At 35.6% G+C, this 69236-nt stretch overlaps 1 protein-coding gene across 1 annotated transcript; it reads left to right on the top strand.

Moving 5' to 3' along the window:
- The first annotated feature begins 13759 nt into the window (after nucleotides 1–13759).
- LOC147404532 (short-chain dehydrogenase TIC 32 B, chloroplastic-like) lies at nucleotides 13760–33038 on the top strand. The gene is made up of 8 exons (XM_086440540.1): nucleotides 13760–13925; nucleotides 15024–15255; nucleotides 15571–15650; nucleotides 25408–25561; nucleotides 26077–26155; nucleotides 29890–29974; nucleotides 30060–30112; nucleotides 32548–33038. Exons 1-8 carry the CDS (start codon nucleotides 13811–13813, stop codon nucleotides 32722–32724), a joined length of 975 nt encoding a protein of 324 aa, XP_086296666.1. The 5' UTR covers nucleotides 13760–13810; the 3' UTR covers nucleotides 32725–33038.
- Nucleotides 33039–69236: the final 36198 nt, after the last annotated feature.

Raw genomic sequence — 69236 nt, 5'->3', positions numbered from 1 at the left:
ATAAATTTTGACTAGGGGCACACCACCTAAAAAAAAACAGATTGTGGGTTTCTGTGAACAGAACCTCTAAACCCCTTTTTTTTCTTATTATTTTCTTTTTATTTTTGACCATTTTGCTTGCTGTCAACGGATCAACGGACAGCAACGTTATCTAATCAAAATAGATCGTTCATATCAAATTAAGAAATTGGCCAACCAAAAGATCGATCACATCCCTACAATAAAAAATAAAAATAAATTAAAAGTTTTTCTCCCTCAAAAAACATCCAAGGATGGATCAACGTATGCCAAAATTTAAAAAAAAAAAAAAAAAAAAAAAAAAAAACGACGATCTCCCTGCTCCCACAACCATTAACTCATTCGTAATAACACCAATCTTTGGAGATTTTGCATTATGTAGGGTCACCCTAAATGACCCTCAATTGACCCACAAGAATAATGCTTGATTAAAATATACGTCAAGCTATCAAATATTCAAAGTCCAAACGCATGCTTAGTAATCGAAAAGAATAAAAAAAAATAACAAAATAACAAAAAAATAAAAAATGCAAATAATGAATAAAAAAATCTAGATTATTTTTTAGCGATACTCCCATACTTGGGGGTTTTTCAAGTTTGATCCTCAATGTCCCCAGTGGAGTCGCCACTGAAAGCGCTATCGATCCGCGGGGTGCGCGGATCGCTTTTGACCCTTGAGGTTTGGGAGTCGCCACCTAGTTATTGTGATCTAGGAACCAAACTGACCCTACAATGGATAAAAGAACTAATCTACTATAGAAATCTGAACCCGGGGATCATGTTACGGGGTTGGAAGGTGTTAGGCACCAACCCCGCCCGGCCAATGCCGGTCTCTACTTATCCCAAATAGATCTACATTGCTAATGATAAACCTAGATTAAAAAAAAATAAAAATTACCTTTGATCTGCAAAAGTGTTATTCCCTCAGATCTGGTTAGAATGGCTCATTGTACCGTATTCTTTACTTAGTTCTATCTCCGGATCTGATTCCTGATCTCCGAGGTAAGGTATCTCCTTCTTGGATCTGAGTGCTTCAAATTTGTTGTGCATTTTTGGGATGTTTTTGAGAGGTTTTGGGTGTTTTTTAGGCTAAAATCGGAGTAGGGGGGTGTTGGGAAGGAGTTGGGACTCCAAAATTAGGGTTTTGGGGAGGCTATGGAGGCTTCTTTACCTACTTTTCCTAGGGTTTTTTCTTTGATACGAAAATAGGGTGTGGAGGCTCCTATTTATAAAGTTTTTAGAAGCATTTAGGGTTTGATTAGGGTTTCTTTTGGGTTTCAATTAGGGTTTTGACTTAGTCTTTAGGGTTTTAGGGTTTTGACTTTAGTCTTATGAGATTGACTTGATTAGTTTTATATTAGGGTTTGGATTTAGGGTTTTGACCTTAGTCTTATGAGATTGACTTGATTAGTTTAGATTAGGGTCTGATTTAGGGTTTTGACCTTAGTCTTATGAGATTGACTCGATTAGTACCTTGACTTCAGTCTTGCTTGATTATTGACTTTAATTTTGACTTCAGTTTCACTTGATTGACTTTAATACCTTGACTTCAGTCTTGCTTGATTTACTTTTAATTTTTGGAGAACCCCTTCTATTATATCTTTAATTCTTTGGACCCCCAAATGGAGGGGTCCTTAAAGAAATATCCCACGAACCCTCAACAATTTTACCCAGAAAGTCCGATTGATCAATTTTTAGGTTCAAAATTTTAAATTAATTTCATTAATGTTTTACTTTAATTATTTTTAATTTACTTTATTTTTAATATTATTTATTAATTCGAATTTTTAATTATGAAAATTGTGAAATTACCATTTTGCCCTCGGAGAGGATTTTTTACGTTTTAACGTTTAAGTCGTTTTTCAATGTTTCAAGGATGTTTTGGAATCAGTTTTTCGTAAGGAATTAATGGGAATATTGGTTTTTGTTTTTGTCATTTATGAAGTTTTTTGTATGAAATGATTGTGAACTTTATGAGGGGTATTTTCGTAATTTTGTCAAATTTTGTGAAAATTGGCGAAGTGGTTTACTTGGTTTCGATTTGTTGTTTAATGTGTTTGAGTGGGTTTTCCTAAGCATAATGCTCTAGGATTGTTTTGATGTTAGGGGTAATTTGATAATTTTAGTGATTTTTATCGTGAAGCTTCTTTTTGGTTTGCAAGATGATGATTTCTATGTTTCTGGGGTCGTATTTTCCTAGCGTAGCGTGGTTTCTAAGTTTTGTCAGTTCGAGATACCTCATCCGGATTTCTGAAACATATATGGTAACAAAATAAAGCATTGGAATAGACATCCATCATTGGGAACCTTTGCGATCGGGTCGACGAGTTGATTAATCAGGCGAATGCAAAAATGGGGTGTCTACAAATTGTTGTACTGCTTTTGAAACAAAAAATACTTGATCTTCAATAAATTTCACCAATGGGCCTAAAAAGCCAAATTTGTCAACATATGGCATTTTGACCAATATGATGATTTCCAAAATCCCTAAAAAGATGAATAAATTGAAAAAAAGACTCGGAATACCCACCACCTTCCCTACCTTTCACCGCTCCATTCTCGAAATCGAAGTACCCTATGCCCATAAGTCCTCAACTCTCCAAAAATGCATTTTTCACCTTACCCCTAAACTAAATTTAATCCCATCAACTAAAACCCTTCAACCTACCCACCCTCAAAAATTCGTTTTCAAATGGCCCTAACCAATCCCCAATAACGTACAACCTTTTATAACCCAAGCTCAATACACTAAAAGTCCCACAAACCATTATCCATATCCAATCCACCTCCATATTCATAACCCTAACCCACCAACCATTATCCACATTAACCAATCACCATTTTGATCATAAAAAAATGACACATGTCATCACGCTACTCGCCTTCCCCATCCAACTACCTACTCCCATTACCTTTCTTTAATAATCTATCTACCCACATAACATCTCTCTAAAACTCATCTCAACCTATATCTTTCCCTAACCTACCCACCTCATTTTTCTCTAACACAACCAACCACCAACCAACCACCCATATCACAAGTCATACCCCCTACACCCCAATCCACCACCTTTCTCTAAACACCTCACCAACTCACATATCAACCCACACTTCCCCTCATCATCACTTTCAAATCCATTTTTACAAACAAAACCACACCCCATCTCCAATCCAATAGTCATTCTTTCTAATTAATCCATCTAAATCACCTTATCTCCCCATCCTTTTAACATATGTCATCATCTTCTTAATCTTTTCAAAAACTCAAACACCTAACTCCTTACATAACATATTCTCCTAATTTAAATATTTCACCTCTTCAACCAACCTAATACTCCATAAACACATCACTCCCTTACACCCCAATTTTTTTAAACCTAATACTCCATCACACATCACTCATCTCACCTCATCAAACACTCCACCCAAATGGGTTGTGTAAATGTAGATACCCCATTTTTGTACTTACCTGATTAATCAACTTGTCAACTTGATCGCGACGGTCCCCAATGATGGATGGTTATTTTAATACTTTATTTGTTAATAGATATGTTTCAGAAATTCGGATGAAGTATCTCAAATTAACAAAACTGTAAAAAGTACGCTACACTAGGAAAATATAACCTCAAAAACATAGAAATCATCATCTTGCAAACAAAAATAAGATTTACGATAAAAATCATTAAAAAATGATCAAATTACCAAAATACCCCTAACCTCAAAACATCCTTAGAGCCTACATTACGCTTAGAAAAACTTTTTCAAACACATAAAATAACAAATCGAAAATAAATAAACCATTTTGTCAATTTTCACAAAATTTTACAAAATTATAAAAATACCCCTCATAAAGTTTACCACCATTTCGTAGAAAAAATTTCATAAATGTCACAAACCGAAAATCCCATCGAATTCCTTACGAAAAATCGATTTAAAAACATCTTGGAACATTGAAAAACGACTTAAAACGTAAAAAATCCTCTCTGATGGCAAAATGATAATTTTATAATTTTAATAATTAAAAATTTTGAAATTAATAATTAAAACATTAATTAATGTAAAGTGAAATCCTAACTAAAATATAGTCAATTAAATGAGACTTAAGTCAAAATCCTAAAATCAAGTAAGACTTAAGTCAAAATCCTAAAGTAAAGTCAATCAAGTGAGACTTAAGTCAAAAACCTAAAATCAAGTCAATTAAATGAGACTTAAGTCAAAATCCTAAAATCAAGTCAATCAAGTAAGACTTAAGTCAAAATCCTAAAGTAAAGTCAATCAAGTGAGACTTAAGTCAAAACCCTAAAATCAAGTCAATTAAATGTGACTTAAGTCAAAATCCTAAAATCAAGTCAATCAAGTAAGACTTAAGTCAAAACCCTAAATTCTAGTCAATCTAATAAGACCAAAGTCAAACCCTTAATCTAATAGAATTCTAATTAAACTCTGAAACTACCTAATAAAATTCTAATTAAACTCTAAAACTATTTAATAGAATTCTAATTAAACTTTAAAACTACTTAAAAGAAATATAATTAAACTCTAACTCTATCAAAAAAGCCCTTAAAAAAATCTATAAATAGGGACCTCTACAACCTATTTTTGTATCATAAAATAAACACTAGAAAAAGTACATCAAAAAGTTTTCCTAGCCTCCCATAAACCTTAATTTTGAAGTCCTAACTCCTTACCTAACATCCATACCCCAAGTTTAACTCAAAAAACACTTAGAAACTCTTCAAAAACACCTAGAAATCCATAAAAAAAGTTAAAAAATTCAGATCTAAGAAGAAAATACCTTGTCTTGGAGATCTGAAGTGAATCCGATGACAGAACAAAGCAAGGAATATTAATCAAGGGATCTCTCCGCTAAATCTGAGGGAACCAAAACTGTTGCGTTCGTAAAGATAAATAATTTTTTTATTATTATTTAGATCTTTTTAGCAATGTAGTTTTATTTGGAAAAAGTAGAGACTGACGTTTGCTAGGCGGGGTTGGTGTCTAACACCTTCCAATCCCGTAACGTGATCCCCATACCCGTATTTTCTTTCGTAGATTAATGTTATTTGCCTTTTACAGTCAATGTTCGGTTCCTAGACCGTAATAACTAGGTTGCGACTCCCAAACCTCAAAGGTCAAAAGCGGATCCACGCATCCTATGGATCGAGGGCACTTTCAGTAAGATCCAAGCCATTTGGATTCAAAAACTTTCCATTTACCCTTATTACATAATTACCTTTCCCGCAACTCTAAATTTTATACCCCTCACCTTCATAACTTATACCATTCTCTACTCTCCCAACACTTCACCCCATTATATCCCTTAAGTATCCTCCCAATACCTATAAATACCCCCTCATCTCCCAAATCAAACCCTTACCAAGTCTAACAAAAAAAAGTACTCTTTATTAATCTCTTCTCATACTATAGTTTTCTTAAAAATGTGTACACTCTTTCATATTATACTAAGGACTCAAGAAGACATAAAAGAAGAAAAAGAAATGAAAGAAAAATAACTTTGAAGTTTCAAGGTGGGTCGAAGGATCAATACCCCCCCTCTCTCTCGCTATGCTCTCTATATCCTTATTTTACTATCCCCTTCCTTTCTTTAATTTTTATTTTAGAAGGACTTAGGATGTAATTCTCCCCCTCCCTTATCTTCGGTAGATGGACTTCAGTTCGGTTGAAAATATAAGAGTAGTAATCACTTTCATAACAAAATTGGTTTTAGTCCCTAAACTGTTTTAAGGCAAATGGTAGTTGGTTTCTTCTCAACCCATGAAAATAGGCTTTCAACCTTAGCCAATATTTTTCAAATCACATGTAATCCTCAAGGCAAAGGTTTATAAGGGCCATCCCCTTTAATAGGATGAGCCTATAATCAAGCGAAAAACAAATCCCTACTTGGGATACAAATTAACGACACATGACACTTCATTTTATTTACATTTTAATCCAAAAACTTGACCTAGTTGAGTTGAGGTTACCACCAATTGGTGGAGAGAAAAGGGTGCCTGATACCTCCCTTTTCTCCAATCGAGTCGCTTATCCTGATCTCAAGGTTGGATTGGTACTTTATCCATCGAGAGTCACTAAACGCTAAAAATGGTATTATTTAAAAAATGTACATTTCGGGTGACCATTTACACTTACTTACAATATGAATGGTGGCGACTTTAAACCTTAGTAGATGTGGTACTCGTAATCGAGAATCACGTATCTACACTTGGAAAATATTGTTATAGCTAATAAAATTCGATCGAATCAAAATGATTTTATATTTTTTGATAATATAATTAATTTTTTATAATTTAAATATTTATTATCTTAAATAAATATGATTTTGTGATGAAATATATTTGGATCTGGGAATATTTATATTTGAATTTTTTTTTTGGATCTGAATCCAAATCTGTAGACACCCTATTTTTGTATTCGCTTGATTAATCAACTCGTCAACCCGATTGCAACGGTTCCCAATGATGGATGATTATTCCAATGCTTTATTTGTTACTAGATATATTTTAAAAATTTAGATGAGGTATCTCAAATTAATAAATCTATAGAAATCACGCTACGCTAGTAAAATATAACTCCAAAAACATAGAAATCATCATCTTGCAGACAAAAAGAGATTTTACGATAAAAATCACTAAAAAATGACCAAATTATCAAAATACCCCTAACATCAAAATATCCCTAGAGCCTACATTACGTTTAGAAAAATCCTTTCAAACACATAAAACAACAAATCGAAATCAAATAAATCATTTCGCCAATTTTCACAAAATTTGACAAAATTACAAAAATGCCCCTCATAAAGTTTACGACCATTTTGTACAAAAAATTTCATAAATGATAAAAATCAATATTCCCATTGAATTCATTACGAAAAATTGATTTCAAAACATCTTGGAACATCAAAAAATGACTTAAAATGCAAAAAGTCATCTCCAAGGGTAAAACGATAATTTGACAATTTTAATAATTAAAAATTCTGAAATTAATAACTAAATGTATTAATTAATATAAAGTAAAATCTTAATTAAAATTAAAGTCAAAATCTTAAAATCACATTAACTCTATTTAATAGAATTCTAATTAAACAATAACTCTATTTAAAACAATTCTAAATAAAAAATAACTCTATTTAAAACAATTCTAATTAAACACTAACTCTATCTAAAAAGCACTTAAAAAATATATAAATAAGGGTTCCTACAACCTATTTTCGTATGAAAAAATAGACTATAGAAAAAGTAGGTCAAAAAGTTTCCCTAGCCTCCCACAAACTCTAATTTTGAAGTCCTAACTCCCTACCTAACATCCATACCCCAACTTTAGCTCAAAAAACACCTAGAAACTCTTTAAAAACACCACAAAATTCATAAAAAAGTCAAAAAATTTAGATCTAAGAAGAAAGTATCTCGTCTTGGAGATCTGAAGAAAGTATTTCGTCTTAGAGATCTGAAGCGAATCCGGTGACAGAACGAAACGAGGAGTGCTGTACAATGAGCTATTCTATCAGATCTGAGGGAACAAAATCGTTGCATTCGTGAAGGTAAAGATTTTTATTTATTACTTAGGTCTTTTTAATAATGTAGTTTTATTTGGAAATTAGTAGAGACCGGCGTTTTCCGGGCGGGGTTGGTGCCTAACACCTTCCAACCCCCTAATGTGATCCCCGAACTCGTATTTTCTTTCGTTATTTGGATCTATTCCAAAGGGTCCAAATCCACTAAATTCATATTCGAATCAATCGAATATCGGATAAAATCTAACCCATTTTCTTTTTGCAGACTACACGTACCAACCACCCTAACATGTGTTCAACAGTTAAATATAGTCACTTTTATGTGGAGGGGTATATAGAGAATCAAAGGTGTGACCTGAGGAGAAAATCTGACCTATTTTATGTCTTATTCTCATCACTTAATTTTATTAGAAAATTAAAATTATTAAAATAGAAATCTAGATTATAAATAATGTAAAGTGAGTTGAATGATTTATGTACTAGATGACTCAGGTAAGCCAACTTGATTTTTGGGATTAAAGATATTTTTTCTGGAGTTGTAAATCCTACCTATATAGGTGGGAGTTACAACTCCTTTAAAAATGGGAGTTGAGGATCTTCTTGGAGTTTCAACTCCATGAAATTGGTGAAACTAACAACCAATTAGAATTTTAAGGTGGGAGTAGTAATTCCAGCTCCCACCAACTACCATTTCCAAACATACTCCACCTCATTGTAATAAATGTGTGTACAATAGATGGTTATACAAAAGAAAATTGCTAGTGACTTGGAAAAATATTTGAAATAGCACTACCCGAGGACGATTTGTGCAAGAAAACTATCAATGCTTTTTCTCAAGATATGACACTAATGAACTTGAGAAAATTGATGGTTCTTTGCACATGTAGTGCTACGTGTTATTTCATGTCACCCTAGCAAGGTTATATACAAAAAAAAAAAAAAAAAAAAAAAAACATTTTGACTTTAAATATTTAGACGATACTATTTTATAAATTCTAAAATAATTTTATTTAATTTTCACGAAAAGATAAAATAATATATACATTTAAAAAAAAAACTATATACGATAAAATTATGATCTTGCTTGTTGGTTAGTGTCGCTACTTCTATCTCCCAACAACAAAAGAAGAAAATAAATCTTGTTTTGCTTGGTTTCAGAGACTCTTTTTGGATGTATGGCTTTAATGAATGTTTGGGTCAAACTCAGATTTTCTCATTCCTGGCCGTTAGATCGACTCATATAGCAAGGCAGCAATACCAATCACTCATGCACATCATAATTTAAATAAAGATGTGACGAGAAATTCTGTGAGCAAAAAATCACTCATTTTCCTCATTAGGCTTGATGTGGCACGCCCTTGGGAGTTTGTGAGCACTGTGACGAGAAATACTGTGAGCAAAAAATCACTCATTTTCTGCTTAGTGGAGGCTTAGAAAAGTTAGTTATGCTTCAATGCTTCTCACAACACAATCCAGTAAGTAATTGGTCCCAAGAAAATTTTGTTTGCTCTTAGTAATTCTTGAAGGTTAAGCTCATCTCATTGTTCCAAGTATAGATCAAGAAGCCCAATTATTTTTTCCTTTATCCGTTTATCACTTTATTGTAGAACAACAATTTGTTTTAAGTACTAGATTAAAATTCGTAAACCCATAATGTTCCAAACGAGGCCCATTTGATTTGAGTGCCTCATCTTCTATACATATGGGTATGTCATCTATCAGGAAATCATCAAATACCCTTATCTCTAGTTGTAACGAGAGCTGGCAATGATCTGAAGTATACCTTATGTCCAAATTGATCTTATCCAAAAAATATGAAAATTCAGATTTTTGGATCGGATTCGGATGTACCCCAATCCGATCTGAACATATTTCAATAATTTTTTTATTTTTAATTTCTTATAAATATATATAGATAAAACATTATTAGTTTTTATTTTTATTTCCCTCTATATTTGTAGCAAGAAAGTAGACTTTCTAAAATTTTATATGATTTTATATTTTTAAAGTTTTTGAACATTGATAATTTGAAAATACGGCATGTGTTTGGATCGGTTTCGGATAAAGGATTAAACGAAATGGATCAAATTTGCTTCACTGATTCATTAATCCGTTTGGATCGGATTAGGTACATCTTGAAAAAAAAAAATTGGATTGGTACTAGAGTGGCACTGATCCGATACTCTGGGGCGGAGCTAGTAAGGAGCTGGTGGGGCAATTAATTACCCCCACATAACTTTGAGACACCCCTATATTTTCAACTAATTACATGCTCCATTTATCCCCACTCCCTCACCTCTCTCCTCATTTGCCCCTACACCCTCACCTCCCTCCAATTTTTGCCCCCACAGAACTTTGAGACACCCTTATATTTTCTGCTAATTAAATACCCCATTTGTCCCCATTCCCTCACCTCTCTCCCTATTTGCCCCCACACCCTCACCTCCCTCCAATTTTTGGCCCCACAAAATTTTGAGACACCCCTATATTTTCAACTAATTACACGCCCAATTTGTCCCCACTCCCTCACCTCTCAATTTTTTGTTGATGACATTGCCTTTTGACAAGGATTTCTCAAATATTAATTGTAACTGATCTAAATGTCATTTTCTTCAACTTCTAACTAAAAACCTCTTAATTTCTACCTAAACGATTCATCTTCACTATACAACTAACCGTAGTTTGCCCCTACTACAGGAAAATCCTTGCTCCGCCCCTTTCAATATTGAACCGATCCATTGTTAGACCTATGCTTTTGTCTCTACTACCCATCATCTTTAACCTTAGAATTTTATCTCCTTCAACCTTTCAAACTTTAAGAATAAGACCAGAGATTCGGACAAGAAGAAAGTTGTATTTTTCAGAGTGTGATTTTGGATACCTTCGGAGACCCCACGTTCTCATTGTGCATGTTTATTGAAAAGCAAACCAACGTGATCTAATATTTTTGTAATTTTGAAATGCCTTTCAATACACACGGACCAATGAGAATGTTTCAACGGGTTTCAACGCTAGAGGTTGATCGAAGATGAGGGCATTTAAGTTATTTACGTTAGTCACTGATAAAAGACCTGGGTGAAAGAGTATCTCTAAAGATATTTTTTAAAAATGGGAGTCGAGGACCTTCTTGAAGTTTCAACTCATCATTTTGGTGAACCTAACAACCAATTAGAATTTTTAGGTGGGAGGTGTAACTCCAGCTCCCACCAACTACCATTTCCAAAATATACCCGGCCAGATTGTAATAAATGTGTGTACAATAGATGGTTATACAAAAGAAAATTGCTAGTGACTTGAAAAAAATTTGAAATAGCACTACCCGAGGACAATTTGTACAAGAAAACTATCGATGCTTTTTCTCAAGATATGACACTTATACAGTTGAGGAAAATTGATGGTTCTTTGCACATGTAAGGGAAATGTTCAGCAACAAACATTTTGGCAAAACATTTTTCAAAACATGGGTTAGAGGTTTTGGAATGGGCTGATTTTTGGTGAGGATGATCTCTACGGTGAGGAGATCATCATCACCAAAAATCAGCCAATTCCAAAACTTCTAATCCCGTCAAAAATGGTTTACACATGTAATGCTACTTTGAGTGTTATTTCATGTCACCCAGCAAGGTTATATACACACAAAAAAAATAAAAAAGAGAAAAAAAAAACATTTTGACTTTAAATATTTAGACGATACTATTTTATAAATTCTAAAATAATTTTATTTAATTTTCACGGAAAGATAAAATAATAAATACATTAAAAAAGAAAACTATATATGATATAATTATGATCTTGCTTGTTGGTTAGTGTCGCTACTTCTATCTCCCACTAACAAAAGAAGAAAATAAATCTTATTTTATTCATTTTTATTTTGTTTGTTTTCAGAAACTCTTTTTAGATGTATGGCTTTGATTAATGTTTGGGTCAAACTCAGATTTTGTCATCTCTGGCATTCATGTAGAAAGGCAGCAATACCAATCACTTATGCATATCTTAATTTAAATTAGCATCACAAATGCATCAATTGAAGCCAATCTTGTCATCTTTCGGCTTCCTTGAACTTATTGTACAAGATCTACATCTCCAGATCTCGAAGAACATATTTTCAATCTTAATCATAGATTGTTTTCACCGTGAAATTGAGGGTATATCTTCAAACCCACATACTTATGTAAGATTTAGAGTTTTTTATCCTCAAAAAGATGGTGTTTGTGACAAACCATCAACTTCGATTTTTTTTCTTTTGCTCACAAAATCCGGGATCCATGGATCAGATGTGCCCGTGTATTTAATGATATACCAATTTACAAAATTACACTCATTAGGCTTGATATGGCACGCCTTAGAGAGTTTGTGAGCACTGTGACGAGAAATTCTGTGAGCCAAAAATCACTCCTTTTCTTCTTAGTGGAGGTTTAGAAAAGTTAGTTATGCTTCAATGCTTTTCACAACACAATCTAGTAGGTAATTGGCCTCAAGAAATTTTTGTTTGCTCTTAGTAATTCTTTAAGGTTAAGCTCATCTCATTGTTCCAAGTATAAATCAAGAAGCCCAATTATTTTTTTCCTTTATTCGTTTATCACTTTATTGTAGAACAACTATTTGTTTAAACACCTGATTAAAATTCGTACACCGATAATGATCCAAACGAGGTCCATTTGACTTGAGTGCCTTATCTTCTATACATATGGGTATGTCATCCATCATCCCTTAGGCAATCGTCAAATACCCCATCTTTAACTCTAGTTGTAACTAGAGCTGGCAATGATCCGAAATATACCTTATGTCCAAATTGATCTCATCCGAAAAATATGAAAATTCAGATTTTCGGATCGGATTCGGATGTACCCCAATCCGATCTGAACATATTTCAATAATTTTTTTTTCTTAAATTCTTATAAATATATATGGATAAAACATTATTATTTTTTATTTATTTCCCTCTATATTTGTACGAGGAAAGTAGATTTTCTAAAATTTTACATGATTTTATATTTTTAACATTTTTGAACATTGATAATTTGAAAATACGACATGTGTTTAAATTGATTTTAGATAAAGGATGAAATGAAATGGATCAAATTTGCTCCACTGATTCATTAATCCGTTTGGATCGGATTAGGTACATCTTGAAAAAAAAATTGGATTGGCACTGGAGTGGCACTGATCCGGTACTTAGGGCGGAGCTAGTAAGGAGTTGGTGGGGCAATTGCCCCCACATAACTTTGAGACATCCCTATATTTTCAACTAATTACATGCTCTATTTATCCCCACTCCCTCACCTCTCTCCTCATTTGCCCCTACACCCTCACCTCCCTCCAATTTTTGCTCCCACACGCCCCATTTGTCCCCATTCCCTCACCTCTCAATTTTTTGTTGATGACATTGCCTTTTGATAGGGATTTCTCAAATATTAATTGGGACTGATCTAAATGTCATTTTCTTCAACTTCTAACTAAAAACCTCTTAATTTCTCCCTAAATGATTCATCTTCACTATAGAACTAACCGTAGTTTGCCCCTCCTACAGGAAATCCTGACTCCACCCCTTTTGGTACTGAATTGATCCGTTGTTAGACCTATGCTTTTGTCTCTACTACCCATCATCTTTAACCTTAGAATTTTATCTCCTTCAACCTATCAAACTTTAAGAATAAGACTAGAGATTCGGACAAGTAGAAAGTTGGATTTTTCAGAGTGTGATTTTGGAGACCTTCGGAGACCCCACGTTCTCATTGTGCATGTTTATTGAAAAGCAAACCAACGTGATCTAATATTTTTGTAATTTTGAAATGCCTTTCAATACACACGGACCAATGAGAATGTTTCAACAGATTTCAAGGCTAGAGGTTGATCGAAGATGAGGGCATTTAAGTTATTTACGTTAGTCTCTAATAAAAGACCTAGGTGAAAGGGTATATCTATTATTGACCAAAACATTGAGTGGGCATATCTAAAACTTAATCACCCAGTAATTTTCATCTCATCTGTTTGATGGCAACAACACGAATAGCTACAACCTTTGACTTAGTTGACAGACCAAAACATTGAGGGGGCATATCTAAAACTTAATCACCCAATAATTTTCATCTCATCTGTTTGATGGCAACAACACGAATAGCTACAACCTTTGACTTAGTTGACAGTGAAGGTGGTAGATGTAGAGGACCCCTTTGTACTCTTCCTTCTACAACCATACAAAGTAGTACAAAAAGCCATTTGGTCTCCAACTTTAGCTAGATAGTGTTAAAGATATACGACATGGGTGTTTTGAGCTGGTTTAAGTGGGGAAACTCGACCCGGTTCGGTTCATCCTCTACCGCTGAAGAAGTCACTGATGGGATTGACGCAAACAGGCTAACTGCCATTGTCACAGGTTCACTCTTCCTTCCATTGCTCATTATTCTATATATGTTTTCTCTCATTCTCATTCTCACTTTCATTTTATTTGGAAGTTAAAAAACAGTACTAATCTCTAGGAAATCCATGTTTTTCTCATATTTATGTCAACTAGTGTTTATTTTATTGAGAGCCTCAACCATGCATGTGAAAAATAGGGGGTCGAATTCTTTTAAACACTATGTGAAAAAATGGTTAAATTAGATGGACGGCTAAATTCTTTTACTCAGTGTTTAGAAAATTCCCGAGGGATGAGGATCACAGTTTTGTTTTGTTTTTGTTATGTCCAAAACATGCGAAGGGGAGAGAACTGTGTGTATGTGTTCGTATTTGTACGAAAGAGAATCTTTGAAGAAAATGAAAAGGAGTTTTATGGATTTTAAGGGAGAAAGAAAAAAAGAGAGAGAAAATCTCTTATTTGATCTGTTTTGTTTAGGTCAAGGAGGCACATCATGTGGGACCTTTAATTTAAATCTTTCTAAGTTTGATCATTTATACAACGTTATCTAAACAAACATAATACAACCTTCGAGGTTGGGTCAAGGGGGTAGATCTCATCTTGCATTTTGCAAGGGTGACCCTACTATCCTCAATTTTGCAAGGGGGTTTTACTGAAATTCCTTACAATCTAATCATGATTGGTGATCTCTGCACCTTTGATTTGATTATTTCTCCTTAGAATCATGATAATCAAACTACGTTCCTAGACGTAGGGCTATCAATGGATCAGGTCAGAATTGAAATATGATCTGTCCCGATAACTTTGGGTCTGGATTGATGATTTAGATTATGATAAGGGATCCAAACCACTATGTCTCAATCTGATAAGGATCTGACCCGATAAATGTTAGAAATTACATAGATTATTTAGATTTTTTGGACATCAAATTGGGTTTGATCTGATCCAGAGTTGATTCCATTGTTATCTGATTAGGTTTGGATTTTAATATATATAATATTGAGATCCAATAATCTATTATAATTATTGGATCAGTCGTTATGAATCCGATCCAATCCTCTTATTATCAAATCAAATTGTAAGAAGTACTTACAATAAATTATTTATGCATGGCAGGAGCAACACGTGGGCTTGGAGAAGAAACCGTTAGAGTCATGGCTTTAAGAGGGGCAAAAGTCATCATCCCTTGTAGAAATTTGGAGAGTGGTTTGAGGACTAAAGAAAGAATTCTAAAAGAGAACCCCAGAGCTAAGCTTGAAGTGATGGAATTGGACCTCAGCTCCATCAACTCTGTCACTTCTTTTGCTCAATCGTTCAATTCATCCAACCAACCCTTGAATATACTCATGTACATAAACTCACTTAACTAATTGGTAAAAATTACTTAAGAAACCCTGATGATGATGATGGAGAGATTTCTTTAAGATCATTAAGATCAACCTTTGATTCATTGACATTTGAACATGAATTATTGAAAAATCAACAATTCAAATTGTCAAGATCGACTATTTCAATGGCTCATCTTTGACAATTTGAATTTAGGTTATTAATAAGACACCCCAAAACTCAGGGTACATGGTAAGCACTATTAAGTAATTTTCCCTAACTAATTTGTATGTTTGTAATTTCTTGTTCCATGCTAACTTGTTCTGTGTTTGGATAGTAACAATGCAGGAATTATGACTAGCTCATTCCAATTATCCGTGGATGGAATAGAGTTGCAGTTTGCTACCAATTACCTAGGTAAGTCAAAGTATGAGTGAGTGGTTTCGTCCATAGTCACAAAGTTCGGATTGGGTAATTATTTAGTGAGGGTTCAATTCTATTAATTCAGATAAATTCTGCAAAATTTCATAAAAATTTGATAAAATTTTGGAGATTATACAAAAAAAATTTTTAATTTGATTTCTTAACTAAACCTATCATCTTTTACCCCTCTAAATTGTATCTTTTTCTTGATGAATGTTGAAAAAACCAAAATTTTGGAGGTGAAGGATAAAAATGTTACCATATTTCATGATTAATTTTCAATTTATCGAATTAATCCGATAACATCTATTTCAGAGAATTTTACAAATTTTTTGAAAAATTCAATGAATTTTGTAATCGTTAACATTTTTGTTTTTAGTTAGGCGAGTGGTTTCGTTAACATGTGTCCAAGGGCACATATTAAGATGCATCAAATACACCCATTCAAAATTTATTTTACTACCTAAAACGCCCTTACTTTTTTTTTTTGGGGTCTTGTACACGTTAAAGTGCAATAAATACACTTCGGAAATTGAATTTCGTATTGAAAATGCCCTTAAAAAATTACTTTTTACATAAATATCCTCACATTCCAATTTCCAAAGGGTATTTACTGCACTTTAACATTTTCCCTAAGGGACACGACAACAAAATCCATTTTTTTACCTACCAAAAACACCCTCAAATGCTTATTTCCAAGGTATTTTAAACAGTCTCACTAGCCTTAGTAAGTTAATAAAGATTCCACACTTACTAAGGGCATTTGGCTCACCTTGTGGCATCCTAAAATAGGATCCCATGCTTAAGGTTGTAGGGGACAAAATTCTATGAACTTTCAAAAAAATAATTTCTAAACAAAAATTTATTTTCACAGTTGAATTTTAGTTTTTAAATTTAGGAGTTCTAGGGAAGTTCGATATCTGTCCATTTTCAAAATTTTAATGAAAGCGCCCTCGATCCATGAGGTGCAGATCTGCTTTTTTCGTTTTTGGGAGTCGCCACCTAATTTTACGGTTTAGGAACCGAATTATACATCTAAATAGATAAATAACACTAATTTACGAAAAAGAAACTACGGGTCCGGGGATCACGTTACGGGATTAAAAGGTGTTAGGCACCAATCCTGTCCGACAAATGTCGGTCTCTACTTTTTCCAAAATTACATTGCTAGAAAAATGACCTAAATAATAATAAAAGAAAAAAAAAAACTAGTTTCCCTAATGATTACGACGGTTGATTCCCTCAGAACAGGCAAAGTGCGTTCCTTATACGAGTTTTTTTATTTGTGTTTCTGTTACTATATTTGCTTCTAATATCTAAGATAAAGTATTCTTCTCATAGATCTAAATATTTTCTAAATATTCTGGGTGTTTTTTAAGTAAAAAATGGGCAGGTAACTAGTTGGGGATTCAGATTTAGGGTTTAGGTTGGAGAGAGTTTTTGATTTCTCTTTGTTAGGATTTTTCTTGACCTGCGAGATTAAGTTGTGGAGGTTTCTTTTCATAGAGTTTTTTGGAAGTCTTTCAGTTTGACTAGATCTCTTTAATATAAGGTTAATTAGTGTGTAATTAGGGTTTTGAATTAGGGTTTCAATTCTTACGTACAATTAAAGAATATTTTTTAATTTTTTTTTGAGAACCCCCTCGATTATATTTTTAATTCTTTGGGACCCTAAATGGTGGGACCTTCTAATAAATATCAGGTGGGCCCCGCTTGAATAAGTGGACCACTTAAAATTTGGCTCGTGAGTTTAATTTATTGATTTTATTTGTTTAAAATTTTAAATTTAATTTATTAAGATTTCACTTTACGTTCATTAATATTTTAAATATTAATTTCAAAATTTTAAATTTTTAGGATAGAAAAATTATCATTTTGCCCTCAAAGAGAACTTTTGGGTTGAGAAGTCATTTTTTGATGTTTTGAAATCAATTTTTCGTAGTAAATTCAATGGGAGTATCAGTTTGTGTCATTTATGCACTTTTGGCATGAAATGGTTGTGGACCCTATGAGGGATAATTTTATAATTTTATCAAATTTGGTGAAAATATACGAAACAATTTATTTGGTTTAATTTGTTGTTTTATGTATTCGCAAGGATTTTCCTAAGCATAACATAGGCACTAGGGATGTTTTGATGTTAAGGGTATTTTAGTAATTTAATCATTTTTTATTGATTTTTTACGTAAATCTTCTTCTTATCTTACAATGATGATTTCTACGTTTTTTGGGTCATATTTTTCTAGCGTAGCGTAGTTTCTAAAATTTTGCTTGTTTGAAATACATCATCCGAATTTCTGAAATATATCTAGTAACAAAATAAAGCATTGGAATATTCATCCATCATTCGAAACCGTCACAGTCGGATTGACGAGTTGATTAATCAAGCGAGTACGAAAATGGGGTGTTTACACTTAAGTCCAATTTTTGTTTTCTTGAATTTCATTTTATCATCTTTTTCATGAAATTTAGAGGGTTGTGGTATTGGATTGCCAATGTGGTAGTCCAATTTAGCGAAAAGACCCTTAGTAAGACTTCAAATCTTATAAAATTAGTAATGAAAATGCTTTTCTTTTTTAAATGCCTCTTAACATGTGCCTAAGTGTCACGGCCCTATTCTTTCAAAACGGGGTCGTGCGGCGCAATGGGGTCAAATCCACTTGCAAGCCTGTAAAATGATCGTACACCACACACACGCATATAGCAAACAAGTAAACGAGGCAACACGAGGCAAAGCCCGGAGGCAACTTTGTTGATATAATATTGATTACACGGTGCAACGCATTACAAAAGCAATAGATGCGTTACAAGCAATAGATGATCCTATGACACGTGGGACTTCCAAGGAGCTGGGCTTCAAGGGCTTCAACAACGTGGGTGTAGGCCGGGGATTGGGATAGCACTGACACTCTTCCTACAAGGTAGATACTTTTCCTTTCCTAGGTTTCCAGAAGGAAACATCAAAAGTGGAGGCCGGTCATACTCCCTTCTTACGAAAATGCTACTAAGCTAATAAGTGTGCCCTGGCACGGGGCTGACACGTACCCTAAGCTAACAGATATGCCCTGGTACGGGGGCTGACTTGGCTTCATAACGAGCCTTACATAGTATTACATGGGTGCTTCCGGGTGACTCCGGGGCGAGCTACACCTAAACTCTAGGTGTCAGAGTACATGGTCGTTACAGTCTCCCCTACCTATTCTGCAGACGTCCTCGTCGCATTGTCCCTGACAAACTCTTCAATCTTCTACTTGAATGGTTGTAGGTTCTCTGCTCTTTCCCAGGTGGCTTCGCATTCTGGCATGTTCTTCCATGTGACGAAGTACTCCATGTGCTGCTGCTTGCTTGAACTGCTGTTGACATGACGTTCGGCGAGAACTTTGTCGACAACACATTCCGGCTGGATTGTTGAACAATAAGGTGAACGTGTTGGAATGCTGCGTGCTGGATATGCTGGATCTGCATGGAATGGCTTGAGACAGCTGGCATGGAAGATAGGGTGGATGTTGCGTAACCAGTGCGGTAACTCCAGCTTGTAGGAGACCTTGCCAACTAGAGAGAGGATGAGCATTGGACCTTCATAACGTTGTAGTAGTCCCCTGTGTGCTCACTGTACTCAGTTGAACCTTCTCAACTGATCTGTCTTGAGCAGAACTAAGTCACCAACTTTGAAACGATCTGGTCGACGATGTTCATCAGCCCATTTCTTCATCCGCTTCGACGCTTTTTCAAGGTAAGATCTGGTAATTTCATTGTTGTCCTGCCAAAACTTAGCAAACTTGTACGCCCTTGGACACTGTCCCTGATATCCTGAAACAATAGTATGAGGAGTTAAAGATTGTTTGCTAGTAATAAGTTCAAAAGGATTCTTATTGGGGGAAGAGCTCTTCTGAAGGTTGAAATAGAATTGTGCGACATCGAGAAGATTTACCCAATCCTTCTGGTTGGTAGTGACAAAATGCCTGAGATATTCCTCCAACATGGCATTAAATCTTTCAGTCTGCCCATCTGTTTGAGGATGTCCGCTGGTCGAAAAGTCAAGCTGAAACCAAAGTAATTTGAGCAATTCGGTCCAAAATCTCCCTGTAAATCTTGAATATCTATCGCTGACGATGTTCTTGGGCACACCCCAATACTTGATGACATGCTTAAGGAACAATTGCGCTGTTTCTTCTGCTGAGCAATATGTCGAGGTTGGTATAAATGTAACATATTTGGAAAAACGGTCCACAACCACAAGGATGGACCCATATTCTGCAACCTTCGGCAAACCTGATACAAAGTCCATAGAAACACTTTCCCAAGGCCTTTGGGGGATTGGAAGCGGTTCCAGTAGCCCGATTGGTTTGTCGCGCTCGATCTTGTCTTGCTGGCAAATGAGGCAGGTCCTCACATAATCTAACATATCATCACGGATGTTCGGCCAGTAGTATCCTCGCTCCAAGAGAGCTAATGTGCGGCGCCAGCCCGGATGGCCAGCCTATGGAGTGTTGTGACACTCCCTCATCAGTTCTCGTCTTAGCCCGTCCGCACGTGGAACAAACATGCGGTTCTTGGTGGTATATAACAACCCATCCTGAAGCCAAAAACGACGTGCTTTCCCCTTCTGCACCATATCCAATATGGCCTTTTCCTGGGGATCACTGTTCAAACCATCATGAATTCTCTGCTGTAGAGTGCTGGTAACTTGAGAAACTTGTCGTTGAAGTACTGCTAGCTCTGCTTTGCGACTCAAGGTATCGGCCACGTTATTATTTTTTCTGGCTTGTAATCCAAGGCTAAGTCAAACTCTGCGAGGAATTCTTGCCAACGAGCCTGTTTTGGTGTCAACTTCTTCTGAGTCAGGAAATGGCTCACGACCACATTATCGATCTTCACATGAACTTGTGATCCCAACAAATAATGTCTCCAAACTCTGAAATAGTGGACGACGGCTAACAACTCTTTTTCCTGTACGGTATAACGTCTCTCAACATCATTGAGCTTCCGACTTTCATAAGCAAGCGGATGCCCATCTTGTAACAACACTCCTCCAATAGCAAAGTTAGATGCATCTATCTGAACTTCAAACGGCTTGGTGATGTCGGGTAGAGCTAAGACTGGATCTTGCATAACAACAAGCTTGAGGTCTTCAAATGCCTCATGACACTTGTCCGACCAGGACCAAGTGTGATCTTTCTTCAACAGGTCTGTGAGAGGTGCGGCCCGTTTGGAATACCCTTGGACGAAACGTCGATAATAGTTCACAAGACGAAGGAATGACCTGAGTTCTGTGACGGTAGATGGGGTTTTCCATTCATCAATAGCTCGCACTTTCTCCATGTCCATCCGAGTTTGTCCATTACCCACAACGTGGCCAAGAAACATAATTTGCTCTTGAGCGAATGAACACTTCTCTAGCTTGACATACAACTGATTGTCGCGAAGTACTTGGAATACCTTGCGTAAATGTTGAACATGCTCTTCAATGGTAGAACTATATATTATGATATCATCAAGATATACCACAACAAACTTGTCGAGGTACTGTCTGAAGAGGTTGTTCATCAAGGTGCAGAATGTCGCAGGTGCGTTCGTAATGCCGAAAGGCATAACTAAGAACTCATAAGCACCATACCTGGTAAAACAGGTAGTTTTTGGCTCATCTCCATCTGCAACCCGTACTTGATAGTACCCTGATCTCAAATCCAACTTGAAAAAATACTTGGCTGCCCCAAGTTGATCAAACAAATTGACAATCAGTGGAATCAGATACTTATTCTTGAAGGTAACCTTGTTCAATGCTCGGTAGTCTACGCAAAGTCGCAATGACCCATCATGCTTCTTCTGGAATAAAACAGGCGCCCCATAAAGTGCCTTAGAAGGTCTGATAAATCTAGACTCCAGAAGTCCATCAAGTTGCTTGCGTAGCTCAGCTAGTTCCGGAGGACTCATCTTGTATGACCCTTTTGCAGGAGGCTTGGCACCAGGTATTAGTTCGATTTGATGATCAATCGGCCTACGTGACGGTAGGGTCTTCGGAAGCTCTTCCTACATAACATCATCAAATTCAATCAGAACCTGTTTTACCAATGGGGGAGTTGAACTATGGTCCTGATCATCAGGTTCAACTCGTAAGGTAGCAAGAAACGTTTGCTTATCTTTCTTCAACCCTTTCTTCAGCTGAAGGGCTGAGATCATCTTTCCCTCTTCTTTACCTGTAGAGAGAGGAATGAAGCTTGGACTTTCACCTAGCAAGCCCAAAGTGTTGGTGAATGGCATCGGAACGGCCCTGTTCTGTCGCAAAAAGTCCATCCCAATGATGACTCGTAACTCATCGAGTGGAACTGCGAGAAAATCTAGCTTACCCTTCCATGAGCCTATCTTGACGGCCACGGACTTGGCCGACCCTTGTATAGGAGTGGCCTCGGAGTTAACAGCTTTCATACGGCTTGAATCCTGTTCGAGTAGGATATTGAGGCGTTTCGCCTCTGCAGGGGCAATGAAGCTATGTGTAGCTCCCGTATCAACCATTGCCTAGGTGGTCTTACCACCAATCTCCACATCAACATACATGAGACCCTTACACTGACGGATCTTCTGAGTCTCAGAGGTCTGTTTCATTGCATTCAACAGATGCATAGCTCCCATGTGAGAAGACTCATCCTCATCTTTCTCACTTGAACTCTCGTGACTAGGGTCACCTGGGAAGCTAACAATGCATTCAACTTGCTCTTCTGCGAGCACTTGAATGTCTTATGAGGACCACCACACAAGTAACACTGAATCTTGCTGCGGTGATTGTTGGACTGGGTACCTGTGTTCTTCGAAGGGGAGGAATCCCGTTGGGATCTCCTACTTGGACTGTGTCTAGATCCTCCATTTTTACCTTTGGAAGACCCATTGGTGCGTTCACTCTGTTAAGAGTACCTTTTCGACTGATTGGATACTTTCTTTCTAGTCCCATCCATGGGAGAATAGTCCGTCAACCGCTCAGTTGCTGCGATAGTAGTCGTGAGATCTTGTACACGTTGCCTCTGTAGTTCTGTCTGAACCCAAGGCTTAAGCCCTTCTGTAAACGAGAACAACTTGTCTTTCTCTGACATGTCACGGATATCAAGCATCAAGGCGAAAAATCCTTGACATAGTCGTGCACGGTACCTGTATGTTGGAGTTGCCTCAACTTTCTGCGGGCAATGAACTCCACATTCTCGGGTAGGAACTGATTCTTCAGCTCCTTCTTGAGGTCTTCCCATGTATCGATGTGTACTTGGTTCGCCACCATAACTTAGTGTCACCTGCAAGATACATAGAAGCAGTTGTTACTTTTACCTCTTCTGAATCCGGTCAAGCTACATGGAAGTACTGTTCCATATTAAACAGGAAATTCTCGAGCTCTTTCGCATCGCGTGCACCACTGAAGGCGCGTGGCTCGGGGACTCACAAGCGCGAGGGAGGAGCATCACTATCGGTAGGCCACTCGTTGCCAACGACTCTTACCAGGAGACCTACCTTAGTAGTGAGCTCCGTAATCTATTCCTGTAAAGTAGCTATGAATCCTCGGGTATCTTCCTCGAGGTCAGTCATTCTGGCTCGGAATGTCCCGGATCTTTCCTCCAGCGTGTTCTGTCGATCATCCAATTGCGCAATACCATCAACTATCCCGAATAGCATACCTACCTTTTCCTCCAATACCTCAATGCGTTTCTTGTTTGTACGTGGTGCTGATGTGTTTGGAGCGGGTTGGTTCGCGGTACTAGTAGTTCCTCTTGCCATTGTTCGCGTGAACTAATGGAATCTTGGGGGAAGAGCTAGGGGGAAACCAACTATGCTCAAACAACTGTAGCTCTGATACCAACTGTCACAGCCCTATTCTTTCGAAGCGGGGTCGTGCGGCACAAGGGGGTCAAATCTACTTGCAAGCTTGTAAAATGATCGTACACCACACACACGTATATAGCAAACAAGTAAATGAGGCAACACGAGGCAAAGTCTAGAGGCAACTTTGTTGATATAATATTGATTACACGGTGCAACGCGTTACAAAAGCAATAGATGCGTTACAAGTAATAGATGATCCTATGACACGCGAGACTTCCACGGAGCTCGGCTTTAAGGGCTTCAACAACGTGGGTGTAGGCCGGGGATTGGGATAGCACTGACACCCTTCTTACAAGGTAGATACTTTTCCTTTCCCAGGTTTCTAGAAGGAAACATCAAAAGTGGATGCCGGTCATACTCCCTTATTACGAAAATGCCACTAAGTTAACAAGTGTGTCCTGGACGGGGCTGACACGTACCTTAAGCTAACAGATATGCCCTGGTACGGGGGCTAATTTGGTTTCATAACGAGCCTTACATAATATTACATGGGTGCTCCCGGGTGACTCCGGGACGAGCTACACCTAAACTCTAGGTGTCAGAGTACATGGCCGTTACACTAAGGCACATGTCGAAGTGTAAGAAATACACCTTGTGAATAAGCATATGGAGTATTTTGGTAAAAAAAAGACCTTTTTAATGTCATTTTCAGTACAAAATTCAATTTCTCAGGAATAATTTTTAAAGAGTAATGATCACATGGGACAAGTTTGTGTAGAAATGTGAGAAGGGTGGGTATTGCGGTATCGTTAGCAAAATTCATTTTTAATTAAAATTAAAAGGTGGCATGTGCAAACGCACATGTATCAAAAGGACTTTTTCATAATTTTAAATATTAGTTAAAAGTTTTTTTTTTTCATGAAGATTGTAGATCGAAACTAATATTTTTATAATTGCGAAAACTAAAGTACGAAACAAAAGTACTCGTGAGCTACAATTTTCTAGCTTTTTGGCCAAATTGGCCTTGATTATATTAAATTTAAATGTGAAGGTGGTGAGATTCAAGTTTTTGTGTCCAACCACTTCTAATCCTCTCATTATAATATAGAGATTTTAAAATACAAAAGTACCCTTACAATTTTTATTTTTATTTTTTATGACGGGTTTTAGAATCATAAGCTCAAAATAGCATGGGCTAGGCAATTGGCCTTTTAAAGCATCATCTCTCACCCAAATCCCCCAGAGTACATAGATTAGTAAGTACCCTTGCATATTACCTTTACATATAGAATTATTGTTAAACTATTTTAATTAGAGTTAGGATCTGGTGATTCATGAAAAAAAATAATGATTCTGATTGTTAAAATAAGAAATCTAATGATAGAATCCAAATAACACATAACCTCAAGCATTGCACATGCCCCGAGAGTGAGTACTAGCTCTTCGACAAGACCATGGGCTATGGACTGGGCAAAGCCTAAATACCAGCCTAGTCCACTGTCTATAGGGATAGCTGGTTATTGAAAAAAAAAAAAAACAATATAAACTCGTGGTGAACCACATAATTGAATGTTTTACTTTTACAATTGAGCTCATCTGTTTTTTGATCAAATCAATCAGGTCAATAACAAATGTCAAACTTGTAAGATTCGTCGAAGCTTCTTATGTTTTATTATATTTTGATTCACATTTACAAAATTGTTTTAATTTTTTTATTTATTTGATATTAAATTCAATCGACTAAAACTTCATATATTTAAGTAAAATATATAATATAATTTACTTAATTTCTCACATTTTATTGGACTGTGACATTGCTATCAAATTCCAAATCCTCAATCAAAACTGAAATTTTTTGATCGGATCAAAAGTTTTTATGCTGATCTGATCCATTGACAGTCCTATGATGATCAAAATAATATTTCTCATTTTTCTATATTGCATGATGCAGGGCATTTCTTACTAACAAATTTATTATTAGACAAGCTTAAAACCACAGCTAAAGAAACTGGGATAGAGGGTAGAATAGTCAATGTCTCCTCTATTGCTCATGTAGCTTCTCTGAGATCATGGATGAGTATTGAGGAACTAAACGACCCATCTAGGTAAAGCTCTTTCACACATTTTTTATTTAAATTCTACAAACTGTTTTTTAGAGCTTCTATTGCCATACCAACTTTTACTAAGAGCACCCCAACATATGTTATATTTTTATAAAATCATATCGGATTGGATAGGACCAATTCTAAAAAATTGACTATAACAATACATATCATATTGGATTGGGTCTGGATTTAAAATTGACAGATTCCATTGGGTCCGGATTAAGTCCGGGTCAAATAAATTGCTTTTTGTATTGGTACCAATTTGGTACAATCCGATCCATGAGAACCATATCAATCATTCAACTTATGAGAAAAAATAATATATCAGGTGGTTGAAGATTGTTTGATCTTGTTGATTTTTTTAGCTCAAAGATCTCCTATTTTTGGGCCCATTCAGTGTTGGGTTCTGATCCACTGTAGACTGATGTCAAGATATTATAATCAAAGACACATTTTCTTTCTTACTTATGGCTTTTTTACTTATTTATTTATTCTAATTTTCTTTGGGGATGTAGGTACAATGGTTATGATGCTTATAGTCGATCTAAGCTTGCAAACTTGCTACATGCAAATGAGCTATCTAGGCAGTTACAGGTAACTCTACCTAAGATCACTGTCACAAAATTGATAATAAATGTCCTGAGTCCTCACCTATGTTATTGGATTCGTGCCTACGACACATGTCTCTATGTTGGAAGTGAGTCCCACTAGTGTTACTAAGTAAGATTTCAACTCTTACTAAGGTTCGTTGAACTCATCCAAAAATATGATTTGATGACATAAGTTTGTATAGGATAAAGTTCTATGAACTTGAAAAACATGATTAAAAATGTTATTTTTCACCATTGAATTTTAATTTTAATTTTAAGAGTTCTGTAGCCATCCTTTTTCAAAACCTTGGATCAAGCTCAAAAAAAGAAGAGAAAAATTGAATTTCTTTTCCCCACTTTTGATATGAGTTTTCTCATGAAATTTAAAGGACTGCTGTGTTGGATTGCCAATGTGGTTATCCATTTGAGCTCATGGAACCTTCAGAGTTAAAATCTTATTAAATTAGTAAGGAAAGTATTTTTTTATTTATTTATTGGAAGACAGTTGTTAAAACTTCAAATTAGAATAGAAAAAAAGAAAAAAAGAAACATCTTTTTCGACATTGATCTAAGGTGTTTAAAGTTGATGGCTACCAAACTCCCAAATTTAAAATTAAAGTTAGCAATTAAAAATAAGTTTTTTAGGAAAAATTCAAAGTTCTTATAATTTTTTCCTCCACAACCTTGTGACACTAGATCATGTTTTTGGATGCCACAAGATGATGGAGTGAAGAAACTTTTCATATTGACATTAGTAAAGAAAGTAATTTTTTCTAAAATTTTAAAGGGCAATTTACCTTACATGCATCACTTTAATTTTTTTAATCTGAATTTTACCTTAGAATTAGGAGCATTGGGATGTTGGATTGCCAACCAGACCCACATTGCTAATAATGTCTTTTAGACAGAGTGAGTGGATCTTGAGAGGAAGGAAGATATCATAGGTCACTTTAATTTTTTCAATCTGAATTTTACCTTAGAATTAGGAGCATTGGGATGTTGGATTGCCAACATGACCCACATTGCTAATAATGTCTTTTAGACAGAGTGAGTGGGTGTTGAGAGGAAAGATAACATAGCTATTCGATATAAAGAAATAATCGTATTATAAGTGTAGACACCTCATTTTTTGGCTTAGACTAAGTCCGAGAGCATCAACTGCCTTTTGAGAAAAGGATTTAACTCTAGTCGATTTTCGAATGATCGAGAGAGCCGCATGATGAGCCAACAGATAAACTGCATTTGTGATTTTAGTTTGGTATGAAGGTAACCAACGACCAGACTTATTTTTTAACTTGGCCAAAAGTTATCAACGGCCAGAAGGAACATCTACATGATATGAAGGTGACTAACTATCAGAAGGAAATTTCACACTGGCCATAAGGCTAATTCTGTTAGGCAGTTAGGAGGTCAATGTGCATTCGAATTTATTGAGGGTTAATTACCCTTCAAGCCTCATTTAATTGCTTTTTCCTCAAGAAAATCCTTCCATTTTACCTTTTTACCCATAGTTTAATTTCTTAATAAACCCACCACCAAGGTCTTCATGTAAATTGTCATTTTCGACTAACAAGGACCTTTGGTCAAGTTGGTCCTCACTTGAGGCTAATTACCCCACTAACATTGATTTGTTGAGACTCATTAGAGGTAAATTTCTATTTTACCCCTTCTAAACTCTTCACCATTCAAAGAGTTTTCATGGCATTCAATGTAAAATGATCAAATTCCAAAGTTTTTGACTAATTTATCCACCCAAGAGAACTCTCTAGAGTTTGTGCCTAATGACAAAACCATCCCTAATTTGTTAGAGGTTCTTTCAAGGGAAATGACTAAAAAAGCCAAAATCCTACCATCTAATTACATGCCATTTGAGTTTTCTAATTTACATTTGACTCAAGGTCAAGGTCTTAGGACCCTTTTAAACTCCATTAAGAATTTTCTAGAACTTTTAAAATGTTTACCATCATACCTATTGATGATCAAGATTCGTAAGACTCAACTAGAGGATAACGACCTTAAGAGGCTAAGGTTAGAAGATGGAAATGGATAGAGGTTTTATTTAAAATAATGAGAACTACTTGATTGGTACAAGTTTATCCCTAAGGCACTCTCAAATTTCTATAAATAGGACTCATTTTCAAGGGAAAAGGGGAGGAGGAGAAGGAGAATCCAAATTTCTGTTCAAATTACTTCCTAAAGCCTTCGAGCCTACCTAAATTTTATCCAAATCCATTCTCAAATCTCCAAGAACCTCCAAGTAGAAGAAGAAAGAATAAGAAGATATTGAACCCTATTCTCCCCCTTTCTAAACCCCTCTTCTATCGTGCTACATGCAAATGAATTATCTAGGCATTTACAGGTAAGTTAACATCACTGTCACAAAATTTAGTAATTATTTTCTTAATTAGGAGATTTCAGAAAATAAGGGATCCGTCAAGTAAATCAAAGAATCAATGGACTAATCAACAATTTTCTGAAAACCAAAACTTACCAACCTTTAACCTTCAATCATAGGATTCTATCTTGGTCAACTTTCAAATCCCAAGAATAAATTAAGAGTTTTTAGGGAGATTTAAGATGTGTTGTGTAAATGTCTTGTATTCTATTAGGGTACAAGGGCAATGACGCTATTAGGGTCTTGTTGACCTATCAATGGTTGGGAGTGCATGGGAAGCACACCTTTATTCAAAGTTGTGGGGGTGAAGCCCCAGACCAATTTTTTTTAAGATTTTGAAAAAAAAGGAAATTATTTAAAATTTTCTTAAGGGTTTCTATTTTTGGGTAGATAGACACGTTTTCTATATTCCTATTTTTGTTATAGATCTTTAGGGTTGTAAAACTCAAAGAAAATGGTGTGATTGGACTTTTTTTATCTGATTTGTGGACTTAGGCATTCAATCAAACCATATGTATCCTTGTGTTTTGTGTGCGATTTTTTGTTCCTCTTGCTATTTTTTTTTTTCATAAAATGTTTTTTTTTTTTGTCGAAGAAACCCCGAAAAGAGTTATTTGTATAATTAATGAAATAATTCCAATTGTATTTTTTTGAAACTTTCTTAGACTTATCCGAATTAAATTGAAATGACCCCCCACCATGTAATTGCCTGATCAACTTTGTTTAATTACTAAGCTTAAGATGATATTTCAATCAAATTAAACTTTGTTTAATTATGAACCATATATTGCATTGAACTCAACTTTAGTCGAACTATATGAAATGGCCACTGGATGATATCGGCTCTCCAAGCATCCAAATTATATATGTCCTGACCCCTATTGACCAAGCAATTAATGGCCTTATTCATGCAATACATACACATCAAACTGGCCATGACATTAAGGCTTGACTTAGGCCCACTATGGGTCTAGAACTTTCACACAAAGAAAGCACAAACCACATTAAGATCAATAGCGACAACAGACCATATACAAACACATATTTAGTCCAATCCCATAAAGATCACTAATGGAAGAGCATTTGAGTAAGAGTTTATAAGCAAACTAAAAAAGAAAGAAAGATAGATAGAAAGAAATGTGGTCCAAGGGCTAGACTATTAGGCATTTAGTCTCATCATCTTTGCATCATATAAGAACCCAATGGACAGGGAGTTATGGGCCAAAGTATGATCCCTTTCTCTTTTCATATGAGACAGGTTGATTGGTTGTTGGACACTTTTATGTACAAAGTAATTAGTCCAAGACAATCCTAACAAGTATTTATCAAACAAATTGAATCAGGAAGAAGGAGCTAATGTGACAGCAAACTCTCTACATCCAGGAATAATAATTACTGATATAATCCGTCATTCATCAAATTTAAAATGTGAGTATGATAGAGCTTTAATTATTATTAACAAAAAAATGACCTCTTAATTTTATTAGTTATATCTTATCTTTTTTTTTTTCAGTCTTACTTTGGGCTTCTCCCTTAATGAAGCCTTTTCTGAAAAGCATTGCCCAGGTATGACAACGCTTTATTTTTCACATTCATCATCTTCTTTTTATAATTTCCTAAAAATGATTTTCTAGAGAAAATCACAAATATTCATCACAACGTGGGGAACTGAAAGAGAAATGCTTTGCACCACTGTTCCTGACAGGAGCATGACAAGTTAACTTATGAAATTATGAAATTATTTCATAAGATAAGACTAAGGTGAATGGCTCTACCTTGTGAAATTATTTGGGATATCTCCTTGTATTTTCAAATCAGTGACATGACGCTTTGACCCTGGTCTTCTCTTATAGGTTCATGCTAAATGATATAAAAAACGTTGTTTTTTTCTTCTTCCCCTATTTTTTTTCTAACATGGACGTACCCTTGACCTTGGTCTTCTCTTATAAACTAATAAAAAATGATCTAAAACAACCCTTGACCTTTCTTTCCAATATCAATCATCTTCAACTTCAACTTTTTTGATGATGATGACATGACGATCATGGTTTTATTGCATAGATTATCAACTTGAAAATGACTTGATTCGATTGGATTTTGTGGTGATTTAGCCCTAAACAATTCGAGTGAAATCATGGAATTAATTGACTTTAACTTGGATTATATCGAGTCAATCGTTAGCTAAGTAAAATCAACTCAAAAACTAAACTTGAGTTAAGTTAGTTAAAAATTGATTGAGTTATTCGGCAATATATAATATTTTTGTGGAGAAGTATTTTATTTATTTAGAATATTAAAAACTATAAATTTAATACATTTTATTTGACCATTCAAGTCGACTTGACTCGATAGACATCCAAGTGAAATAGAGATTTTGAGTTTTGCGGTTTTTAGTGATTTAGGCTCCTAACTTTGACAAGTTAAAATTTCAGGCCCCATCTCTTATGAACTGACATTTTACCCTTACACTTTATCAAAAGACCTAAATATCCTTCAACCTTATTAGGTTTGTCATGGGAGTTGTTGCCTAGACCTGAAATCTAGGACGTAGCAAATGGTATAGATAGTTTTACGCAAAACTTGTCATTGAAGCTTACTTTGTTATTTTTACACGGATCTTCCTTCTCTTCTCCATGAAATTCTGGTTGTAGGTATTTTGCTCTTTCATTTATTTTTACACCTTTAAGCTATTGGTATATTGGTCGTTCCTCCATTTTTATACGATTAACAACAACGAAGCTCCAATCTTATGAAAAAGTATAATAATTATACTTACAATGGAAGGTAATAACAAGTTTAGCATCAGATCAAGGTAAAGGGTATTTTGGATGTGAAAATATACTTTTTGCTGATGTGGCAACTTTTGAGGATAAACTCCCCAACCATAAGAGATAAGGCCCAAATTCCTAACTTGTGAAAGTTAAGAGCCTAAATCACTTAAAACCCCTTGAGTTTAAAACTACGAGTGGCATGACTCTTAGACCTTGGTCTTCTCTAATAAGCTAATGGTAAATGATATAAAAATACTTGTTTCTTTCTTCCCCTATTTTTTCAAATATGGAGATACCCCTTGATCATGGTCTTCTTTTATATACTAATACAAAATGATCTAAAAATCCTACCTGCAATTTCTTAACTGCTGTAGCAAAGCTTCCTACTATTAGTAATAGTTTAGCACATTCTTTGTTGCGGTCCTGAAGCACAAGGTTTGTTCAATATATTGGGGTCAACTAGGTGGTCTGTGGACTTTTGTTGCTCTCCTTGACTTTTCTTTCCAAAATCAATTATCTTCAACTTTTTTGAGGATGATGACATTACGATCATGGTTTTATTTTATAGATTTAAAACTCATCGACTTGAAACTAACTTGACTTGATTGGATTGGATTGGATTTTAAGGTGATTTAGCCCTAAAATTCGAGTGAAGTCATGGAATTAATTGACTTCAACGTGGAATATATAAAGTCAATCGTTAGTTAGGAAGAATCAACTCGAAAAATATACTTGAGTTAAGTTAAATTAGAAACTTGATTGAGTTATTTGGTAATATGTAATATTTTTGTGGAGAAATATTTTATTTATTTTTAATATTATAAATTATATTTTAAATATTATAAATTTAATACATTTTTATTGGATCCATTCAAGTCAACTTGACTCGATAAACATCCAAGTGAAGTTGAGAATTTGAGGTTTAAAACTACGTTTTTTTAATTTTTAATTTTTTTTTGGGGTGGGGTAATTACTATGAGAGAATAACATTAGGATACCTTTAAAAAAAAAAAAATAATAGCATTAGGATGCCAGAAAATCATTTTGTAGAGGAAAAAAGGGAGGGGGTGGTGAAAATCCAATTTCCCTCCCAGGGTGGAAAATCAACCAAGGTGAAAAATTGAATTCAAGTGGAAATACAACATTTTCCCACCAATTTTCAATGGAAATAAAATAGACCCTTAGCACTTGACCTGACTAACTAAGGTTGTGAAATTTGATGTCTTATAGGGTGCATCGACAACTTGTTATGTGGCTCTCCATCCTGACTTGAAAGGTGTCACTGGAAAATACTTTGCCAATTGCTGTGAAACTCAACCTTCTTCTCAGAGTCAAAATAAGGATTTGGGCATGAAGCTTTGGGATTTTAGCCATGACTTGCTTAAGAACACTAGTGGCCCAAAATGACACCAAACCGAAGACCTTTCTCACTAATATTTCCCAATCTTTGTTAATGTAACTTGACAATAAAGTACTTATTTGGTATTATCTCAACCTTTCTTCAAGGCACATAATCTTCAACTTTTTCTTATAAGGTTTAGGTTGATGATATGTCGGGCATTGTTCCAATAGATTGCCCTTAGCCCTAGAAAGGGCTTGACACTGACAATTAGGATGGGACAATGATGATGCTTGACTGGTGTATATGAGTTAATTAGCAAGTTTTTACATTTGGTTTGTATATGTCCTTTCAGATCTTATATATATTTTGAACACTCTTATAGTCATCATCTTAATTACTTTTTTCTTGATCAACTTACGGAGGTTGTGTTGTGCATGATTTATCCAACATTGTCTATATCGGAACATTAAGAGGCAAATCAAAACAAATTGAAATATTCAATATTTCTGCGTTAGTGTCTCGTTCTAGTTTAGGGTTGGTTGGTGGCATTGATCTTGTTGTCCATGAAAGTTATCTAACTAATAAATTATTCCTAGAGGTCACATTATGGAAAAAGTTTATTGTTGTGAGGATAGGAAATGGTTAATCTCCTTTGCCAATTATGTTGAAGTTCACCCTTATTGTCTCATAAGAGGTGTATGTATTAGAAGTGTGGATACATGGCATGTTGTTATCAAGGGTGATGTGGTCCATTTATCAATGTGAATTCTAGAAAACAGGGGCAGAGTTAGTAAAGAGCTTGTGGGGGCTGTAGACACCTCAATTTGAACGGGCCACTTCTCGAAAGGGCCCAAAAATATCGATTTTCCAAATAAATGGGCCAACGGGCCTTAAGGGCCCAACTCATTGAAAATGGACATTTTTACCAAACCGAGGCCCCTAAGACCTCTCAATGGTTTAGGAGGCCACCAAAAGGACTCGGCCTACCTTACGACTTCCCAACATTCACCGCTCCGCTTCCAAAATAAAAAACGTCAAATTTTCGATAAATTTCACCAACGGGCCTAAAAAGCCCGATTCGCCAACACGTGGCATTTTTGATCAAATTAATGATTGTAAAAATCTAAAAAAAAATTAAAAATTAAAAAGGTGAGACTTGAGATGCCTACCCCTCCTCTACTATCACCGCTCCGCCTCCGTATTCGTAAAAATCACTTCTAAAACCCAAGCCAACACTACAAAAGCCCACAAATCATTAATCATATCCAATTCATTATCCAACCCACAACCCTAACCCATAAACCACAACCCACATCAACCAATCACTCTTTTATCATCAAGAGATGACACATGTCATCACCCCATCTCACCTCCCTCACCCAACCACTACCCCATTAATTTGCTTTAAATCCCATCTACCCACACATCAACCCATCACCTTTTCTCTCAAATCAAACACATCTACCCACACCCCTAACCTATACCTCCCCTAATCTACTCTCATCATTCCCTACAAAACCTACATCTACAACCTAAACCTACACCATCATCTCAAGTCAAACACTCAACCCCTCCCATCAACCTATCCCAACCCTTCATTTCCACCCACCTTAACACATGGCATCATCTCCCTCACCCTCCCAAAATATCATCAACCACCCATTTAAATCCTCCATGCTCTTAAATCAAATCACAGCCACCATCTTAAATTCACCTCACCAAACACTCCACCCAAATGGGTTGGGTAGGATCCAAACCATTTGGGTCAAAACTCACCCATTTAACCCCCTTACCTAAATACCCTCCAATCTCCTCTAAATTACACTCCCTTCTCTCTCAACCTCATAACCATTCTACCCATTTTCTTCACTTCACCCCATTATATCCCTAAAATAACTCCTAAACATCTATAAATACCCTCCTCCTCTTCCCAAAAATGGCCCCCAACTTCTCATTACAAAACTTCTCCCCAACACTCTCTCTACTAACAATCATCATCAATTCTCACCAAGTTTACCAACTCTTTCACACAAATCCTCTACAAGTCTCACTAAAACAAAAGAAATCCCTACTCTCTCTAATCACTTCTTCCCATTCTCATACTCTCATATTATACTAAGGACTCAAGAAGACTCAAGCAAGAAGAAGAAAAGAAGAAACAAGATACAAGGTGGGTTTGAAGCACACCCCCTCTCTTTCTCTAACCTTCTACTCTTTCCCTCTTCTAACACCCCCTTCTTCTATTTTATTTTACCCCTTTTGATGATTGGGCCCCAAGGCTAAGGTTCATAAGGGTCATTTCCATTAATGAAATGACCCTATGATCAAGCCGAAAATGAATCCCTACTTAGGGAACATATGCACCCACGTGGCACATTTTTTTCACCTTCTTTTAAAAATAAAAAATGATCGAGTTATTTGAGGTTACCGCCACGTGGCGGGGAGGAAAGGGTGCCTAACACCTTCCCTTTTCTTCAACCGAGCCGCTTACCCAAATCTCGAGGTTTGACTACCCCTTTATCCATCGTGAGTCACTAAAATGCCAAAAATCTCATCTTTTGGAAAATGTACCCCGGGTGACCATTCACACCCACTTCTAACTTGAATGGTGGCGACTCCAAATCATTGTAGATGTAGTCATCATAATGACGAAATCACGCGTCTGCCCCAATTGCCCCCATAGAACTTTGAGACAGTCCTGAATTTTTAATTAAATACATGCCTCATTTTCCCCCACTCACTCATCTCCCTCCTTATTCGCTCCCACCCCATCACCTCCCAACAATTTTTTTCCCCAAGCCACCTTTCAATTTTTGAAGATGACATTGTCTCTATATTGGGCCTTTTCTCATGGACTAATTGGAAAATACCTAAATAGCCTTTTCTTCAACTTCCAACAAAAAATCTTTGAATTTCTCCCACAAACTATTCATATTCAAGCTTTCCAACTGTATCAATAATTATACTTTGGCCCCACTACAATAAAATCCTGGCTCCTCCCCTTCTAGAGAAGGTGAAAAAGGTGGGTGTGACTTGTATTAATTATGTTGAAATTCACCCTTATTGTCCCATAAGAGGTGTATGTAAAGTCAAGAAGTGTGGAAGCATAACATATTGTCATCTGATGTGGTAAGGGCACATAACCAAAGAACTTTTTCCTTGTGTATCCCAAAGAAAAAGATCTATGGTTATGTACCTTTGCCACGTTAGTCACATACATACCATATACATTTTAGCACGTACTTTTATCACAACTCTTTTATTTTTCTCCTTGAGATGAGAAATCTAAATTGTAGATGTTGCATCTAGTGTAAGCACATGTATTATTATCAAATTTGGGATGTTGGAAGTTCTCTATAGGGGATTCTTTCATACAATGCATCTTGGAGATGTTTGGAAACCCCACAACTTTTCATAATATCATTGAAATATAACTAATATTTGTCATTAGTGATAAAAGGTTAAAGAGTATTTTGATTCTTGCATAGTAAATGTTGTTATAAAGTATGTAAGGGTGTGTTTGTAAGCGATAGTTAGTGGGATTTGGAGTTGGAGTTTATTCTAACACTTTAAATAAACTCTAGTGTTTGGTTTCGTGTAGGAAATCAGCTGTGAATTGTTCACATTTGATTGAGATCCGATATAACTCCGTTATTACTGGGTGTAGACACTCCAATTTGAACGGGCCCTCACTTGAAAGGGCCCAAACATACCGACTTTTCAACAAGCCTCAAAAGCCCGAATCAATGAAATACGACATTTTGATCGATTTAGAGCATCCTAATACCCCTTAAGGGACTAATGGGCCCACTAAAAAGAATTATTGTACTCCCACCTTAACCGCTCCTCTTCCAAAACAAAAAATACACGATCTTCAATAAAATTCACCAATAGGCCTAAAAAGCCCAATTTATCAACACGTGACATTTTGACCAATCCGATGATTTCCAAAACCCCTAAAAAGATGAATAAATATAAAAAGAGACTCGGGATACCCACCACCATCCCTACCTTTCACCACTCTACTTTTGAAATCAAATTACCCAAAGCCCACCTAAAGCCCATAAGCCCTCAACTCTCCAAAAATGCATTTTTCACTTTACCCCTCTAACATAAATTTAATCCCATCAACTAAAACCCTACAACCCTCAAAAATTCATTTCCAAAATGACTAACCAATCCCAAATAACCTACAACCTTTCATGACTCAAGCCCAATACACTAAAAGCCCACAAACCATTATCCATATCCAATCTACCTCCATACCCACAACCCTAACCCACCAACCATTATCCACATCAACCAATTACCATTTTGATTATAAAAAATAACACATGTTATCATCCCATCTCATCTCTCCCATCCAACTACCTAGCCCCACCACTTTTATCAAACAATTTATCTACCCACATCACCTCTCTCTAAAAATCATTTCAACCCATATCCCATCGTAACCTACACACCTCACTTTTCTCTAAAACAACTAATCACTCACATCACAACCCATACCCCCTACACCCTAATCCATCATATTTCTCTAAACACCTCACCAACTCGCATCAAAACCCACACTTCCCCTCATCATCATTTACAAATCTATTTTTACAAATAAACCCCACACCCCTCATTTCCAATCCAACACTCATTCTCTCTAATCAATTCATCTAAATCACCTCATCTCCCCATCCTTTTAACACATGTCATCATCTCTTTAACCATCTAAAAAACCTAAACACCTAACTCCTTACACAATATATTCTCCTAATCTAAATACCTCACCTCTTCTACCTACCTAACACTCCATCAACACATCACTCCTTTACACCCCCATTCTTTTAATCCGAACACTCCATCACACACCACTCATCTCACCTCGTCAAACACTCCACCCAAATGGGTTGGGTAATATTCGAACCATTTGAATTCAAACATTACCCATTTACCCCCAATACAAATTACCCTTTTTTCAACTCTAAATTTCATACCCCTCACATTCAAAACCCATGTCATTCTCTACTCTCCCAATACTTCACCCCATTATATCCCTAAACTCTCCTCCCAATACCTATAAATACCCCCCTCATCTCCCAAATCAAACCCTTATCAAGTCTCACACAAAAAAAGATCTTCTCTCTACTCATCTCTTCTATCATACTAATTTTCTTAAAAATATATACACTCTCTCATATTATACTAAAGACTCAAGAAGACATAGAAAAAGAAGAAGGAAGGGAGGAAAGAAACATAACTTCAAAGCTTCAAGGTGGGTCGAAGGATCAATACCTTCCTCTCTCTCTACCCTCTCCATATCTTTCTTCTATTATCCTCTTCATTTATTTAATTTTTATTTTAGGACTTAGAATGTAATCCTCCCCCTCCCTTATCTTCGATAGATCAGACTTCAGTCTGGTTGAAAGTATAAGGATTTTAATCACTTTCACAACAAAACTATTTTAATCCCTAAACTATTTTAAGGCAAATGGTAGTTGATTTCTTTTCAGCTCTTGAGAATAGACCTTCAACCTTATCTAATATTTTTCAAATCATATGTAGTCCTTAAGGCAAAGGTTTATAAGGGTCATCCCCTTCAATGGGATGATCATATATAATCAAACGAAAAATGAATCCCTACTTAGGGTATAAGTTAACGACACATGATACTTCATTTTATTTATCCAAAAAATTGATCGAGTTGAGTTGAGGTTACCACCATTTGGTAGGGAAAAAAGGGTGCCTAACACCTTCTTTTTTCTCCAATCGAACCCCTTTACCCCGATCTCAAGGTTGGACTGATATTTTATCCATCGAAAGTCTCTAAATGTCAAAAATGGTACTATTTCAAAAAATGTACATTCCGGGTGACCATTCACACCTACTTACAATATGAATGGTGATGACTCCAAACCTCAGTAGATATGGTACTTGTAATTGAGAATACAACTAGCAACTCCACTGGGGACCAAGGTTCTACCCTCATGTTGACTCGGTCATTTTGAAAAAAAAAATACAAAAGTTTTTATTTGCAAGGTCACATTGTTTGTTGTTTGTTGTTTATATTATTTTTAGTACATGTTCATGTTGTAATATTTATTTATTTGTTTTCTTTCATTACATACTTGTAAGGGGGTCGATGAAAAAAATGAATGAAAAGTATGCATAAAGCACTTGCAAGTATTACTCGTTGCACAAGCCACCCTGTCCTCAATATATCCAACCCCATTGCCTAGTAGTTCTACGACTTGAGATCATTATTTCAAGAGTTGGGGATGAACACATCAAATTCGATCACCAACCAACGACATGTGTACTTTGGTATGCATTGAGGTTTGAAGATCGGGTAACCATACCTGCTAACCACATACATGTGCCCGATTATATGTGATAGGACACGTGTTCTCAAGCTTGTATCTATCCCCAAAACAAAGTTGTACTTGTTTAAGGTTTTTTTTTTTTGAAGCCTCGAAGCCCAAGTTGTAAGTCCATGAAGACAAATTATATAAGCTTAGGTGTTTCTTTTTCTATACTTATTCCCTTATGTAAGAGGGGAAAATCAGAATTTTTTTAGTGATGCATATCATTAAAAAGCAAAAAAAAAAAAAAATTGAAATAATGAAAAGATGTATTTTTTTTATTGGCCCAAGCTAAAAATCAAAGGCAATGTGCCTCAATTTTGGACTAACAAACTTAAAATATAAAAAATAAAAAGAATTTAGCCAAAAATTCATACTGGTCCGTATTTCAAGCACGAATAGGTATAAAATACCCGTATCTATACTTGACATATGAATATATATATATGATTTTTACTCATTCTATTCTTGATATTAGTCTTGACAACTTTTGTTCTAGACTTTATTTTATTTTAAATTTTAAGGCTTCAAAAGGCATAAATGGATCATTTTTGTAATTAAGTTCAAGGCCTATCACTCGTCATCATTTTAAATAAGATTTCGATTCTCCTAAGTATCCATTTACGATCAAAATTGAGCTTGCCTATTCTCTCCTAAAATCCAACATGGTGCACTATCAATCATGATCAAATCCATTATCGAGGGTCAACTCGAATCAAGTCCATGACCTATAACCACTTTGAATTAGGTCCACGACCCATATCCACTTCAAAAATGGGTTTACGACCCATATCTACTCAAATTGGGTCCATGACCCATATCCATTTCAAATTTGGGTCCACGATCCATGTCCACTTCCAAATGGGGTCACAACCCATATCCATTTTAGATTTGGTCCATGATCCATATCCGTTTCAAATTGGGTCCATGACCCATATCTGATTTCAACCAAACCATAATCCATATGTGATCCATCAAAGTCAACAATCAATTCAAATGAATCCAAATATTTTCTAACAAATTAGATTTTAAAAAAAGATTAAAAAATAATAATAAATAAATAAATAAATAATTTTAAAGCACCAATTGTAATTCTTGATAAAAGTTGGTGCATAAGAACGTCGTGTCTTGTTGATATGAGAAGAATAGACTATGTCTATTCAAGAAAATGAGATAATTTAAGAATGTCTTGTGCGCCACCTCTTCCTTGGGAATTTGACTGGCCGGTACTAATTTCAGATAATTAGATTGGGGGCTAACAAAAAAGATGTCTTTCCAACTTGACTTGTTTGTAGCAATCTACTTTTTTAAAATATTATATTGATTATGTGTCGTTGTCAACTCTGTGTTGATGTAATTCTTTTTTAAAAATATTTTACTAACTTCGTGTTGATGCCAGCTCCGTGCTGAGGTAATTCTTTTTTCAAAATATTTTATTGACTCCGTGTCGATGTCAGCTCCGTGCTCATGTAATTTTTTTTCAAAATATTTTACCGACTCCATGTCGATGCCACCTCCATGTTGATGTCAGTTCTATGCTGATGCCAACTCCGTGTTGAAAGCGCCCTCGATCCGCGGGGTGCGCGGATCCGCTTTTGAACCTTGAGGTTTGGGAGTCGCCACCTAGTTGTTAAGGTCTAGGAACCAAACTGACACTAAAAAAGGCAAACTAATCTACGAAAGAAAAAAAAAAGCGTCCGGGGATCACGTTACGGGGTTGGAAGGTGTTAGGCACCAACCCCGCCCGGCCAAAGCCGGTCTCTACTAACTTCCCAAATAAATTACATTGCTAAAAACCTAGATAATAATAAATAAAAAAAGATTATACCTTTCCGATAGCAAAGACTTTGTTCCCTCAGATCCAACAAAAGTTGCTTCTTGTACCGTACTTCTTGCTTCGTTCTGTCTCCAAATTTGATTTTCGATCTCCGAGGTAAGGTATCTCTTTTTTCCTTGGATCTGAATTCTTCAAGTTTGTTGTAGATTTTGGGATATTTTTGGAAGACTTTTAGGTGTTTCTTAGGCTAAAATCGAAGGAGGGATGTTAGGTAAGGAATTGGGGCTCCAAAACTAGGGTTTATGGGAGGCTAGGGGGGCTTCTAGACCTACTTCTCTTAGGGTTTATGATTTGATACGAAAATAGGGTGTGAGGACCTCTATTTATAGATTTTTTTAAGGGTTGATTTAGATAGCATTAGTGTTTGATTATAGTTCTTTTAATTAGAGTTGTGTTTTAGTTAGACTTATTTTAGGTAGAATTGTGTTTTAATTAGAATTGTTTTAGGTAGAATTATTTTTAAGTTAGAACTCTATTAGATGAATTATTATTTAATTAGAACTCTATTATGACTTTTGGTCTTATTTGATTGACTTTTAATGTTTTGACTTTAGTCTTAATTGATTGACTTTTAATATCTTGACTTCAGTCTTGCTTAATTGACTTTAATTTTGACTTTAGTCTCACTTGATTGAATTTAATACCTTGACCTTAGTCTTGCTTGATTGACTTTTAATTTTTGGAGAACCCCCCTCTAAAATATCTTTAATTCTTTGGACCCCCAAATGGAGGGGTCCTTAAAGAAATAACTCACGAACCCTCAACAATTTTACTTGAAAACCCGATTGATCGATTCTTCGATTCAAAATTTTAAATTAATTTCATTAATATTTCACTTTAATTATTTAATGTTTTATTTATTAATTTCGAATTTTTTAATTATGAAAATTGTGAAATTACCATTTTGCCCCCGGAGAGGACTTTTCACGTTTTAAGTCGGTTTTTAATGTTCTAGGATGTTTTAGAATCGATTTTTCGTAAGAAATTCAATGGAAGTATTAGTTTGTGTCATTTATGAAATTTTTTGTGTGAAATGTTCATGAACTTAATGAGGGGCATTTTCATAATTTCATCGAATTCTGTTAAAATTGGCGAAATGATTTATTTGGTTCCAATTTGTTATTTTATGTGTTCGAGAGAGTTTTCCTAAGCGTAACGTAGGCTCTAGGGTTGTTTTGAGATTAGGGGTATTTTGGTAATTTGGTCAATTTTTAGTGATTTTTATCGTGAAACTTCTTTTTGATCTGCAAGATGATGATTTCTATATTTCTGGAGTCGTATTTTCTTAACGTAGCATGGTTTCTAAGGTTTTGTCAATTCGAGATACCTCATCCGGATTTCTGAAACATATCGGGTAACAAAGTAAAGCAATGGAATACACATCCATCATTGGGAATCATTGCGATCGGGTTGACGAGTTGATTAATCAGGCGGATGCAAAAATGGGATGTCTACACGTGTTGATGCCGATTCCATGTTGATGCCAGCTCCGTGCTAATGTAATTCTTTTTTCAAAATATTTTATCGACTTCGTGTCTATTCGAGCTCTATACTGATGAAATTTCCTTTTCAAAATGTTTTACCGACTCTATGTCGATACCAGCTCTGTGCTGATGCCAACTCTATGCTGATGAAATTTCCTTTTCAACATGTTTTACGGACTCTGTGTCGATGCCAGCTCCGTGTTGATGCTAACTCCATGTTGATGTTGACTTCATGTCGATGCTAGCTCCGTACTGATATAATTCTTTTTTCAAAATATTTTACTTACTCCATGTCGATGCCAACTCCATGCTGATGTAATTCTTTTTTTAAAATATTTTAACGACTCCATGTTGATGCTAGCTCCGTGTTGATGAAATTCTTTTTTTCAAAATATTTTACCGACTCTATGTCGAAGCCAGCTTCGTGTTAATGCCAGCTCCATACTGATGTAATTATTTTCAAAAATATACCACCCAGCTCCGCGTTGATACCAACTTCGTGTTGATTCCAGCTCCGTACTGATATAATTATTTTCAAAAGTACACCACCTAGCTTCGTGTTGATGCTGACTCTGTGTGGATACTAACTCCGTGTTGATGCTGACTTCGTATTGATGCCGGCTCCGTGCCGAGAACTCATTTTTGTTTAAAATTCGTTTACTTTAATAAAAAATATAATAAATAACTTGACCCAACCTAATAAAAACATCATGCATTTTCCTTTTATAAACAAGATAGTAACGCTTTGTCTTTTTTACCCACAAGTTGCCAAATGAAAAAAAATATAAACAGCCAGAGGTGCTTCCGTATTTTCTCAGATCTTCAACTGCTATGATGAGTACCTCCAAAACACCACAGCCTGCAATGATCAAAATGTCAGATATTGATGCAAGGATTGTGGCATTATTAAAAACTACTAAGAGGAAATAAAAAATGTTGAGTGCCGTGTGGGCTAATGCCAGCTTTATACAAGCCCAGATGGTGTAACACCATACGTCAAGGTAAATTAGGATATACCCGATCAATCCCCACAAGGGCCACAGACCACCTTGCCATATACAATACCAGAATACCAAGGGCCCCTACTCTATATTCCGTAGAATCGACTATCCCCTATGGTCATCTATGATGATGACTACGAGTAAAGGGCCACAAAGACTAAAACTGCAACAGATGAAAAAATGACAACAAATCGAGTCTCTCTAAAAAGAAATGAGGAGAATGAAAGGCCTCAACACTATGAACAGAACTCAGTTTAAAAACCTCTATTTTTATCCTAATGCATAGTTGCTAGCCAAGTTCATGTGCCCGAAATTTGAAAAATATAATGGAGTAGGGTGCCCGCTGTTGCATTTAAAGCTGTATTATGGGTCAATGTGTCACTACGGTGAGGATGATAGATTGTTAGTACAATTTTTTCAGAGAAGTTTGACAGGGCCGACTCTCAAATAGTTCTCAGGTCTAGATCACACGCTCATCAAATATTGGCAATTCTTAGGTGAAATGTTTAGGCACAATTATCGGTTTAATACAGATGTGGGACTAGACCAAAACGACATGGTCAAGATGACATAGAAATAGAGGGGAATGGTGAAATAGTACGTCCAGAGGTGGTGAGAATCTACTTCACAAGTAAAGCCTACAATGATTGAGCAAGAGATGAACACTACGTTTATCCCAACATTAGGCCACGCTTTTTATACTCATCTGGTGGGATCCGAACCGACCTGATATTTGACTTTACAAGTCTAGGGGTGACAGTAGGGATCACCTCTCAAAGAAAACTAGTGCCTGTGGTGAAGAAGAGAGAAAAGACATAGATTAACAATGTACAACCAAACTGACCCCTCTTCATCCCGACACCAGCATCAAGACCTCAGGCTCTGTAACTTTTTGGGTTTCAACACCTCCACCAATCTGGACCCATTTCGAACAAGCTCTCCACCAGTTTCATAGTAGGCACCACAGTACGGGTAAGGTCAGCAAGCATGACCTAACACGGTTAATAGGGTGTTTCCTAGGTTGCCAATGGCATTATCAGAATTACTTCCGATCTTACTTAGGAGAGAGTATCTCGCTAAGAGGCCACCAAACCCAAAAGTTGAGAAAAGACCAGGGTATAACCCTAATTTGTTTTGTGAATTTCATATGGGTACTCAAGGGCACTCTATAGATCAATGATGGCAGCTCAAGCACCAGGTGTAAAGTTTGATAGACAAGATGGCACTCATACTAGATGGATCAGTGAACCCCACTCAGTAGCAGCACATCAAGCAAAACCCCCTACCTACTCATAAGGGAAAAGGAAGTGGGCACAAAGTAAATGTCATTCTCAGAGAGCTCGATTTTAATCCATTAGTTTTGATAGCTCCTATAGGATGGAAAATCAGGATCCATTTGGCAGGGGAACTAGAGACGTCAATGGTTAACACTGTCAACTAGTACATGACAAACTCATCTCAAGATTCACGTTTGCCACTCAAAATGGTTGACCTCGCCATCTATCCTACTCATCGAAGTACTGCTACCCGACCACCTCTCATTAGACCTTATGTATCGCCAAGCCCTCAAAATATAATTCGACCCCCTCTTCACATACCATACATTCCATCCTCTTGACCACCACTCGTCATTCCTAACACTACACCAGTCCCTCAAGTAGATTATCCCATCCCCACAACATTCAAATTACAACCACCACCTCTCATCCTAAATGTGAAACTCGATCCATTCCCAATAATCATACACTCACCTAAACCCTTCCTATATAGCTTTGACCAAGCAGTTCCCTGGAGCTATGAGATCATCATCACTACAATTGTAGGGGTCAAAATAATGAAAAAGGCAATGGTGGCTGACATTGGTTACATGACAAAAATAGGGAGGTGAAAAAAAGTACCAGTAAAAGGGGTTAGAATCAAGAAAGAAATGAAAAAAATAGATAAATGAACGATAGCGGATGAAGAGAAAAGAAAAGAAAAAGGAAAAAACAAGGTAGACGAATATGACAAGGAAGGGAAGAAAGGAAAAGTAACAGACAATGAGGCATTAGACTTCATTAAGCTTATTCGCAAAAGTGAGCATAATATTGTGGACCAACTAAAGAAACAGCCAACTTAGATCAATATTCTGGGTCTTCTATAGAAATCAAAGGAACACCAAGAGGTATTGTTGAAAATTTTGGGAAAGTCGTATGTACCTTCGACCACTTCGCCAACATAATTAGAACAAATAGTCAGACAAATCGTGGTTCATAATCCCATTAACTTCACTGAAAGCGAGTTCGTACCAGAGGGACGGGGAGACATTGAGCCATTGAATATCATGGTCATGTGTAAGGTCATGATGGTTGTCAAGGTATTAATTGATAATGGCTTAGTTTTCAATGTCTGTCCTCTCGAAACATTCTGCAAGCTCAGCGTCAACTAGTTGCATGTCAAACCCAACAATAAGGTTGTCCGAGGTTTCGATAGTTCAAGAAGGGATTCTCTGAGAAAAGTGGACCTACCAATTACAATAGGCCCATGTACATTCGAAGTAACGTTTGAGGTCATGGAAATACTGACAACCTTCAATTGTTGGGCAGGCCATGGATCCATATTGTTGGAGTAGTGCCTTCCTCTTTGCACCAAAGAGTCAAATTTATCATGGGGCAGAGAATGATTTCCATCTTAGCAGAAAACCTGATCCCAGTTGGGAAAACTTCGGATGTTTCCTTTATTAACATAGAGATGATGAAGGACAAGATGTTGTACCACTCCTATCAATTTACTACTGTTAATTATGTTGAAAAGGGGAAAGAAAAGGTAAAAGTAGAACTATCAAAGGCAAATCTAATGATCAGGCGAGTCTTGAAAAAAAATAGGTTACCGACCTAGGCAAGGGTTAGAACCGAGAGGAAAAGGGAAAGCTATGCTGGTTGAAGCAAAGAAACACACTTCTTATTTCAGTTTGCGATTCAGGCCTACGAAAAAGGATACATCAAATATAAATGATAAAAAAAGGAAACTTCGATTAGTCAGAAAGTAAAATCGTGAGCCTAATGTCTAGAATCAGGGTAGAGTTCCTCATATCAGTGTCAACTTCTCAAAATCACCCTACAGTCTATCAGAAAAACTACTGAAAAAGCCAGTCAAAAAGCCAAGAACAGTAAATTTCAAATCCCAACACATTCATGAAGACTCAGCTGTCGAGTCCCAGTCCTCTTTCATAGAAGGCATTAATGTCTTATTCAATAGGGATTTCAATGAAAATCTATAAGAAACAATGGGAAAACATGTACCTGTCGAATCCACTTTAAGCAAAGAAAAAAAATCACCTTTCCCCATTGGCATTGATTGGGCATCAATCCTAATCCCACCAAGCTTGGAGGGAACTATGCCCAACCCTAACAACAATCAATCAGAGATAATGGTCATCTCCAAACCATAAAAAAATCCACTTTCTCACCTCATCCACCCCCTTAGAGAAGGAGAAGTCTCGAACAATTAGAAGGAAATCCCTTTAGCCCTTGAGGCTGTTGAGACTTAAAAAAAGTCATTAGACAAATCTAATTTGCTTGAGGATTATAATGTGCCCTCATTCTTGGGGAAATACTATTTTGAGGGCTCCCTATCTTTACTAATGAAACTGCATGATTGTTCATCTTATTTTAGCTATCTAGAAAATAACAAAAAACAAATAATCCTTAAAAATCAAAAATATCTAAAAATAAAAAAAAAAAAAACTTTCAAAATTACAAAAAGTAGATATTTTTCAAAAATAAAAAAAAGAGTTTTCAAGAGATCTGTTTTCGATCAAATGAGTACCCATATAGAATAGAGTTTGAAAGAGACGAGTATGATTTCGATCTTGAACTCGACTTTGACTTTATGGGGATCGAGGAAGAGTCTAAGGACGAAATGAAGTACCCACCCAAAGAAATAAAAAACTTGGTAGAACATCACGAGAAAGGTGTTCAACCATATATTGAGGATACAGATTCAATTAATCTTGGTACCGAAGAGGACTCATGAATCATCAAGATTGGAGCTTTATTAATATCGCAGCAGAAAAAAAAAATAATCGAACTCTTACAGAACTATCAAAATGTCTTTGCATGGTCATGCAGAGATATGCCTAGGTTAAACACTGATCTTATTGTCCACAAACTACCAATCACTCTTGGAAGCAAGTCGATCAAATAGAAATAGAGAAGGTTGAAGCTAGAATAGATCCTCAAGGTCAAAGATGAGGTCATGAAGTAGTTCGAAGTTGGATTCCTTGCAGTTTATACATACCCTGAGTGGTTACCTAACGTCATCCCAATACCTGAGAAAGATGGAAAGGTACGCATGTGTGTTGATTACCGAGACTTGAACAAGGCCAATCCTAAAGATGATGTCTCACTATCACACATCGATACTCTACTTGATGGTACAGCAAGGCATGACATGTTCTCATTTATGGACGATTTTTCATGTTATAACTAGATAAAAATGGTAGAAGAAAATTAGGAAAAAACTGCATTCATCACACCATAGGGCACTTTCCATTACAAAGTCATGCCATTCGGACTAAAGAACGCAAGGACGACTTACCAACGTGTAATGACTGTATTATTCCACGACATGATCCATAAAGAAATTGAGGTTTATGTAGATGACATGATCACTAAGTCTGGCATAGAAGAAGACCATCTGGTAAATCTCAAGAAGTTATTCGATAGGTTGAGGAAGTACAATTTAAGGCTCAACCTAGCAAAGTGTGTATTCTGGTCAACATTGGGAAAGTTATTGGGATTCATTATCAACAGAAGGGGTATCGAGATAAATCTAACAAAAATTAAATCTATCCTCAAGATGAAGCACCCATTTTAAAGAAAGATGTTTGGGCATTCTTAGGGAGAATACAGTATATCAATCATTTCATTGCTCAACTCATGCCTATCTATGAGCCAATTTTCAAGTTACTTCGAAAGGACACGCCAAAGAAATGGAATAAGGACTATTAAGCGGCTTTCAACAAGATCAAGCAATTCAATCCATCAATCTTGGTCCCTCTTACGCTAAGGCGACCTCTGCTTATGTACAACTCAGTATAAGAAACATGAATGGGATGTGTACTAAAGCAACATGAGAAATCAGGATGGAAAGAACAAGCCATCTATTATCTCAGCAAGAAATTTACTAACTACGAAGTAAAATATTCAACACTTTAAAAGACTTACTACGCATTAGTCTGGGCATCTCAATGAATGTGTCATTATTTGCTCAGTTATTCGACTATACTTATAGGCAGGATGGACCCCCTAAAGAACTTTTTTGAGAAATAAGCACTAACAGGTCGCACTAGAAAATTGAAACTATTGTTTTTTGAGTTCGATATCACCTATGTCACTCAAAAGGCCATTAAAGGGCAAGCTATCGTCGATCACTTAGCCGAACACCCATTACCTGACTATGAGCCATTAAAGACAAACTTTCCTAATGAAGTCATATTACTCACCGAGCTTGAAGATGACGACGAAGAATCAGGCTGGAAGATGTACTTCGACGGAGCAACGAATTAGAAAAGAAACAGAATAGGGGCAGTCTTGACCAAATCGGATGGGTCCCACGTGTCAATTGCCATCAAATTAAAGTTTCAGTATTCTAACAATGAGGCTGAATATAAAGCATGCATAGTAGGGTTGAAAACAGCGCTAGATCTTAAGGTAGATGAAATTGATGTATTCGGAGATTGAAGTCTAGTAGTCTATCAGACGATTGGAGAATGGAAGACTCGAGGATAGAGATTGATCCCTTATCATGAATATCTCAAAGAATTGAGTTCAAGATTCAACAGGATTTCATTCACATACATGCCAAGAGCTAAGAATTAATTCATAGATGTACTAGCTACGTTTACTTCCATGATTAGTATTTCAGAAAATCTAGTCATCGACCCCTATCGAGATTAGGATTTAAGATGAACCAACCTATTGTCTACCAATCGAAGTTCAAGAAACTGAAGAAAAGCCATGATACTTGTCGTCGAGGCATACCTCAAAGATCGAACCATCCTTTTAGATCCAACGACGAATAATTACAGGACCATTCTGAAATTGACAGGAAAATTTTTCTTGAGCAACGATATTCTGTACAAGAAATCACATCATGAGGTCTTACTTCGATATGTAACAAAAAAAGAAGTAAAATTACTAATCGAGACTGTATATGACGGAGTCTGCAGACCCCACATGAATGGTCATATGCTAGTCAAGAAGATTATGTGGATGGGATATTACTAGTTGATAATGAAAAATGACTACTATCAACACGTTCGGAAATGCCATCTATGCCAGATTTATGCTAATAAGATCAATACTCTGCCTTTAGAATTACATAACATGACCACTTCTTGATCCTTTTAGCTTTGGAGCATGGATGTCATTGGGCAGATCTTGTCGAAAACTACAAATGGGCATCATTTCATCCTCGTTGCTATAGATTATTTTACCAAATGGGTAGAAACTGCATCATATGCCAATGTCACGAAAAGCAACGTATTAAAGTTTGTCAAGAACAACATCATCTATAGATATGAGATTTCCAACAGATTAGAAATGGACAATGCCAAAAACTTCAAGAGTAAGGATATGATCAAGATGTGCAAAGACTTCCAAATCACTCATCACAACTCAGTACCCTATAGACCCAAGATGAATGGAGTCATCGAAGTAGCCAACAAAAGCATTAAAAGAATCATTGAGAAAATCACTGTTACATACAAGGATTTGCATGACATGCTACCTTTTGTACTTCATGCCTATCAAACCTCGTTCAGAACTTTGACTGGGACAACACCTTGCTCACTCGTATACGAAATGGAAGTAGTTTTACCTGTCGAAGTCAAGATTCCCTCCCTCCAGATCTTAAATGAAGTAGAGTTAGATGAAACTGGATGGATTCAAACTCAATTTGACCAATTAAATCTGATTGAAGAAAAACGTCTTGCAGGCATCTGTCTTAGACAGATCTATCGGCGACAAATAGCTCGTATCTACAATAAGAAAGTCAAGCCTAGAGATTTCTCACCAAGAGACCTTATTTTGAAGAAGATTTTATCAATCCAAGAAGACGCTAGTGGAAAGTTTTGACCAAACTATGAGGGACCATTCATTGTGCAAAAGATAATGATAGGAGGAGCTCTAATCCTTATAGAAATGGACAAATAACTCTTCCCTCAACCAATCAATGCTGACACTGTAAAGAAATACTACACCTAAGATCGGACCCTGAGATGACAAAAGACCATATTTCCTATCTTGAACAAACTATCAACCCTAATCAACTTTTTTGAGCCATCACATTCATTTTTTAACCTAAGACTGGGGTAAGTCAATATTGTAAAATAAAACACACAAAAAAAAGACAAAAAAAAAAAAATAAAATCAAGAAGAAAGTGTTAAAACAATACTCTTGGCCCGCATGAGGATAAACTGTAAACAGCTAAAAAAAAGTTAAAAACTTGGACACTTGATCTTAAGCTCAACCCAAATTTCCAGCCTAAACAAGTTTCAAAAGATCTTGGGAGGAAACATAAATCACCATTTCGAAATAAAAATAGATGAACCCTATGTCTAGCCCACTTCAAATAAACTAAGATCCTAACCTTAACCTAAGTAAACGTGTCGTCCCAATAAAAGTCATTTTTTATTAGGAAATGTTTTAGGGCAACACAATAACAATTGCAGCACCAATGATTTTGTGACTTGATGAGGATCTCAAAGTCTTATTAGTCATTAGAAGACTCAAAGCCTCGAAGTATAAAGTAGCTGATGTCGTGGCTCAACTTGAGTTGCTAAACTATGAAAAATAATTAGCAAACTTGAAAGAAAATCTAAATCGATTACTCAAGAAAAATACTATTACAAGATAGAGGCGTCGATCTCGCAACTCAACTTGAGTCACTAAGCCACAAAGACACAGAGATTCCGAGCAAGAATTGTAAAAATCCAAAAAAATATAAGCATAATCTAAAAGGGTATGGTGAAAACCTGAAAGGGCACTATGACTAAAAGAATTAGACTATGAAAAGATCAAAGTCACTGGCACGATGAAAACTCCAAAAAGGGCGTTGATGCACAAAAATGTAGAAACCAAGTCTGGTGAAAATTATAACTGGCGTCATGGGCAATAAGGGAAAAAAAACTCCTAGCCCGCAAGAATATAAATTGTGAACGGTAAAATCTTTCTAAAAATTTCGAGGCTCAAACAAAAAATAGTTTTCCAACACCAGGGCACTAAAGATGACTCTAAAGGATCCGCTTGTATCCCTTGTATTTGGCAAAAATACCAAGGCTGTCACAACCAACGATTTTACAAACTCTGAACTTATCATACTCATTTGATAAAGATATTTCACAAATTTTCAAAAGAAAAACTATTATTTTGGCCAATAACGACAAATCTAAGACTTATTCAACAAACTTCGTGTTTTTAAGAACAATATATACACCTGAAGCCAAGTAAGTGCAAAACCTATTTTCTTTGCATTAAATCTTTCAATATTTTGCATTCATTTAGATAATGTAAAGAAAGTACAAAAAAGAGAATACAACGCACAACCCATCAAATGTCATGGTAAGAAATGAAAAATGAGTCAAGACGTTCCTCCAAAGAACAGATACAGGCAGTCTGGCTCATCGTCACTCTTTCATCATCTGAAGCATCACGACTCACCAAATATGCTGCAAAGTCATCAAAATGATGACACTAGGCAAGTATGTCCATCAACTCAACAATTTCAGCTCGAAGCCTAGTTACTTCTCCACTATCATTGGATTCTGACTTGATAAGTTCGAATGTTAGTCAAGCAATCTCTTTCTGTATTTTCTTATTGGATTTATTTTGGACACTATCGACACCGATGGCCTCCCAGAGATGAGTTTTCGAATCGAATGCAAGTATGATGGGAACAAGTGTGCTGCGAAGAGGGGCCGACTCAGAACCTCAACTCAACCCTATTCTTTCGTGAGTCGACTCAGAAGTGTAGTTGATAAAAGACCAACCAACTCATTAAAGTCCTTAAGAATAATCATATCCTAATCATAGCAAAACTGCCGAAGAACCCGAAGTGGTACATAGTGGGTTGTCCCTTTGAAATCAATCAAAACAAGAAACGAGCCCCATCAAATGCAATCATGGGAGACCTTCGAGGTTGGAATGCACCAACCCATCGTACCTCTTCATCATCAAGGTTGCAATTAAAGGCATACCATTCTTCTTTATCATCCGAGGCTAAATGAGCAACTCACCTCAATAGTATGAGCAAAAGATCAGTATTAACATAAAATAGAAGGTTAACTGCTTTGATTGTAGCCATATGATCCATAAACCAAAACTACAAGAATAGGAGTATTCTAAACTTTTGAAAACTAAAAAGACCCAAATTGTAAATTTATACTAAGTTTGAAATTTACCTGCAGGAATGGAGCACATCCATGAAAAATCAAATCATGATCAAACGTACAAGCACTGAGAGATTAGAACATCTCACTCAAAAGCTTGGGGGGCTACCGACGTCCCTCTAGGACTTGTTCGATCACGTGAATGAGAGAAAGGTCTATAATATCCCCACCACCCGAAAATAAGAGTTACTAACCACCATTAAAGTGAGGGCATTAAAATGAACCAATGGTCTTAAGGGATCAGTAAGACGCTCGACTGAAAGCGTCCTCGATCAACGGGGTGTGCGGATCCATTTTTTATTTTTAAGGTTTGGGAGTCGCCACCTAATTATTACAGTCTAGGAACCAAATATTGACTCTAAGTAGATTAAAATAACTAATCTACGAATAAAAAAGACTATTGTCCGAGGAACACGTTACAGGGTTGGAAGGTGTTAAGCACCAATCCCGTCCGACAAATGTTGGTCTCTACTATTTTTCAAAAAAAGATTACATTGTTAAAAGACCTAATACAAATAAAAATATTAATAAAAAAGTATACCTAGATGATCGCAATGATTTGTTCCCTCAATACTAGTGGGGAACGTCCTTGTATGAGTTTTCTTACTTTTCCTCCGTCACTAGATCTACTTCAGATCTCCAAGTTAAAGTATCTTCTTCTTATATCTAAGTATTTTTTTATATTTTTTAAAGAATTTCTGGGTACTTTTTTAGTAAAACTTGGGGTTTAGATGTTAAGTAGGGAGTTAGGACTTCAAATATATGGTTTTGAGAAGGTTGGGGAGACTTTTTGACCTATCTTTTCTAAGATTTCTTTTGACTTGCGAGATTGGCTTATGGAGGCTCCTATTTATAGATTTTTTTGGAAGAGTTGCTGTTTTATTAGGTATCTTTTAGATAAGGTGAATTAGGGTTTTGATTTAAGTCTTATTTGATTGACCCCTTTAGATTAGGGTTTTGACTTAAGTCTTCTTTGATTGACTTGATCTTTTAAATTAGGATTTTAATTCTTATGTACAATGAAAGAATATATTTTTAAGTTTTTTGGAGAATCTCTTAATTATATCTTTAATTATCTAGACCCCTAGATGGGGGGTCTTTTAATAAATATCAGGGGGCTCCACTTAAATAAAGGGGCAACCATCAACAATTTTGTTTAAGAGCTTGATTGATTGAATTTTTTTTTTAATTTTAATTAGGATTTCACTTTATGTTAATTAATATTTTAATTATTAATTTAAAAACTTTAAATTGTTGAAATCAAAAAAATACTTTTTTGCCCTCGAAGAGGACTTTTGTGTTAAGAAGTTATTTTTCGATATTTTGAAATGTTTTGGAATCGATTTTTCATAAGGAATTCGATGTGATTATCGATTTGTATCACTTATAAATTGTTTGGCGTGAAATGATTGTTGATCAGGGTCTAAAAAGTCGTTTCTAATGTCCTAATTATATAGACTTTATCAGTAAATTATATACTAAATCCTCTAATTGCATACAAGTTCATTGTTAATCCATAATAATTTGTGTTTTCCATTTAATTATGTAATTCAGAACTAATTACTGTTATTTACGTGTAACAGGAATTATTCGCAAAGTTTCAAGATGAATCAGGAAAAATCGAAGTTACCACTATGATCCAAGATCCATAAGAAGGCCATGGACCACAAGTCAAGTCAATTGACTAAAACTTCACGGCGGCATCATGGTCAACTGTGGCGGCACGCTCAACTAAGAAAGCCATATCTCGAGATTTGTACTGAAACTTGACGACTGGATACCATTCGTAGTAGATTATTTTTAGTATTTTTTATAAATACAGAATGTCTCCAAAACCGTAATTTCTATAGAAAAATCCTAATCTTGTCTCTCTATAAATAGAAGACTATACCAAGGGTTCAGGAGGCTGAATATTTAGAATTAGATTAGTACTTTTTTTTTTTTAATTTTTATGAAAGTTGTAAAGAGGCTCTGCCAGTTGGAAGTCAAGTAATGAAGATAACTTATTTCCTTCATCTCTATTTTCTTTTCATAATTCCTGTATTTTATTTTTGTTTTATTGTTCTTGCGATGACTATTGGCTAAATCTCCAATAGATCGATTGAGGAAGCTTGAGCAAGTTTTGTTAGTGTTTTATGATATTCATAATGATTTAATAGTCTTATTGTGATAGCGTAGGTATTTATTATTAGGTTGAGTATTAATTATTTTCAAAGTTTTGATGGTGTATTTCTTTGATAAGTTCAAGAAGAACCATGCTCTATAGGGAATAGTTAATGTTTACCTAATAATCTCAGTCTAAACTATTTCATACTTTTGATTTTGTTTATATTATAACTGCTTGATTTTTCGATCCACAAACATTAGTTTTGTTTAGTAGATCGAGATAAGTAGAGAATCAGAATTCACTAATAAAGCTTGTGAAGGTGGATTCAATTGATCTACACTTCTCTCTCATATTTTTAAGTTTATTTTATTTCAGTAGTTTATTTTAGATAAATTCCTTTCAAAATTATTTTTAATCATTTTTCAAAAACTTGAATTGGATTGGAAGAAATATATTTTGGATTAACGTTGTCTCTATGGTTCGACCCTTGCTTGCGAAGGTTTTCTTTTGTTCTTTATTTTATTATCATCTACAGCTCGAACAAATTCGCGCTGTTGCCAAGGAGAACGGTGTAATCCAATATTTTTTTATTTAAAAATCTGATTTGATTTTCTATTGATCAAAGTTGTTATTTCAGAAAAATCCAAAAAAAATAATGCTGGATTCCTAAAGTTAGTACGAACAAAACCCTAAAATTTGAGTCAATTTCATCATAAAAATTTCTCACCTCTTAGGTCAACTATGGCGCCGCGGTTAAACCTCGAGATTCGCACTTTAAATTTTTGCTGAATTTTTCTTCAAACTTCTAGATTTCAATGAACATATAATTTTTCTAAAATTCTAATTTTGATTTGTCTTCTATTTTCAGTCGAAGGATTCGACGAGGAGCAACGTGGTTGGTAAATTTTATTCCACCACCCGGATCCGATTTTTTAACGAAGAGCAAGAATTTATTTATTTTTATTTATTTTAAGTAGAACTACAGTAGGATTTTATTTTAAGAAGTTTTAATTTATTTTAATTTATTTTAATTTAATTTTTATTATTTCGTGAAGGCTCAGATTGCAGTAGAATTAATGGAGAATGACAGTGGGACGAAACTGTCTCAACTTTTCGGGTTCGTACACCGAGTTTGGTATCTGTGGCCCGAGTCCAATCAAATCGATCAACGCCCGTCTAGAACGAGAGGTAAAACTGTGAACCCCCATGCATCCCTTGCAAGTGGATTTCTATATTGAATTTGAGTGAGTTAACTATACACTTTCGATTGCACAATAGTAAAAAAGGCACCCTTACGAGGATGGCACAAACAAGTTAAGAATCGGATTTCATCACCGTATTCTTTTCCTATTAGAAAATTAATTCACACAAGCCCAAATTTAATTAAAATTTGATTAGACTTGACCATAGGTCTCATCGAGCTTAATAGGCAAAGCTAGCCTAAGTTGCACCAATTGTACTTCTTGATCGAAATCAGTGCCTAAGTAAAATCCTGCCCCGCTGTACCCTACTGTATGAGAGAAATAGACGAAGAGGTGATTTAAGAGTACCCTTGTTCAGCATCGCGCGCCACCTTTCATTTGGGGATTAAACTAGTTGATTTCAATTTCAGAGAACTGGGTTGGAAGCTCGAGTTATTCCTTTGAAACAGTTAAGAGCTGTCTAGTCTAATAGGAACCCATCAAGCACGTATGAAATTCCTTCCTATTATCTATGTTCATCATTAGTGCATGTTAGGTAGGAGATCTCAAAAGAATCCACTTGAACCATTTGATCTCGAAATCATAAAATCTCATCCACTTCAAGGGACTAGAAGAGAATTTGATTCCTCACCTATCTTTCAGCCACCCGAGATGGTTCAACCGATTGCCCCACCTCAAATGATCCAAAAAAATCAACGAACTCTCAATGAGTTATTCGCACCTACTACAACCACTCCTCCTTTATGTATTGCCTTGCCAGCAACTAATGTGGCACAATTCAAAATTAGGGCAGCTACTATCAATATGCTCCCTAAGTTTCATGGGTTCGAGAGTAAACAATCCTATAAACATTTGAATAAATTTCTGATCATATGTCAAACCTTTCAAAATGGTCACCTTGATGATGAAAATGCCAAGTTAAGGTTGTTCCCTCTAGCTCTAGAAGATCATGCAGTAGCATGGATGAACTAGATGCCCTCTAACTCGATCACTATTTGGGATGAGTTATCTCGTAAATTCATCGCTAAGTTCTTTTCAATGACAAAAACAAAACAAATCAAAAATGCATTAGGAACTTCAAGGGCAAACCTGATGAAGAATTTTCCCAAACATGGGAAAGATTTCATGACCTGCTTGTAAAATGCCCACATCAAGGGATTGATAAAGCCTAACTGGTCAATTTCTTCTATCGTGGTCTTACGACAGCACAACGTATCTTTTTGGAGTTTATGCACAAAGGAAAATTCATAAATTAGACTCCAAATCAAGCTTATGATTTTCTCATAGAACTCGCTGAAAATGCTCGAAACTAGAGTACCAATTTAGGAAACTCTGATAGGAATGAGTTGGGAACAAATAAACCAGGAATGTATGAGATCAAAAGTGATTCTGATCTCAAAAACTAATGACTACTCTGGTTAGTACTATGCAAAACTTAAATAAAAAATTTGATGTTTTCAGCATCAAAACTAGCCAACAAGTGGTACATTCTGCACTCCAAGTAAATTCAGAGATGCCTTTCACATGTAACATATGCGAAACATTTGACCACCTTATGGAAAACTGTCCTGTGGCCAATACAGAACAAGCTAATGCTATTGGGTCATATAGCATTTTTAGGAAACCCACTCTAAACTCGTATAATCAAACTTACGACCCTGAAAATAGGTTTCACCCCAACTTCTTCTATCGTCAGAACGAACCTATCCAACAGGGTGGTGCTCCAGGTTTTCAAAAAGGTTATTATAAGCAATCTCAATCCAATGCGAAACTTTCTTTGGTTCCACAAGCATCTTATTCTTCACTCCATGCGTCTGATCATAGGGCAATTATTGTTGACCTTATGACTAATTATTCTCCCCCAATTGTACAAATAAACTCTACATTAGAAACATTGGTCACAGAGATATTCAAGTAACAACAAAAATTCATGCAGGACCAAAATCAAAGGAGTCATAGGCATAAACAATTAATTAAAAATCTTGAGATTCAACTAGGGCAATTATCGTTCTCTCTTGGGAAGAGAAAAATTGGACAATTTCCAAGTCAAACTGTGCCTAACCTAAGAAGAACTGTCCCAAAAGGACAGTATGAAATAGCAAGTCAACCTGGTTCCTCTAATGACTCTATTCAAGCAATCCACACACTACATTCTGGTAAGTTAGTGGATAACCAAGTGCACATGACCAATGAGGTCCCAATAAAAGAGGACATCCAAAGTGCACCTTCAATAGAGGAAAAGAACCAACAAATAAGAAATTCCTACTCAAATGGAAAAAGATATTACCATTCCCAAGGCCATATTTCCACATAGATTAGTAGATAATAAAAAGGGAAAGCAATTAGAAGGTATTCTTGAAGTCTTCAAGAATGTTCAGATTAACATCCATTTTCTGGATGCTATCTGTCAAATTCCTTCATATACTAAGTTCCTTAAAGATCTCACTACGGTAAAAAAAAAAAAACCTTTGTGCCTAAAGAGACTACAATTATAACCTAATTATCTTGTCTGATTCAACAGACAATTGTGCCTAAATTCAAAGATCCAGGCTATTCAACAATCTCTGTGTATATAGGGGAAACAATGATTGAGAAATGTCTGTTAGATCTAGAGGCTAGTGTGAATCTGCTATCCTTTTCTGTCTATAAACAACTAGGTTTGGGGAAACTCAAACCTATAGATATCACTCTCAGTTTGGCAGATAGATCAGTCAAGATTCCTAAAGGGGTAGTGGAAAATGTAATAATCAAGGTTAAAGACTTCTATTTTCCCGTTGATTTTGTGGTACTTGACACTGAATCCGTCATAAACCCAAACAATCATGTTCCAATAATCTTAGGTCGACCATTCTTAGCCACATTTGATGCTGTGATCAGATGTAGAAACGGGATCGTGACCTTAGCCTTTGAAGACATGAAAATAAAATTGAATGTTTTCCACAACAAGTGTCAATCCATTGACATGGATGATATGAAGAAGTCAATATGATTGATACATTGGTCAGCAGAACATTTCAGGACTCGGAGAATATTAACCCGTTAGAAGAATACTTAGGTCAATTTGACCTTAAGTTTGATGAAGAACAGTCCATCAAGGAGGTAAATGCCCTCCTAGAATCTGTCCGCGAGATGGACTTTGCAAATTGGTAACTTAAAATAGAGAGTCTCCCCACATCTTCATCAAAACCTTCAATTGAAGAGATTCCTAAACCTGAACTCAAACAGTTGCCTAACACGTTGAAATATACGTTCTTAGGGAAAGCCAAAACCTTCCATGTAATCATATCACCCGACTTAGAAAAGTCTTAAAAAAAGTAGTTATTAGAGGTCCTTTGAGAACATAAGGAAGTTATTGGTTCGACTATAGTTGATATCAAGGGCATCAGTCCCTCTATGGTTATGCACCAAATACACCTCGAGGATAACTACAAAATATCGAGAGAATCGCAAAGGAGATTGAATCCGGTCTTATAAGAGATTGTCCGTGGAAAAGTCCTCAAATTGCTAGATGTGGGTATTATATTCATCATCTCAGACAGTAAATGGGTAAGTCCTGTTCAAATGGTCTCAAAGAAATTTGGTGTCACTATTGTGACCAACAAGGATAATGAATTAGTACCAACTCGTATCCAAACTAGGTGGCGAGTTTGTATAGACTATAGGAAGTTGAAGTTTATGACACGAAAAGATCACTTCCCTCTTCCATTCATAGATTAAATGCTCGAATGCCTACTTGGACACGCCTACTACTACTTTCTTGATGGATATTTGGGATACAATCAGATCCCGATCGCCCCTAAAGATCAAGAAAAAAATAATTTTCTCATGTCCCTTCGGGACTTTTGCCTATCGACGCATGCTATTTGGACTTTACAATGCTCCAACAACATTTTCAGCGATGTATGTTGAGCATTTTCTCCGATATGGTAGAAATATTTCTTGAAGTCTTCATGGATGACTTTTCAATTTTTGGATCTAGCTTTGACAATTGCCTATATCACTTAAAGTTAGTCTTAGCTAGATGCCGCCAAAAGAATCTGGTGTTAAACTAAGAGAAGTGCCATTTCATGGTCACTTCCGGGATTGTATTGGGACACATTATATCCCATAAGGGAATTGAGGTAAAATAAGGCAAAATTTGACCTTATCACTAATTTACCTCCTCCTAAAATTGTGAAGGAAGTCCATTCTTTCCTAGGGCATACAGGTTTTACAGGCATTTCATTAAGGATTTTGAAAAAATTTCCAAACCTCTATGCGACTTATTATCCAAAAATGCAAACTTTGAACTCTCTATCACCTGTTTAAATGCATTTGACAAACTCAAAACTGAGTTGACAACAACACCTATCATCCAACCACCAAACTGAAATTTTCTCCTTGAGGTGATGTGTAATGCTTTAGACTAAGCAATAAGTGGTGTACTGGGGCAACGAGTTGACAAAATCCCTCATGTTATCCAGCATGTGAGCAAAACATTGAACGATGCCCAACTTAATTATTCAACTTCGGAGAAGTTGCTAACAGTAGTTTTTGCTCTGGAAAAATTCTGTATCCAAGGTTATAATCTTCACCTATCATGCATTGCTGAAATACTTTCTTTCCAAGAAGGATGCAAAGCAAGGTTAATCCGATAGGTTCTTTTACTATAAGAATTTGATTTGGAAATTCAAGATAAGAAAGGATGCGAGAATGTGGTTGCCGATCACTTATCTAGATTGGTAGTTGAAACAAGTTCTGATTCCCTTCCAATCTCTAAGAATTTTCCAGATGAACCCTTGATGTCTATTTCTAATATGGATACACGTTGGTATGTTGACATTGTCAATTACCTGGTGCCTGGACAAACACCGACCTCATGAAAGAAACAAGAATGACTGAGATGTCTCGTCCAAGCTAAATGGTTCTTTTGGGATGACCCGTACTTATTTAAGTATTGTCCAGATCAAATAATTCGTCGGTGTATTTCTGACCATGATCAGAAACATATACTCGATTTCTACCATAACCACGCCTGTGGTGGACACTTTGGAGGCAAGAAAACAACAACAAAAGTGTTGCAATGCGGTTTTTACTGACCAACATTTTTTTCGTGATACCCACATCTTTGCTAAATCTTGTGATCGATGCCAACGTTTAGGAAAGATTAGTCGAAGGAATGAAATGCCTCAACAACCCATTTTGATCATTGAAATTTTCAATGTTTGGGGCATTGATTTCATGGGACCCTTCCCCATTTCGCATGGCTTTCAATTTATTTTAGTTGTAGTCAACTACGTATCTAAATGGGTAAAAGCAATAGCGTGTCAGACCAACGAACACAAAGTCATTGTCAACTTCCTTAAAAATATTGTATTGCTCATTTCAGTACCCTAAGGACAATCATTAGTGACGGAGGTAAGTATTTCTGTAATCGAATTTTTGAAAGTCTCATGCGTAAATACGCTATTACTCACAAAGTCGCCACTCCATATCACCCTCAAACGAGTGGACAGGTCAAAATCTTCAATCATGAAATCAAGATCATTCTTGAAAAAATAGTCAATCCTTTACGAAAGGATTAGGCTTTGCGATTAAATGACGTATTGTGGGCATATCGGACTACTTTCAAAACTCCGATTGGCATGTCCCCCTATAGTCTCATCTTTGGAAAATCCTGTCATCTCCCAATAGAATTCGAACACTGTGCATATTAAGGTATAAAACATCTTCACTTTGATCTTGTTAAAGTAGGAGAGCACAGAAAACTCCAACTCTCTGAGTTAGAAGAACTGCGTAATGATGCATACGATAATGATCGACTATACAAGGATCGTACAAAGGCTTGGCATGAAAAATCATTCAACGAAAGTCCTTTCATATAAGTCAGCAGGTATTACTCTATAATTTTCTCCTCCACCTATTTCCTGAAAAATTGAAATCTTGATGGACAGGACCCTTTGTGGTCCATAAAATTAATTCCTATAGCAATATCGAGATACTCAATACAACGGATGGTAGTATTTTCCATGTCAATGGTCAACAACTCAAGCCATTTCTCACACTACCACCCCAAGAAAAAGATTCTTACTTGAGGGATCCTGTGTATCAGGATTAGCCTTATGTTGTTATCTGGCTGACAACAATAAACTTAGCGAGGCTTGGTAGGCAACCCATGTATTTTTATTTGTTAGGATATCTTTCTCTAGATAAGAATATTTTTTTAATTAGATTAGTAGTCAGGATTTCCTTCAAATTTTTTTTTTTAATTTTGCATAAATTTATTGTACAATTTTCTCGAAAATTTTATTTTTTGAATTCAACTTTTCTAAGAAAATTTATTTTCCGTGGATTTTCAAGGTGGCAAATTTATTTTCCAAGAAAATCAAACACCATCTATAAAAGAAAAGCCCTAATCCTTATCTCTTCCCATCTTCTCCATCTAGCCTCCATCTCCATATTTCTTCACTATATACATAAGTTCACCGTCGGCAATCCAACCGTTAGAATCTCAATCTGATTGGTCCATTGTGTTCTCCCAGGTATCACGATTCACATACTCTCTCAGCACTACTATGTGCCACCTTCCAACAGCATCGCCAGGCCCATTCCTGGTGCCATCGTGATTATGGGGCCCATGTGCTCCAATTTTCTACATCTTCTTTTCCTCGTCATTCTCTCTTCATCCATGGCACCCAAACATCGATCCATTTTTCTGGAGGAGGTTTATCATGACACATTTCTTACCCCTCAAGGATCGTGGTTCAGCGACGCATTGATTGCCTATAGGTGGAGTCGTTTGTTTTACGAAGGTGATGAGCAATATAGCAATGAATTAGTTAGGGAGTTATGTGGGTCATATGTATCCAATGATTCATTCGCTGCATTAATCACCATCAAGTTTAGAGGCATTACATTCACAATTGATGCTTCCAATCTACATGCAATATTAGGAATTGCACTGGTAGATAATGGTGTTTGTGAGCCCGATTTTGAGTTTGATTACTACATCACACGGTTAGAACTATCCAAACAAACCATTTCCATCACGAATACTGGGTTGAAATCCAAATGCATGTATGAAAATCAATATTTGTGTTGGTGATGGATTATGACTAATGTAATTGGGACTTCACATTCTATTGAGATGTACACTAAAGATCTATACTTTCTTCATGCGATTCAGTCCCGTGATCATACCTTTTGTGTGGTTTGTCTTCTGTTAAAAATAATAGTGGCAGTGATGACCAGTCCTAGTTGTTCATTTGCACTACCTCATCTCGTCTGTAGGATTATACAACGAAGGATGGGGTTCCAATAGTCGATTTACTCATACGAGGGAATCTAGAACGTCTCTCACCCTGTAAGGGAAAACAAGTCTTCAAGACCTATGTACAGGCCTCTGGTCCTCAGGTGTCGATGAAAAAGACTCAAGAAGGTCAACCAGCATTGCAAAGATCTGCAAATTGGTCAGTAGTAGATTCTGGCATACATTGCGGAGAAGAAGGCACGTGCGAGTGCATGAGCCACTGAGAGTTCAGATTCAGATTAGGATGAGTTTTATTTCGATTATGATATTTTTAATTTCTTAGTTAGGTTGTTTTTAAATTCCTAGGTAGGATTTTATGCAATCCTGTTTAGAAAATTATCATTGTTCTAAATCTTCATCTTTTCAGATTAGTTATAACAAGAGTTTGCGAATTAATGTCAAAATCGATTCAGGTATGATCTAACCATTCTCTTGCTTTCTTTACTACTTACATATTGAGGACAATATGTCATTTAGGTCTGGGGGTATTAAGTTAGCTCACAATTTTATTACATCTCATTGTTAGTTTAGTTTCATGTTTAAAAATAAATAAATAAATAAAAATAGATTTAACACTTGCAAAATATTTTCTTCCAACTCTTTTTATGTACTGTTTACATATGAATTTCAAATTTCAGGCTCATGTCCTAATTTTTTATCATAAGTTCATTTCGATTATTCCTCATAAAGAAAATCAAAATAATATTTTGAAAAATTCATGACACTTCTAATTGAGTAAAAATAAGGTTTTATGGAACAAGTTTTGACCCTTTTCTTTGTTTAGAGTGTTAGGGGAAATCAAATCTAATGAACTATGACTTCCTTGTCCCTTAGTCTACTGGTTAGAAGAAAAATAGAACTGGAGATAATATGATTTGGACAGCAATCATAAGATTGAACTGGAAGGACTACCTATTTTTTGTAAAAAAAACACTAGAAAATTGATGATGTGTGCAGAAGTTAAAAAATAAATTAGAAAAATGGTGAAGTAGAGAAAATAAAAAATAAAAATATATGGAAAAGACCAAATCAAAGTAAAAATACTTGAGCTGAAAAAGTACAAAAAGAAAAGAGTCTAATGTGACCAAATAAAGTAGTTTCAGTAGGGTGAAAGTCGTCAATAGTAAAAACGTGAGTAAACTAGAATATCACAGATAAAACCCCTTAGAGGTATTAAAGTGAACATCTACACCTCTCACAATCCTAGACAAGATACTTAATTTTGAGTTAGAACTGAGGAAGAATCGACCATTTTTAGTAGTTAGGAGGTGAAATCTTGTTCCTACAAAAGATGTTTTTTTAATGAAAAATTAGAAAAATTACACGAGCACTCAAGTTATCTTTGAAAGTTTCTAAACTGAGAAGTGAAAACTAGAACTTTGCTTAAACGTATGGACATTTGACTAATTTGTGAAGTATTATTATGTTTGCCATACATCTATTGAGTTTGACTTTGATATTTTTATAAAGTGTTAAAATTTTGTGAGTATATTCACTGCAAACCCTCACAAGTCAAACTCATCCACTAGGAATTTAAGAGCTTGCTGTATTCGCTAAATGCAGTCGTGTAACCTACGAAAGTGGTTTGTAACTTACTTTTTATTTTATTTTTGCTCGAGACTAGTAAAATCTAGGTTTGGGGGTATGATCAGGATTTAAAAAGTCATTTCTAGAGCCCTAATTACATAGACTTTACTAGTAAATACACTAAACACTTTAATTACATACAAGTTCATTGTTAGTCCATAATAATTTGTTTTTTCCAATTAATTATATAATTCGAAACTAATTACTGTTATTTACGTGTAACATGAATTATTCGTAAAGTTTCAAGACGAATAAAAAAAAATCGAACTTACCACTATGATCCAGGATCCAAAAGAAAATCATGGACAAAAAGTTAAGTCAATTGACCAAAACTTCACGGTGGTGCCATGGTCAACTGTGACTATGCGATTAACTAAGAAAGTCAAACCTCGAGATTTGTACTAAAGTTTGGCGGCTGCATACCATTCGTTATAGATTATTTTTAGTATTTTTTGTAAATACGGAATGTCTTCGAAATCCTAATTTCTATAGAAAAACCCTAATCTAGTCTCTCTATAAATAGAAGACCAGACCAAGGGTTGAAGAGGCTGAATTTTTAGAATTAGATTAGTATTTATTTTCTTTCTTTTTTGAGTTTTATTAAAGTTGTAAGGAGGCTCTACCAGTTGGAAGTCAAGCAATAAAGATAACTTTTTTCCTTCATCTCTCTTTTTTCTCCATATTTTCTTTATTTTATTTTTGCTTTATTGTTCTTGTGATGACTATTGACTAAATCTCCGGTAGATCGGTTGAGGAAGCTTGAGTAAGTTTTGTTAGTATTTTATGATTTTCATAATGATTTAATAGTCTTATTGTGATAGCGTAGCTATTTTTTATTAGGTTGAGTATTAATTATTTTCAAAATTTTGATATTTTCTTTCTTTGATAAGTTCAAAAAGAATCATGTTCTACAAAGAATAGTTAATGTTTACCTAATAATCTTGGCCAAAATTATTTCATACTTTTTATTTTGTTTATATTATAACTGCTTGACTTTCCAATCCACAAATATTTGTTTTATTTAGTGGATCGAGATAAGTAGAGAACCAGAATTTACTGATAAAGCTTGTGAATGTGGATTCAATTGATCTACACTTCTCTTTCATATTCTTAAGTTTCTTTTATTTCAGTAGTTTATTTTAGATAAATCCCTTTCAAAAATTATTTTTAATTGTTTTCCAAAAACTTGAATTGGATTGGAAGAAATATATTTTAGATTAATGCTGTCTTTATGGTTCGACCCTTGTTTGCCAAGGTTTTCTTTTGTTTTTTATTTGTTATCATCTGCAGTTCGAACAATTGTCAACCATTATGAGGGGCATTTTCATAATTTTATCAAATTTAGTAAAAATTGGCAAAATGATTTACTTGATTTCATTTTGTTGCTTTATGTGTTCTGTTGGATTTTCCTAAGCGTGATGTGGGATGTAAGGATGTTTTGATGTTAGAGGTATTTTGATAATTTGATCATTTTTTAGTGATTTTTATCGTAAAGCTTCTTTTTGTTTGAAAAATGATGATTTATACATTGTGAGTCATATTTTTCTTACGTAGTGTGCTTTCTACAGTTTTGTTAGTTTGAGATACCTCATCCGAGTTTTTGAAACATATGTAGTTATAAAATAGAGTATTGGAATAATCATCCATCATTGGGAACCATTGCAATCGGGTTGGCGGGTTGACTAATCAGTTAGTGCGAAAATGAGATGTCTATAGATACCCCTCTTTGACAGCGGGTTGATGCAAACTAGATAGCAAATCTATTTTAGTAGATAGTGTAATATCTGAATGACAAAGCTAATGACAGTTCATTTTGCAGCCTGATTTAACAATTCGTGAGGGTATTTGGATCCTTGAGGATAATACTCTCCTCGAATTAAAAAGTTATCAGGTCCTCGAGTACGAGTTCTCACTGATGGTGTCAGATCATTGAATTAAAAAAATTTCCTTGACTAATGAAACAAATGTGCAAGTATGTGAACTTCAAATCTAAGAGGGTTTGAGCTAAAATTGAGTAAAATCTTAGCATAAACTAAGCATAATCTAAGCAAAAATTGAGCATAATCTGAGCAAAGTGGAATGTCTTACTCTACCTACCCTGGGTAGAAGATTAATGAATAATTTTTTTTTTGAATCCTACTTTACCTACTAGGGGTGAAAGAGTAATGAACTAGTTTTTTGAGAAGTCATACTCTATTTACTTCGGGTGAAAGAGTAATGAACTAATTTTTTGAGTGTCTTACTCTACCTACTCGGGGTAAAAGAGTAATGAACTAATTTTCTAGGGAGTCCTACTCTACCTACTCAGGGTGAAGGAGTAATGAGTTTATTTTTTGGGAATCTCACTCTACCTACTCAGGGTGAAAGAGTAATGAACTAATTTTCTGGGAGTCTTACTCTATCTACTAAGGATGAAAAGTAATGAACTAATTTTTTGGAAATCCTACTTTACCTACTCAGGGTGAAAGAGTAATAAATTAATTTTTTGGGAGTCCTACTCTACCTACTCATGGTGAATGAGTAATAAACTAATTTTTTGGGTGTCCTACTCTACCTACTCAGGGTGTAAAAGTAATGAACTAATTTTTTTGAAAATCCTACTCTACCTACTCGGGGTGAATGAACTATTTTTTTTTGGAGTCCTATTCTACCTACTCGGGGTGAAAGAGTAATGAACTACTTTTCTGGGAGTCTTACCTACTTACTCAAGGTGGAAGAGTAATGAACTATCTGAGTAAAATCTAAGAAAACCCTCGACGGTGTCTGGCTGAGCATAATCTAAGAAAACCCTCGATGGTATCTAGTTGAGAAAAATTTGAGAAAACCCTCGACGGTATGTGGTTAAGCATAATCTGAGAAAACCTTCGACAGTATCTAGTTGAGCATAATCCAAGAAAACCCTCAGTGGCATCTGGCTGAGTAAAACTAGCTAAGCAAAAAATTTGAGCTAACCCTCGACGGTATCTGGCTGAGCATAATTCAAGAAAACCCTCAACGGTATTTATTTGAGAGAAATTTGAGAAATCCCTCGACGGTATCTGACTGAGCATAATCCGAGAAAACCCTCGGTGTATCTGGCTGAGCATAATCCAAAAAAACCCTCGATAGCATCTGGCTGAGCAAAAATTTGAGCTAACCCTCGACGGTATCTGGCTGAGCAAAATTGAGAAAATCCTTCACGGTATCTAACTAAGCATAATCTGAGAAAGTCCTCGACGGTATCTGGTTGAGCATAATCTGAGAAAATCCGAGATAACCTCGATGACATCTGAGCAAAATTTGAGAAAATCCTCGACGGTATCTGAGTAAAATCTGAGAAAGAATAGATAATTCTATGAATGAATTAATGAATCTGGGAAAATGATGAATCTGAGAATGAATGAATGAATCTGGGAAAGAAATGATGAATCTGGAATGAATGAATGAATCTGGGAAAGAAATGATGAATCTGAGAATGAATGAATGAATCTAGGAAAGAATGAACGAATCTGGGAAAGAAAGGATGAAAATGAATCTGGGAAATAATGAATAAATCTGAAAATAATGAATAAATCTAGAAACAAAGAACACCCTATCTAAGATCCTATGTAAAAGGGTAATAAGCTATTCCCTGGGCAAAACCAAATATGGGATCAGAAATGCTACTGTTTGAAACTCAAGGTTTTTCAAAAATTTTATGAATTTAAAACTTGAATTTTAATTTCTTTTGAACCTCAAGGGTCTTCCAAAAAATTGTCATCAAGAGGGTAACCTTGAATTCAGGGCTCTTGTTTACATTGATCAAGTTTGAGAACAAAATGCCCCTAGTTTGATAGGAAACACTGCAATAAAGATAATTGAACACAGTTTTTTTTTTAAATGCCCCTAGTATAAGGGAAAAAATTACACGTTACGAAAGTATGAAATATTTGATTACCACAAGTGTAATAAAGATTTAACTTTTGATTTTTACTTTTATATTGAAGATGTTGAGTCAGGCTCAAGAGAACAAAATATTTCCTTTCGAGATTCATTGTAGAATCCACCATTTTCCGTCTTGCTTCACTTAGGAAGCAAAAAATTTTAGATAAATCGTAGACAAGATATTTTTGACATCTGAGTTTTTACTTGGTTAAAGATGAGTATTGAAACTTGATCACTCGGACTTCTAATGTTTCAGTTCGAACAGTCCTTTCAACTTTTCAACTCAACGAAGATCTTCTTTTTTTGTTGTCCTAACTTTTGCCTAGATCGCCTTTTTAGGTTTTCAATCTTGCGAGCTTTATATTTTTTATTTTTTACTCTGATTGT

Source organism: Akebia trifoliata, chromosome 4 (genome assembly GCF_017979445.1).
Source record: "Akebia trifoliata isolate Shusen 1 chromosome 4, ASM1797944v1, whole genome shotgun sequence".
NCBI lineage: Eukaryota > Viridiplantae > Streptophyta > Magnoliopsida > Ranunculales > Lardizabalaceae > Akebia > Akebia trifoliata.
This window is presented reverse-complemented; position numbering and strand designations above follow the sequence as displayed.

Excerpts from the sequence above, each read along its gene's own strand:
- LOC147404532 (XM_086440540.1), top strand. The coding sequence starts at position 13,811 with ATGGGTGTTTTGAGCTGGTTTAAGTGGGGAAACTCGACCCGGTTCGGT. Across the intron at positions 13,926-15,023 it reads GCTAACTGCCATTGTCACAG|GAGCAACACGTGGGCTTGGA; the intron begins GTTCACTCTTCC and ends TATGCATGGCAG. Across the intron at positions 26,156-29,889 it reads AGCTATCTAGGCAGTTACAG|GAAGAAGGAGCTAATGTGAC; the intron begins GTAACTCTACCT and ends AAATTGAATCAG.